This window comes from Plecotus auritus (genome assembly GCF_963455305.1).
Source record: "Plecotus auritus genome assembly, chromosome: 3".
NCBI classification, from domain to species: Eukaryota; Metazoa; Chordata; class Mammalia; order Chiroptera; family Vespertilionidae; genus Plecotus; species Plecotus auritus.
Genome location: NC_137772.1, coordinates 17,528,337 through 17,600,425, shown reverse-complemented (window position 1 = coordinate 17,600,425; position 72,089 = coordinate 17,528,337). Strand labels below are relative to the sequence as shown.

General features: G+C 44.9%; 1 protein-coding gene across 2 annotated transcripts; it reads left to right on the top strand.

Moving 5' to 3' along the window:
* The first annotated feature begins 34,124 nt into the window (after positions 1–34,124).
* On the top strand, positions 34,125–42,200 carry PPP1R3B (protein phosphatase 1 regulatory subunit 3B). 2 transcript variants are annotated; one of them, XM_080661841.1, is made up of 2 exons: positions 34,125–34,363; positions 38,387–42,200. In XM_080661841.1, exons 1-2 carry the CDS (start codon positions 34,227–34,229, stop codon positions 39,267–39,269), a joined length of 1,020 nt encoding a protein of 339 aa, XP_080517967.1. In that variant the 5' UTR covers positions 34,125–34,226; the 3' UTR covers positions 39,270–42,200. The 2 variants fall into 2 exon arrangements, with proteins under 2 accessions (XP_080517967.1, XP_080517968.1); XM_080661842.1 differs by lacking the exon at positions 34,125–34,363 and adding an exon at positions 34,960–35,066 and having other exon boundaries at positions 38,387–41,988.
* Positions 42,201–72,089: the final 29,889 nt, after the last annotated feature.

Below are 72,089 nucleotides of genomic sequence, written 5' to 3'. Positions count from 1 at the left end.
GCAAGGAAGATACTAACTTGGATAGGTTAGTGAGGAGGCCTGTTTATCTACAATCACAAAAGCAGCGCTCTTACACATTTACTTGGTTGTTTTCTGATAATTAGCTACTGGAACTTGAGTTAGGGAACTATTGGTCTCGGGGAGGGTACAATGGGAAACATAGTAGAGCATCAGAAAACCAAAGGGGTAAGTAAATTATTTCAGGGGTTCCTAGCTTGACTATTAATGTTACAGCATGTTATTCGTTTGCTTCCTGGCATTTATCCCAATCTGTAATTATTCACAGCATTTATTAGTCAGTTAATTGTCCCCCTCTCAAATGCAAGCTGTGTGAGGTCAGAGGGCTGGCCTGCCCCACACAGTGCTCTAATGCCAAGCTTCGTCCGGAGCCTGACATGTGGCAGAGAGGCCATCAGAGATGAGTTTTTGTTGTGTTTTGTTTTTGTTGTTTGAAAATCCTCACCCAAGGATATATTTTCCATTGAAATTTTTGGAGAGATTGGAAAGGAGGAAGGGGGGGAGAGAGAAAAAGAGAAAGAGAAAGAGAAACATTAATGTGAGATAGAGAACATTTTATATGCCTTTTTATTCTTAACTAGAGGCCCAGTGCATGAAAATTCATGCACTGGAGTGGGGGGAGGGGGTCCCTCAGCCCGGCCTGCCCCCTCTCACAGTCCGGGAGCCCTCAGGGGTGGAAGGCGACCCAGAGATCAGGGAAAGGCGACGCCCCCATCACACCTCTGCTGCTGCCACTGCGGGCAGCACAAGCCTCAGCCGGTCCTGGTTACCTGAGCCTCGGGCAGCCCTGGGCAGCTGGGCAGCCACCATCCGAGGCTTGCCTGTGCCTCGGGCCAGCCCTGGGCAGCTGCAGGGCTGAGGGCGGGTCTGGCGGCACTGCATGCCTGACACCAACCTCCCCGCCACCCCCCCAGCACGGCTGAAAGGACTGGGGGACTCCAGCGAGGCTAAGGGGACTGGGCGCCACCATCTTGTGGCTATGGGTGCCGCCATCTTTGTGATGGTGTGATAGTCAATTTGCATATTCCCTCTTTATTAGATAGAATTTGCTGACAAAGCATTTCTTAACACTGACTGTGTTGGGTGGTGGTCGAGGAGATTACTCCTCAAAAGCCAACTGGAACCGAAGAAAACATTGTCTAAGAAAAGTGCTGTTTGTCAGCAGAGATGGAAATTATACACAGGCAAGTTTAGGTTTTTGTGGTGTTATTATACCCTCATTTTACAAGTAGGGACTTGATAAAGGACTTGAATAAGGACATCGGAGCAGCTTGAATGATTGGCACTCCTATGATACCAGTCACTCTGAGGTGCATCCGGCTACCCTGAGCTCTGAAGCAAGGAGAGGCGCTCCCAGGGCTGATGAATTTGGGAATAGGGAGGAAAATTAGTGCAGTCCTGGAATGCTCAGGCTAGAAGGGACCTTCATTTAATGAATAAATAAGTGGGACCCAGAGAGGTCAAATGATTTATACACAATGAAATCACAGAAGAAAACTAGTTGGCAGGTACAATATTGTTCCTAAATGAATAGAAACAGGAAGTCATGTCTGATGGTGAGACACAGACTTGTCAAATCTTCTGTCCAGTGGAACACTCTCCAGGAAGCCCTGAGCCTAAAAGTTGTTCTCTTTGTTTGGAAGGGGGTGGGGTCAGGTTACAGACTACCCTTTTTACCCCTGCAGCACAAAGAGAAAGGAGGCAAAAAGAGACTCATGTTACAGAGCTGAGTAGGAGTGAATCGGGGAAAGCAGTCCGTAGAATAACTGAAATAGAGTCAATGAGACCAGGACATTAAATACTACACTGGATGCGACTGTGCTCAGATGCACAGAAGCTTTTGCAAAGAGTAGACCAGCTCGGGGCTGTGCGTGAGAGCGCTCCCACTCCAGCCAGCAGGGACCAGGGAGGAGGTGTAGCAGTAACAGAGCCATGGCAGTGGAGAGGACATCCTGATGCACCACGACGGAGACATTGCCTTCAGCCACTGCAGGCTCAGGGTTCCCCAGTGGCGCCCAGCGCCTGGAGCTGCCACCTGCACCACAGCAGATCCCAGCGTGCTTTGGTAGTCATCGGTCATGCACACAGCATCGGCTAAGAGGATTGGTAAACCGCATACACATCATTCCATAGCAGGGCTTCTGTCACTCTCAGCGAATCCTCTAGAGTCCCATACCTGAAGAATTGTTAAAGGTAAGCATTACATTTTCCAAATTTGCCCACATTAAATCTTACCAATTCACAAGACCTGGGGACCCAGAGTGGGCATGTCAGTGGAGAAGCACATGACGTGGGTGTGCTGTGAATGACTCCTGCTTCTCTGAGGCTCTAGAGTCAGGGAAGTCTGGCAGGGCACAAGTTTACATCCTGTAGGCAGAGCTGGGTCAGATCCCTGGCCTCTCCTACTCAGTGACCCTGGCATTTGAGGTCAATGGCCTTCTATTTCCTTAACTGTGTAATGTGAACAGGGCTTTTTAAAGACTAAATAACCTAATAAAGTGAAAAAACACTGGTCACATAGGAGATGCACATATTCATTTTCTTTCCTCTATTGGACAATAAACCTGTGTACACTTTCCCAAAACTTTTTTTAACTGTGGCAAAATACACATAACAAAATTGACCATCTTCGCCATTTTTAAGTGTACGGTTCAGTGGTGTTAAGCATACTCACATTGTGCAGCCGATCTCCACAATCCCTCTCGTCTTGCAGAGCTGACCCTCTATACCCGTGAAACAGCTCTCCATTACCCCCTTTCCCCAAATATTCTTATTGAAAAGAATAAATCAAAACCCAAGAACTTCAAACACTACTTTGAATAGCTAAGAGTCAGGGTTTTTAATTGAACTAAATTCCAGATTTAAAAACAAAACAAAAAACACGTAGAAATCATACTTTTTAACAATTAGAAGTTTTTAAAAGAAAACTGATGAATAAAAATTGTCACTAGCCCCATCAGTGTGGCTCAGTGGTTTGGCATCGACCTATGAACCAGGAGGTCATGGTTCAATTCCCAGTCAGGGCACATGCCCAGGTTGCAGACTCAACCCCCAGTGTGGGGTGTGCAGGAGGCAGCCAATCAATGATTTTCTCTCATCATTGATGTTCTCTCTCCCTTCCTCTCTAAAATCAATAAAAATATATTTACAAAAAAATTGTTACTATAGGAATATTGATCTGGTAAAACTCCATTTAAAAAAAGTTACATGGGCTCAAAATCGCTGTATTATATTCAAACTACTGAATCGGAGCCCACAGCTTCATTACAAAGACAGCATGCATGTGCAGCAGCTATTTAGCATGGCGGTGTGATTGGGGCAGGAAAGAGAACAGGAAAGTCGAGTATACAATAAAGCTGTGTTTCCAGGCTTCTCTGATGATAAGAATCACCCGAGATACTTGTTAAAAGTACAAATTCCTGGGCTCTATCCCAGACCCACTGAATCAGAAAGTCCAAGTTGGATTCCAGATAAAAAGTTTTAAAACAACAGTCTTCTGGAGGGCAAGAGATCTGTGTCCAAATACATGTCCATCTTTCAGAGAAGCTGCCCAGGGCTTCTGATGACAATATAACACAGCCATTGAGTACACTAGCTCTGGTCTGTCAGACCCTGAGAGGTAATTTCAATGTTTATCCCAAGCACTGAGGCACACAATTAGGCTAATGGTTAGGGGATGCTGTTAGGGGCACTTGGAACAGAATCAGACACAAAGTGCCTTGGGATTTGAATATAACACAGGGGAGGGGGGAGGGGGAAGGGGGGGTGCACATCCATGTCAGAGTGACCCTTCCAACATCCAAAAGAGAAAAGCATAACTTTGCACAACATGCTAGAATATAAAACCAGCTCATAACACATAGATCTGTTTGTTCTTGGACAGTAAAAGCATTGCCAATTTTTCATCAGGATGGAGAGTGAAAACAAAGACTAGCTAAGCACCACCTCCTAGAGACCTGCCTGCAAGGTTGGCCTGCGGGACCCGCTACATGTTCCCAAGCTGAGAAAAAGGAGAGATCCTCGGGACTCAGATGGAAAGCCAGACAGCAGAGGGGAGTGAACTCCAGTTCTGAGTTGGGGTACCCGGTTGTTTCAGGCCAGATGAAGCCCCCAGCCCTGTTCCCCCTGCCCAGCTTCCACTAGGATGGGTTCCAAGTGAACAACCTCGCATTAGCTTCTAAATTGATTCTTTCACGCACAGTTACAAGAGCTTTAATGCCACCATCGTTGATGATGATTCCTTGCTCAATATTATTTATTTCAATAACTCTGACATCCATCAGAAAAGGAAAATACAGACAAAAGACTTCCTTGCAAAGCTCAATCAATGATTTCCATTGTTGAAAGTGTGTGTGTGTGTGTGTGTGTGTGTGTGTGTGTGTGTGTATTTCTGCATGTCTTGCCCTTGCAATGGTCCAAGCACTGACTCATACACAATTCATTTTGCCAGGTTTTCCATTGCTTTTCTTTCTCATTGTTGAAGGATTAATAGGTTTGTCTTCACCAAAGTCATTTAGAAGGCAGTGGTGTGGGTGGGAGAGAAAGTGGGGACTGTATTAAAACCATGCACTCCATGTTTAAAGAAATCCCACGTACTTCTAAATTCTGGGCTGAAGCACATGGCCTCAGATAAATCAGCCTGTTGCAATTCCCGCTTCCTTCAGATCTGCATTAATGAAGCATAGAGCACCATTTTGAACGAACGTGCTTCAAGTCGCTGATGAAAAGCACGAGCAATTGGAAATCCCTTTGGCTCTTGCAGCATTCCATAGATCTGCGGCTGCTGAATCATGGCTCGGCAGTAAAGTGAGAACTATTCAAGGTCAGAGCCTGGTGGGTATGGCAGGGAGGGAGGGCTGGGAAATACGAAACGAGTTGAATATGTCTTCCAGGGTCCTTAGGTTTTGAATATGATTAGATTCTCAAATCTGCCCAAACTTACAGCAGGTTTGCAGTTCCTTCAAATAAACATACTCAGTGAAAAACTGTGCCAAATTTTCATCAAATGTATATGAAGCGGTCTCTACAGAATAAAGTAGATGTTTAGAGTGCTGCATTTGTCTGATAGGAGGATCTTAGAGGTTACTTCTGCTATAACTGAAGAAGTAGAGAGACACATTTAAATCTAGATTAAGCTTTCAAACCTCCTAGGAGTAAGATGCATATTGGGGGAAAAGATGGGGGATGGGAGTAGAACTCTGTCCTTAGTGCCAGGGAGAAATGAAATTTTATTACCAAAGTAATTTTAAACAGCAGCAAGTACATTATTTTCCCAAGGCTTTCCACTCCTCCTATTATCCATTGGTCATTGTACCAAAATAAGAGAGATAGGGAGGCATATTATTCATAGGGATAGAGCTACATCTACCAATATTTTGTCTGGATTCCACACAGGAAATGCCTAGGTGCAGTAATATGAGAGAAAGTATTGGGGGGAAATGAACCTAAAGCAGTAACCCCCAGAAAAGGGGGAGAAAAGCTAAGGCAATGCAAGTAACTGCTCACAAGTTAATCCCATGGTAACTTCTTAGAAATTTGGCATTATGGGAACCTTCAGCTCCCTAGAGAAGGCCATGGTGATTGGGGAGGGTGTGCACTGGTAGTGGTGTTGAAGTCTGATGACTCACAGGGTCCCCGGGGCTCAGGAAACAAATTGATAGTGATAATTGAGCAATTAATATTTATCAAGCCCTTACTACCTTCCAGGCACTATGCTAAGGGCTTGACATACATCATCTCATTTAATCTACACAATATCCCATTGAGGTACCTGCCATTATTGTCCCATTTACAGATTAAAAAACTAGGTTTTGTGTGGCAAAGAAAGTTGTTCAAGGTTACCCAGCCAGTGAATAGAACTTCTGTTCTGGTAGAACGAGCTGGGTCTGAGCTCTGTAATTCTACCACTGCGAACTGTGTCCCAGTCAAACAGTGTTGCCCCCTGTTTAGAAGAGCCTTCTCCCACCTCCCCTTCACTAGCCAACCTCTACTGTGCTTCTGATCTCAGCTCAAATGCCCCCTCCTCTGGGAAGCTTCTGCTCCTTGGTATTCCCATGGTCCTTACATTTCCCCGTCATTGAACTTAACTCCCAATATTGTGAATGCTTGTTGACTGGTTTTTCCTGACTTCCTCCCAGAAGAAGATCCTCTTCCTGCTGCTCACAGTTATACACACGGTGCTTACATGGTGTCTGATACCCAGCAGGTGCTCAAAAAGTATTTCTTGAATGAATGAGTCATCAAACTGCTCCCCTTACTGTTAAGGAAAGGAAATTCACAGAGGTGTGTAGTTGCCCCGTGCCCCCAAGGAAGCTGGAGAGCAGGCAGGAAGTGGAGACAAAACACCAGGTCTCCTGACTCCTGGCTGGGGCTCCTTCTACTTTGCTGCTGCCACCCTCTTCCCTAGAATGTCTCAATTCTCCTCTGTACATATGAATCAGCCCATCCTAGAGCTCCGCCCCAGGCCCCTCCTTGCTCACACAGACCTACCTCAGGGAATCTATTCACGGTCTAAAGCACTCATCAGGTAATGGCTCACAGGCCACCTTAGGTTAGAAATGCGACCCTGGTTTCCAACTGCGCTCTCTAAACCTCTCCTGCCCCCTGCCCTAGCTGATGCTCTTCCATATCCCCAGCTGCACCTCCCTCCGCTTTGTAGCCTGTAGCAGGGGCTCAGGTCAGTATGAACTTGATTTGGTAGCACCATGCAAAGCACAGATGACCCCCTTCCTCTTTCCAAGGGCAATAACAATGAAACAATAAACAAAGACCCACCCCTCGCCCCCAAGATTGCCAGAGAAGGCAGGATGGATTCTCATTCCCTATTCTTGCCTCAGGTTCTAAGAATGCTCATACTTATGACCCCACAATCCCAGCCCTAGTGGGCCCAGATTCCCTGACACCTGCCTCCTCCTCCACTATATTTTATTCAGTGAGGGGCCTCTGTTATTCAGACCCATCGCTTCCCCTGCCTGTTAGCTATTCTCCAAATTGAGTTATTCAAACAAATTCATCAGATTACCTCCAGAAATATCACAGGCTGGCCAAGGGATGAAAACAAATAGCACCGAGATGTCAAAGCCATTACCGAATGGGAGGCTAACAGGGAGGAACTGAACATGAAGGAGAGAGAGGAAGCGCTTCAGGGAAGCCGTTGAAATGACCGAGAAGTAATGTGATGCAGGTGCCCACGGATGGGAACGGGCCCAGAGAGCAAGGGTCAAGGGTTTCTGACCCATTCATACTAAATGGTCACTCTGACCCATAATCCAGAAAACTATGAGAAAAACCACAGTCTGCCATATATGCATTGTCCCAAAGAGGATGCCATATTACAATACATTATTGAACTGAAAAAAAAATCTGATTTCAGGAGAAAAGTGTTGGCGCATTTTATTCTCTGTTACACGGTAAATACATTCATTCATCACTTAGCTACCCTATCTCTTTGAAATTCTGCCTACTTCATCTTGAAATATCTGTGCTTGGAGGAAAAGAATGTGCAGTTTAAGCACAAAAGCTTTAAAATGCCACAGGAGTAATATCAAAAATCAGCTTAAGAACTTGACGCAACAAGACAAAAGACCGATAAATCTCAAGCACGTGTGCATTTTAATAAGAGAATTCTTGAGTACAGTATTACCGTTTTGCTTGCCAAATATAAGTTATTTTCCAGTATTCCACATTCATAATTGTTCTAAAAGGTCTTATTGTAAATGCTGCAGTCAGGAGCAGGGGGGCATTTTGTATTTAAGAGTTTTATTAAGGAGGGTGATTGACGGTTGCTGGGAAAACTTACCATTGATTTTCCCTCTCAAATCTGAGACTTGAAGTTAAGCAATTGACTCTTGCCTTTTTGCATATTTTTTCCAAACAGATTTCAGATTTTAAAAATGGTTACTATGTGGGAAAGTTCCACATCTTTTATGCCCCTGCCCTTATTTTTTTGATGTATCAGAGACGCTGTATTGACCTTAATAATCATCCACACATTTGTCTTTAAGTGCACGGGAATACGCAGGAGTACTCTTTGGTGTTGGGGAAAATAGCATTTTCCAAACCTTCACGTCAAAAGCACCAGTTCCCCTTCAGCATCGCAGCAGGTAATGAGAAAAGATCCAGGCGTCTGGGCTGCTGGAGGCCTGGAAGCAGACAGACTGCCGTCAGGTCACTGAGTGGAAACCCAGGCTGATGGAAGGGCATTGGGCCACCTGTCCCTCCAGGGACATGAATTTGATTTCCTGCATCCCACGTGGAGGGGACAGAATGAGAGCAAAAGCCATTTACACACTGACGCTCTGAAACGTCCTATCAGATGACAACTGGTTCATGGACAGAAGGGAGGGGCAAAGACAACGGCTATTTGCTGCTCCTGAAATCATGAGCAAAAATGATCTTCACTTTAGGATAAAATTGAGGTGAGTTATGTTTTCTCTCCGCTTTCTGTGACTGGAAGGACACACACACATTCTCTCTCTCCTTCTCTCTCCCTCTTTCTCTCCCTCTCTCCCTCTCTCCTTCTCTCTCTTTCCCTCTCTCTCTCTTCCTCTCTCTCTCCCCTTCTTCCCTCTCTCTCTCTCCCCCTCTCTCCTTCTCTCTCCCTCTCTCCCCCTCTCTCCTTCTCTCTCCCTCTCTCTCTCTTTCTGCCTCTCTCTCTCCCTCTCCCCCCCCTCTCTCTCTCTCTCTCTCTCTCTCTCTCTCTCTCTCTCCCCCCCCCCCATCTCTCCCTCCCTCTCCTGTTAAGACAATTGAGCAGCACTTAGAATGCTGCCTTCCAACCCCAGAAAGGCCAGGTGGAGGCAGCCCAGCCATTGCAGGCGCCCAGGACAAAGCCCTGGAAAGGCCGCACCGCTGAAGCCTTGCTCAGGCCCCTCGGGTGTCATTAAAGGCAGAAAGTTTGAAACTGAATTTTAATGTTAAGGAGGCTAAGGCACAGGGCCCCATGTAGCCCGAGGGAAAGGCCTGAGCAGCAGGTTTGAAAGGAGTGAAATTAAAACTCATCTTCTTTCTTAGACTTTAAAGTACATCAGCACTGTTGTGTGTGTGTGTGTTGAGAGACAACACATACTTTTACCAATCGCCTTTGGGTTCATAAGTAGGTGTTTACAGGAAAAAGTGGCTCTTTTGGCCTTATATTGACTAAAGGAGCCACACATAGTGTGTCATTGATCAACTTGCTGACAGTGCAAACTCAAAAGGTCAAAGCCAGAGAGGAGCCTGGAGGGGAATGGCAGCAGACATGGCCGAGAGGTAAGTGCGAAGTCAGTATCTCGGCTTCTGATCCCCGCCAGCGAGGCTCAGTGGTTGAGTGTCAACCTATTAACCAGGAGGTCACAGTTCGATTCCTGGACAGGGCACGTGCCCGGGTTTCGGTCTCAGTCCCCAGTGTGGGGTGTGCAGGAGGCAGCCAATCCATGATTCTCTCTCATCATTGATGTTTCTATGTCTCTCTCACTCTCCCTTCCTCTCTGAAATCAATAAAAAAATATATTTGAAAAATAGAAGAAAAATGGAAGGGAGGAAGGAAGGAAGGGAGGAAGGAAGAACAAATAGACAGAAAGTTTCATATACCTGTTTAGTACTTAGCATGCTTGTCTTATATCCATTTTCTGTATGAAGGTGGACATTTATTTTTGCTGTATAAATTGAATCCAAATTGAAGAGAGGTTCTTCAAAGAACTACATGATTCTGCCCTGATTCACAGACTATTGTTATTACCATGTGTTTCTTAACTTTTAGGAATGTCTAAAACCCACACTCCTTAAAGGAAAATTAAGATGAAGTTGCTGTTATTATTACAGTTCGCTGGCAAGCGTCCATACGTAAGCCTTCCTATTAAGTCAGGATTCCTCTCGATTCCCCCAGCATTTCTTGGTTGAAAATGAAAGGCTAACCCCAGGCCAGCCCCAAGCTCTGGTCTGCGCATTCGCAGCCTCTCTGCTCCGAGCAGAGGATTGGAGCTGTCAGCGGCAGCCCTGCGAGGCCTGCTCCCGGAAAGCCGCGGAAACTCCAGACCAGGCTGTCTGGTCTCCGAGCTGTGCTCAGAGCAGAGCTACAGCATGTAAGTGGGTGTTTGAATACACGGACTGGTACATTAGCCAAAACTCAGGGACATGTGAAATGTATTAGGCAATTTACAGGCCAACACGTTTCCTGTGGCGAAGGCAGCTAGAAAAACGTCCATAATAATGTCATTAATTCTTAATAGAAAAAGAATCCTCATAACCCCCACTAATTTCCCCTTTACCATTCTGCATGATTATCTATAGTGGAGCCGGACGCAATACAACCGTGGCGACCTTCTGCTCCTGCCGAAACCAGTTGGGGGAAAATTCAGCGCCGCTCAGCGTTATGACCACATCTCTCAAACGTACAGAAGTCCCACTCATTTCCTGGAAATATATAAACCCGAGGACTTGGCATTATTGTGTAGACTGTATGAGTATACTTTCAATCGATCATAATTGCATTTGCTATAAATGATCTTTAATGGTTGTATATTTTGCCACATTTAAAATACTCATGACATTGCATTGTGGAAATAAAAACAAATGGAAAAATCTCCCTTTACCCGTAGAACCATGATTCTGTGTAACTGTAGCTCTAAAGAAAAAAAAAGTTGTGCAATGGAATTAATGGTAAAAGAAATAAATTGCAGTGATATAAACTTTTAATTTTTTTCATTTGAAAAATGAGACACAGAAGTTAGTACAGGGGATAGCAGGCTCTGTTAGTAGAAGTTGCCAATAGCAGATAATACTCTAGAACTTTCTATATTCAATTCAGCAGAGTATCATCTATCATCAAAGCTGCTGCTGGCCTCTCGGAGTCTTAGTACTAATTAGAAAAAGACATTCTCTTGCTTGTTTTCCCCTCCACCCTGCAGCTTGTGAATGTGATGCCCTAGACTTCAGCCTCCCTCTCTTTCCCCCTCGAACAGGAGCCCGTGTGCAATACGGAAACACACACTCCTTGATGGATGGAGGCCCTGTCTGTAGAGGTAAAGGAATTAAGAAACAGACGAATAAATTATGGGCTGTCCATATGCTGGGAGCTTAAGAAGTCATCAAAACTGTATTTTAAAGAATGTTTAAATATTCAAAGTAGTCTTTTATTATATTGGCGATCTGGTCAACAACTTTATAACAAATTACCACATGGAAATAAGATGAGAAGGTGAACCCAAAAATGTTAACAATTATTATTTCCAGATAATGCAATTGTGGCTAATTAATTATTCTTGTATCAATAAATATCTGCCTTTGAAAGATTTTCTTCAATGAGCATGAATTACTTCTATAATAAAAATGAATTCTAAATAACAAAGAAATACCTATAATCCAACCTGATTTTCAATCCAGGAAATAATACCATCTAGTAATTTATTTGGATTCAAAAACTTTCCAATTAAGGACGCAGAGGGATGCTGAAGCAACAAGACAAATATTGATTGCTTCTCCAAGAATATGATCCCCTTAAGGACAGGAGAGGAATAAAGAGGAAGGAAAGTACAGCTTAAAGCAGAGGGTGTGGGTTTGAATTCTAACTCCAGTAGCCATTAGCATGTGACCTTGAACATTTTTATTTAACCTCCTAGATTCTGTTTCTCTTTTTATATCATGGGCTTAACCATGTCTCCCTTAAAAACTGCTCTGAGCATAAAACAAGTTCACGGGCCCCAAAGCACCTAGTATGGTGCCTAGTACTTAATAGGTGCACAATAATTTAAGTCTTGGTAGCCATAATCTCATATCCCTCACTTGTCCCCTAGCCTATGGCCTGGCACATAGCAGGAGCTCAATAAATGCTACAATCAATGCAATACATTTGATTTAGAAGCCTGATAGTCCTAGAAAGGAAAATTTCAAATGTTACGTGGATGAGTAAGCCCTATGGAAACAGCCCCTAAGTTGTGTTAGCAAGCACAGAGCTCTCTGAAGGTTCATCACCTCTACTCCCTCCAAGTGTTTGGACAGCTTGTTATGAGTGTTAACATATGATGCTGGGCCCAGGGCTCTGCACCCTCTGTGGGTACACATTTCAAAGCACTACTCTTGCTGTATAGAAAAGAGAACTCAGGGCTGATGGGAGAACCTCAACTTCCATTGAAAGCCTTTTTCATTAATAAATGATAATAATATTATTATTACTATACTAATAATAATCATAACAAACACACAGCACTTACTAGGTGCTGGGCACTGCTATAAGCACCTTACTTAACCAGCCATTTATTACATGAAGACCTCCCCAGGAAACTCATCGGACAGATAGAACCTCTGTGAGGTTCAATCCATACATGTTTTAAGTTCTTACCAGGAAAGGAATTTGCAGAGATGCCAGGAGAGAACAAGACATCAGGCCAACTCCTCCCTTCCAGGAATGCGGGGATACACATCATGTGGGATTAGGAGGCCCATTTTTCCATCATCTTTGTTTCTCTAACTCTTCCTATCACTTTTGCTTACGTTCATTTTGCATATACCAGCCTCTCTGGGGACAAGAGTTGCGTGCTAAGGGCCAGGATCAGGGCTGTTCTCCCACACCATCCTGACCCCCTCTCACTGGGGCAAATTAGCGAAGGGGAGGCCTCCTTCCCCAGGGCAAGGCTGTGAAGGTGACAGCCAGGGTGGGTTTACTGTGAACTTAACGCAGTGAAGGGGCTTTTCACTTGCCTGGGACCCTCCCAAAACCCTGTACCAAATTGTGTCTTATTTGCTTTCCTGTATGCAGGGCTCCCGGACTGTACCAGCCCCACTCCTGCATCCACCACCGTGACTGGGCAAGATGAGCAATGAAGACAAACTCTGCACAGAGGCACTGGGGTCTGTCTTCCTCAGGCTGCCGTCTCTGCTGCAAGGGTTGGTGTTGTTTCAGGGTTTGGAGTTGAAAGATATAATGGAGCAGGACTGAAGGTTCAAACAATAACCTCTCCCAGGCCAGCACTAACGGAGGCTTTCAAAGGCAGTGCCCTCAACTGCTGGGTGCTCTTTGCTTTAGCCTAGCAAGACCCTGTGTCCTCAGAAGAAGGTGGAAGTTTAGTGTGGCAGCTGCCTCAATAGAAACTGTCTGAGTGGGCTGTGTGAGACTGAATTATTAGCACAACCTTAGTCCTTCTGCCCTGGACAGCACTGCTGTGGGTTTGTGTGGTGGAGAATGAGGGAGGAGGGTGCCGAACAAGTCTTAGGATAACAAACAAACAAAACCCCGAAGGAGATGTCTCAGAGCAACCAAGGCCTCTGGTTGCACTGATTTATCCACACGCTCCTGACTTTGTTCCGGGAAATCTCTCCCCCTGCCTTTTAGCGCCTTAGCTAATAGCGTTAGTTAATGGTCTTTTTTCACAAAAAGCAAGATAAATTTTTTTTATATTTAGTATTATTACAGCCACATACATATTTTATGTACCCAGGAAGAAAATACATCAAAATATCAATAGCAGTTATAGTAAAATAGGGATTTCCCCCCCCCCCCCAATCTTCTTCAATATATTATAACATAAAAGGGATAGTATAAGCATGGGAGGAAAGAACATTTTATTAGTGGTTATGTCCCCAGTACTTGGTCTACTGGAAAGCATCCAATATATGCTATTTGAAATGAATAATCCATAGGAAAAGATGAGGATGCCAGGCTTGTCAACAGCCCTTGTTGGAATCTGCGAAGGAGCAAGGTCAGTCCAGTAGAAGACCACTGCTACCCTCCTAAAACTATTTTCATTAGTCACTTTCTCTCTATCATTATTTTCCTGGCCATTTGTGTACATTCAGCAAAGAGAAAAAACCTGAAGAACACACGCCATGATGTTTTAAGTGACAACAGAGAAATTAAATTTTCCCCTTAAAATCCCTAGGGAATTTTGAACCACCTAAGTTCTTTTGCAAAGTCCATTTGTAATTCTTCAGCTTTCTTTTATTATTTTTTTTTTCATTTGCACAACAGAAAAATATGTCCCTCATTTCAACCAGATGGGACAAGTTTCAACTCGAGCCAAGGCAGTAATAAAAATTCTGATTTAATTCTGACCACCCGAGGGTCCCCTCCATGGGATAAGTTGGCTTAGCAAACCTTGTGTATTTATGTTAAATACTGTACCCTAGAAGAGGGAAAGCACCTGTCTGGGCGGTGCGGGGTGGGGGGGAGAAAGAGAGACAAGCTGAAGCAAGGCTTATTACAGTTTCCTTATCTCGCAGAGAAGACCAGCCTAGTTCACCCACCCTAATGGTTCCGAGCCAATGTCAACTTCAACAGCATTATAATCAGGCTGCCTGTGCTCCGTTTTAACTGCCTGTGCACTTTTCTCCCTCCACTGGCTTCTCTATCTTGAGTTGATTTCTCCCTGCTCCTAACTAGGCCAGGTGTGTAGGTCCTTTGGTTCCCACCAAGTGGAGATGGCCACAAACAACCCAGGTGGAGAGCCCCACAGTGGAAAATATCTCTATGGTAACTGTTGGGACTTGACAAAGCCAGGTTTATACCAGTCAAACCACAGAATGGCCCAGGCAGGATTTAGGTCAGCCCCCAGTTTTTATGGACTCACAGGTTGCCCAAGACCAGGGAGCTAGTTTGTGGCAGAACTGATTGGGAGCCCACATGCCTCCCTGATTCCTTCAGTTCCAGGTAATGACCAACTGGATATCATCCATGGGTGACTCTGAAAAGTCTAAGCGTTTCTGGAGGTTCAGCAGTTACTCAGGGATCTCACAGGGACTCTGGGTGGACTTTTCCAGCATCAAAGTCCATCTTTCACTGATATGGAGAAGTGCTGTTTGCTAGGGTGCTTGTTCAATGGAATGCTGGTAACCAAGAACTCACAGTAGGATGAAGCCTTGTTAACAGAGTGTGGCAGATGGTATTTTCCAAAAATGCTCACAATAATATTTCCAGCCCTACATATTCTTCCAGAACCTTCAAGAGGGTAGAGTCCAGGTCCTCTCCCCATTACTTGGGCAGGCCTTTGTGACAGCCTGGATCAATGGAATGTTGTAGAAGTAGCACTGCAAGACTTGTGAGGGTGGGTTATAAAGGCTAAATGGCTTCTGCCTGGTTCTCTCTCTCTCTCTCTCTCTCTCTCTCTCTCTCTCTCTCTCTCTCTTTCTCTCTCTCCCTCTCTCCTCTCTCTCTCTCCATGTACCTTCTGAGCTTTGAGGTGCCATGTCAGGCTACTCTGACATAGAGAGACAAAGTAAAAGAGAGATGCCTCCTGAGGAGCCCCAGCTATTAGAGTCTTCCCAGCCCAGGTTCCAGTCCTGTGAGTGAGCAAGTTCTTAGATGATTCCAGGCCCAGCCCTGGTCCACTTGCAATTGGAAGAACCCCAGTAAGTGATGGAGGTAAGAATAAGGCATAGTGCGTCATGTGGCGAAGAGGGCGGGACAGGGTGAAAGCTGTCTTCACAGAGAAGGTACAACTTGAATTGGATCTCAAGGAATGAATAAGAACCCACTAGACAGACAAATGAATTGGCTGTCCAGGCAGATGACAAGGCCTGGAGGTGTGAAACAGCCACAGGAAGATGCAAAAAGTTCCTGGGGATGGAAATGAAGGACTCCACTTGCAGAGCCATGGAAGGACCCAATAAAAGGAGACCATGACCTGATTTTCATTTGAGAAAGATCATTCTGACTGCAGTAAAGGATAAGTGGGGGTAGCAAGACCAGATCATGCTATGGAAATGGTTCGGGAGCGAGATGGTGAAGTCCAGATTAAGGCAGTAGCAGTTGACACGGAGAGAAGGTGGCAGCAAGGAGAAGAATAGTGTCTCGGAAAGGATTCTGTGACCTGTTGGGCCCTAACAGTTAGGGGAAAGAGAAGTGTGAGGTGGATCCAGGTTTCCAGCTCATAAAGCAGGGTGGCTGGTGGTGCCATTCACTAAGCTTTAGATGGCACATTGTGTGGAGGGCAGGGGGACTCATGTTCTTTCCCCCCGTCTCTGCGCTCCCAGTGGGGATGCTCAGGGTCCAGGTCTCATCAGAAAAATGCACATTTTTAAACTCTATTGTTGATGCTATTATGCAACAGACACATTTTTAAGTCCAGAAAATGAGTGAGCCTGGGAAGATTACATTTGATGATGAAGAAGAGGGCGATGGCAGAATCCTGAGGAAAACCAGCCTTTGATGGCTGGACAGAGGAAGCAGACCCTGGAAATGAGAATGAAGAGAAAGAGCAGAGAAGCAAACTCCAGGAGCCAAAGAGCTGAGAGCTTACCTATCCTTGGGCTAAGGCAGTGGTCGGCAAACTCATTAGTCAACAGAGCCAAATATGAACAGTACGATTGAAATTGCTTTTGAGAGCCGAAAACTGACTTTTGTGCATGGGCCACGAAGTTTTAATCGCACTGTATGTGCACGCCCGCACGTGGTATTTTGTGGAAGAGCCACACTCAAGGGGCCAAAGAGCCACATGTTTGCCGAACTCTGGGCCAGGGTATCAGCTCTGAAGGACTCTCGTCTCTGGATGCGGTTAGGCGCTGCCCCCTTCTCCTTGCTCTGGGTCCTTTCACAGCTATTCGTTCGTTGCATAATATTTGAAGAAATGCTTGTGCCAGCTCAAGACCCTGATTTCTAATTTATCGTCAGGGGTAATGATAACAATACCCAATGACTTTAATGGTCTTAGCCAGGAGTTCGCTTAATTCTTTAGGTATTCATCAGAATTTTCAGTAAGAACACATTTGAAATTCAGGAAGCAGAGTGTCGTGGCCTTTGGATGTGGCCCAATTGATACAGAAACCAGATCTGCAGGTAGACCCAAATTCCTTGTGGGCACACAGGACGGGTGAGCTTGCACATTTTTGAGAATACTAAGGAATCCTGAGATGTGCCAGCATTTAATTAATATTGATGGTCCCTTCCTAGAAATGTTGGGCTTTGAAAGCACCTTAGGTGTCATCAACTCTGACCTCTACAGACTTTGGGTGGTGTCATTAGATAGCAGGGGACAGGGAGTTTGAATTCAATTGGAAGCAGAAAAGTAGGGGAAACTTGATTCTAAAGCAGAGCTGACCTGCAGGTGTATATAAATTATTGATGTGGATGCCTCCTGATGAATTTGGGGGTAAAGGTGGGTTGGCCAGAGATGAATCATAGACTTTCTCTCAACTGGAGTGCCCAGGGCCAGGCCTGTCACTTTCCAGATGAAGAAACAAAGGATTGCAGAAGTTAAGCAATTTGTCCAAGGTCAAACCCAGGCTGGAGCCAGAGCTGGATGACTCCTGGGGCTGAGTACCTTGCAGTGTCCGTTTCCTTCTGCAGAGCCATTTGCAGGCCACCTCTGGATTGTCTTATGTGTTTTAAGCCAAGTGTTAAAAATATAGAAAGCAGAAAATATTGTTGACAAATGCTTTTCCAACATCGGCAGCTATTTGCATTTGGTGATTTTTTTTTTAAATCTTTCAATGTCCTCCAAATGCAATTGCGGGATATGCAAACAAAATGCATACTGCATATGGGTTCATCTAATGTATCTTAGAAATAAGATGTTTACTGATCCTTAAAACAGGTTTGGAAAATTATCCACAGAGAGAAAATGTAATTGCTAATGTAATTATAAGTGTTAACCGCTTCTCAAAATCAGATTATTTTTATTTCTTGATAAGGTTGATGGCATCACAGTGTGTCACTAGGAACCCAGCAATAACAGCTTAAACTTCCCGGCTCCCAGCACAGTGCCACCGTGGGCAGGCAGCATCCGGGGTGCCTGCAATCTGCTGGAATCCCGCACACTGACTACTGTCCTGCTGCGCTCAAACTGCTCTCCATGGTCCACAAAACCCCCTATCCCCTTAGCCCAGCTGGCTTCTTTCAGGCTTTGTTCTCTTCTGCCGCTCTAGTATTTAAAATGGCTTCTGCTCTCCCTCTCCTTTGTATAAGCCTTTCTTTTCTTGGCTTCCATGACACCAAGGGTAGCAAAGAGTTTGTCTCTCATGGGCCAGATCTGTTTGGTCAGTGTTGCTTCCTGGAGCACAGTGATGGGAAGAATTCTGAGACAAGTCTACCCCATTTTCTCCACCTAGAAAACTCCTTGTCCTCCTTCAAGGATCAACTCAAATTTCACCTTCTTGGCATAGTTGTGGGGGTGGGGCACCCTCCTCCTTGCTCCCAGTTCTCAGTACAGATTCTATTATAGCACAGATGGCTATGTTGTATTTATCTGTTTAGATGCCTATCTCCCCACTAACCATGAACCCATCAAAGGCAGTGTTGAGTCTTTTTTCTCTTTATTCGCTGGGTCTAGCATAGTGCTCTGGGTCCATTACAATATGCCAACTGGATAATGGATGGATGGATAATAGAATGATGGATGGATGGATAGTGGATGGATAGGTGAATGGATGGATAATGGATGGATGGATGGATGGATGGATGGATGGATGGATGGATGGTTGGATGGACAGATGTTACTCTAGTTGCTCAGTCTGCTGGTTTTCTGAAGGTATAAAATTATTTGCTTAGCAGTAGTTCTGTCCTCCACTGACATGCTCCCATCTCTTCCTTACCTTCAGCTAAATGTGGCAAAATGGAAGCTCTCAGCTAGAGGATTTTAACCATTTCTGTTGGAGTGGGTTCCTGCCACTTGAGCCCCCCAGAAAAATGCCTAGAGGCAGAATGGAGTTCTACTCCAAAGGCCAGGAATCTTTAAGACAGTATGACATTCTGCTTACTGCTATCTGCCCTCAAATTCCTACGGATTTCCTGCCCTCTACCTGCTTGCCTTGCAGACAGTCTACTCTCAGCTCTGGGTCACTTTTGATTCTGGGGTCACTACTGTCAGCCCTGACTCTTGATCTCTGTTGACACCTGGTTCAGCAGGACAGGGTGAAGGGCACTACCTGGAATGGATGTGCCCACCTGGCTCTGGCTAACACTCAGGAACCCAGATGGATGTGTTTTCTGGTGATTGCCTCAACATTTTGGTCCAATTAGGTACAGGAGATGTCAGTTGTGTGAACAATAAGAGGGAACAAAAAGAAATGAACTTCCATCGACAAAACTAGCAGGTGATCTTCCTTTTCCTCTTTTTTTTTTTTTTTTTTTTTTCAAAATTGTCTCAGATATTGTAGTCACCGTATTCTTTTTCATTCAGTCAACACGCCCTGTCTGTGCTCTAGGGCATACAGAGGTGAGTTTGGAAGGCATTGTTCTTTCTCTCACAGGGCTTGCCCTCCACTTAGTGAGCACAGACCACAAAAGAGAAAATAAATAGAACTAGAAATGATTACAGAGGGTGGCAACTACGAAGGAAACAAACAAGAAGGGGCTAGGGTAGCTAGGGTGGAGGATGGGCAGGAGACCTCTCTGGGCATGTGACATTTCAGGAGGACACCCAGGAAGACAAGGAAGAGTCTGCCAGGGCTCTGTGCACAGTGTCTGTCAGTGCATCCTTACTAAGCCTAGAGTGGAAACTTCAGCCGGGTCCTTCAGAAACAGGCTGGTGTCCAGCTGCCACAGTGTGTAAATGGCAGCACCACAGAGAGGCAGCTGGATGGAAATGGTGACCTTTGAAACTGGGCTCTTCAGGAATGCTGGTAACCTCGGCTGCTTCTCGTTGTGTTCGGGTGTCTGTGGTAAAGCGTGCACAGTTAAGAGAGTTTTATAGCCTAATAATAGCTTGTGGTCCATTTTTGAAGATTAGGCCAAGAGGTGTTGATGTGATTCCTAGAGACATAAGTGCCCTGCCCATTACTGCAATTAGTGCCTTATTAAAACAGCATTTGGCCCTGACCGGTTTGGCTCAGTGGGTAGAGCGTCCGCCTGCGGACTCAAGGGTCCCAGGTTCGATTCCGGTCAAGGGCATGTACCTTGGTTGCGGGCACATACCCGGTGGGGAGTGTGCAGGAGGCAGCTGATCGATGTTTCTAACTCTTTATCCCTCTTTCTTCTTCTCTGTAAAAAATCAATAAAATATATTTTTTTAAAAAAACAGCATTTGCATAGAGTCAGAAGCTTCATAGGCTTAAAACACAGGCAACATGAAAATGTGGCCAGACGCAAGGAAACTATAAGGGCAAAATTCCCCACATGCTCCTTGGGCTATCATATGTAACTTGATAAAGACTCTTTATCTCTGGAAAGAGGCTTTGTGAGTAGCTTTCTATTCTACCATTTCTAGAAGAAGCCATTCTTCATGCGGCCCAATGCTCCTATGAAGCACACAGTGTCCATACTGCAGTTTGATAGAAGTTGGAAAGCAGGGAGGTGCTTGGGTTGAATTCCAAGTTTCCACGTTTTATTTTCTTGGTGTTTTTTAGCATCTTCCAGGGCACTGTCTGGTATGAGCCTTCAGGAGAAGAGATATATTGCCAAACCCAGTAGTTAATGTTTGGTTTTGTACACAATTAAACCACCATCTGTTAGTTTGCTTCAGTGACTGAGAAAGCACTGTTTAATTGCTGTCGGCATCAAAATAGATAAGCTACACTGGGACTGACGATTGCGTTCTGGGCTCAACACTGTGGCTGGTCGTTATTCGTTTCCATCTCCTCTGCCCAATGGGGAGAACAGACACAGCAGGGATCCTGGCTTGCTCTCTTTGTACCCTCAGCCCAGAAGCACAGGTAGACAATCAATACATTGTATTGGATGGATTAATGGATGGATGGATGGATGGATGGATGGATGGATGGATGGATGTGGATGGATGAATTTTGATGCTACAAAGATTAAAAACTCCTCTTTTTTTTGGCTTAAAACCTTAGAAGTTCATTCTCTCACAGTTCTGGAGGCCAGAAGTTAAAAATCGAGATGCCAGGAGGGACACACTCCCTCCAAAAGTTCTAAGAGAAGACCTCTCCTTGCCTCGTCCAGCTTTTGGTGGCTGTAGGTGTTCCTTAACCTGAGGCTACTTCAGCCAAATATTTGCCTCCATCTGTACATGGCCTTCTGTGTGTTTCTGTCAAAACTTCTCTGTTAAGAGTTTTCCCTTTCAAACCTGCACAGGATGCTGCTGCGGGCGGTTTATTTCCAGGGCCAGGCCTGGTAGCAGGTGAAGCACGGATGGCCTGTCTGAAGTGTCCGTGCTGATCAAGGGTGGCTGCTTCCGTTTGCCCTCCATCCTTATGTATAAGCCTTGAGCTGGCTGGTTTAATCTCCCACTTGGTTCTCTTTCCCATGTGGCTTGGTTCTGTGCTCGGGTGGAAGAAAGCATCCTTCTGATCTTCGAGGAAAAGATGTCCCGTGCATATCTGTTGGACCTATTTCTGTCCTAGCTCTCTATGAAGGAATAACATTACACGGAATTGCATCATGCATCATGCATGTCCTAATTCTGTTAGAATTTCTTCTCTAAAATTGCAGTCGTGGTCACCTGTGTTTCTTTCTTTTTCTCCTTCACTCCTTCCCGTGTGGTATATGACCATCACAGGAAGCATGAGTTCTCAGGGCAGCCTGGGAAAGGCCTGGTTCTATCCTCAGAGCCAGCTTTCCTCACTGCAGGCCTGTCCGAGCCTTCAGGACGCTCTCCAGCTCTGTGCATCTCCAAACGGGGCTCCAGTCGGTCACTGTCCCCAGATTTATTTGATCCCCAAAAACATACTACGGTAGTGACGAACTTCCCAAGAAACTGGTATTTCATCCAAGGCCCTTTCGGGGAACAACAGGGTACAGCTTCCTTATGGTTTTTCCCTTTTGTCTTTATCCAATCTTCTCTCGAACGTTTCTCTAAATATAAAATGATTTTGCAGGGTTTTCCTTTACCCCGTTTTGGCTTTCCCTCAGTCAAAAGGTCTGACTCAACCGAATAGGTATTAAATACATTTGAAATTAAAATTAAATTAAATACCTTTAAGTGTTTGGCAAATAGAGAGAGGCTTAGGAAATCTCAGGCCCCTGAGAGCCGTGATAAGGAAGCACAGCCCCTGGTCTGCCTCCCTGGGCGAGGGCGAGGCGGGCTCCGGCAGCCGGGCTGCAGTGATGCCTGGACGTGCTTCTGCGTCATTGTCCTACAGCAGCAGCGGCCAGAAAGCACTAGAAACAGCCAGTAAAGGTTTCCCCAGAATCCTTAGACCCCTAAAGTTGTGACTTCCCAACATCTTTGGGAGCCTTGAAATATTAATTACTTTTTTTTCTGTAACATTTCATTTATTCATAAACATGCCAGAGGGTGCATGTTCACGCTTTAAAATGGAGTGAATTTGAATTAAAGTTAATTTTTGTTTTCTGTTTCGGCAGGATAGCTTTGAGGCTGTGTGACTCCCCGAGAAAATTGTCTGGTTTGAGATCCCAGAAGTCCTTGAGGCACAAGTCGAGGGGAACATAAAATGTCCAAGAGGACCCAGGCCAACCTGTTTTCCTCCTCGCCACCACCCCTCCCCTGAGGTCTTACAAGAGTCATTTGCTTCAAATGTCAGCCCTGGCCGAGGGCCATGGAAGGGCCCGGAGATGAGAGGATGGGGGTCAGCCACCCAGGAGCCTCCTTTCCCCGCCACAAAGTACAGACCCAAGTGAGACCCCCCCCCCCTTTTGCACACTGTAGCTCTGTGCCCCACACCCCCTGGTGTGACAAAGCCAGAGACCACAGAAGATGTCTAGCTGCCGTGACCCCAAGGTATTGACCATCTAAACAACTTTCACAAGGTGCTTCTGAATAAATGGGTTCCTCCCAGGTTCCCTGTGGAATCCCCTACCTTCACTGCAGGTTGCTTTATTTTTTATTTTTTCTGCTCTCCGGGGATGTGAGGTGTATTTAATTGTTTGGGGTAGGAAGACTTTTTTCCACGTCTGGCTTCCTCCTGAAAACACAGATATTTGGCACCGTTCATCTATTGTGTGGCCTTTCCCTTTCACCCCGTGCAAGCCTCAGAAACCTCCTCCCCACGTGCCCCCTGCCTTCCTCCCTTCAGCCCTCCAGTATCCCCCCCACCGCCCCCATTTCCTTCCTGCCCACTGTGTAGCAGCCGCCCAGGGAACCTGCAAACCTCTCCTTCTCCAGCCAGAGCTGCAGCAACGAGTAACTCAATCATCCCCTCCTTACTGCCTGCCTGTGAATGAGGTGGTTGTCCCAGCAGTTAAATTGAATTAAGGGCTATGCTTGCAAAATCCAAAACTTATTCTGCTGGGGCCCCAGTTAAAGCCTTGAAATTTAATTTAGCAGATGGGGAAGCAAGACAAGCAGTCCTTGAGGTGGGCCTCGCAGCCTTTTCCATCTGGTTGCTGGGAGCTGCAGCCCGATGTGGTAGGAATAGCCTGGACTTGGGGATCAGACAGATTTGACTTTGAATCAAGACTCAGCCATTTGCTGCTGTGTGAGCCTAGGCTAGTTACTTAACTTCTCTGAGCCTCAGTTTTCTTACTTATAAAAGGGGGCCCATAGAAGTACCTACATTTATGGTGATGGATGGAGACTTGACACACGATACAGATGATGTGCTGTGGAATTGTGCACCTGAAACCTGTATAATTTTGTTAACCAGTGTCACCCCAATAAATGCAATAAAAAGCGGGGGCGGGGAGAAATACCTACCTTTCAGGATATGGTATAAAGTACATAAAGTGCCTGGTCCTAAGTGAATGCTCACTGAGTGAAAGTCCTTACTGTTTAGATTCGGCCTGTGTTGTATAAAAGCAGGAATGAAGGTGAGGAGCTGGTGAGAGGGCTTTCCCCTGAGGAGGTTGCAGCTTTTATTTTGCTCGAGTTTCACCAGATGGCTGGACAATGATGGAACCGAGGCCAACCTGATCACCGATAATGCCCAGAGCTGTGTTTCCTAAGGCTTGCCCATATTCCTACTCCCTGCCTGATGGAGCGTGAGGGCAGCAGCAACTTGGATGTCTCCTCCTCAACTGTTTGTGTCTTGCCTGGTACCAAGTACCCCTGTCCTCCGGCCCTTCCTGCTGGTGACCATCATGTGTAGAGGAGGGGAGAGAGCACTACCAGACCCCTGAGAGGATCTCAGAGAGTAGAAATCCTCCTCGGAGCACAATGGACTTCTGGTCACCACTGTAGGGTGCTAGGTACTTGGTCTCTTCGGCTGTCTGTCCTGACCAAGAGACAGCATCCTATTCCCCTCCAGAAGTGCAGCTGGCAATGGTGGTGAAGGGGGAGGCAAAGGAGAGGAACTATTCGTTTCTTTCTTTTTCTTGGAAATACGAGGTGGCGGTAACATTATATGAAACCTGCTATGGATAAACAAGTGATGGCACCTTTCGGGGTCTCTGTTTCCTCACCTGTAAATGGGGGGTGCTAGACTAGATGACACAAAGTCCTTTTAACTCTAGCAGCCTATGGCTTTTCAATAGGATCTATAAACTCAAGTCTTGGCATTTGGAGTGAAATTAAGGAGACGACTTGGTATGTTGAGCTCTTCCACCTGAGCAAACACTACACCCACAAAGTGTAAATTCCCACTGGCAAGGAAAACAACAGGACCACCCCTGGAGTGGGAGAGGTGAGATTCAAGACGTCATTGGGAGGGAGACCGCTTTCTCAGCAGCAGAGAGCACTACCGCTGCCAGGCGAGATGGTCTGGGCAGCATACACTAGACTTCTAAGTGTGATCATGAAACAAAATCAGCATGGTGGGTAAGATGGACCTACTTTTTTTTTTTTTTTTTAGTACAACTCTGTCTCATTGCTGCAGTTTGTAATGTGTGTGTGTGTGTGTGTGTGTGTGTGTGTGTGTGTGTGTGTGTATGTGTGGCGGGGAGGGGGGAATAGGACGTTATACAGAGAGAGGTCATATGCACACAGAAAGTCAACTTGGTCAAATATAAAATTGTTTTCGATGCTTCTCCATGGTTTTCTGACAGCTAGTACTACAAAGAGGTCCAAAATCATCTGATACTTGCTCTTACATTAATAACTTGTTGCCCTGCCAGTGTGACTCAGTGGTTGAGTGCCCACCTATGAACCAGGAGATCATGGTTCCATTCCTGCTCAGGGGACATGCCTGGGTTGCACAATTGCATGTTTTTGATATCCATTCTTTTTTTTTCATCTCTCTTCATATACCATCTTCCTAAATTTTTAAGACCTTTTTTTTTAAAGAGTAGTTTTAGGTTCACCACAAAATTGAGAGGAAGGTACAGAGATCGCTCACATAACCCTTGCCCGCACACATACATAGCTTTACCCATTATCAACATCACTCACCAGATGGTGCACTTTTTAACCCAGGATGAATCTACATTGAAACATCATGATCACCCAAAGTCAATAGGGTGTTCACCTTAGAGTTAACTCTTCGTATGGGTTTCCAGGGGTGGGCAAACTTTTTGACTCGAGGGCCACAATGGGTTCTTAAACTGGACCGGAGGGCCGGAACAAAAGCATGGATGGAGTGTTTGTGTGAACTAATATAAATTCAAAGTAAAGGAGCGGAGGGAGAGCAAGAGAACCCTCCGCTCTTTCAGCTCCGCGGGCCGGATAGAACAGCCAAACGGGCCGGATCCGGCCCGCGGGCCGTAGTTTGCCCACGGCTGGTTTAGACAAATGTATAATGACATATTTTCACCTTTATAATACTTTACACAGTATTTTCACTGCGTTAAAAATCCTAGTGTTCCACCTATTCATCTCTCCCTGACCCACCCCTGGAAACCACTGACCTTTATACTATCTCCATAGTTTTGCCTTTTCTAGAATGCCTTTGGTTGGAATCATGCAGTATGTAGCCTTTTCAGATTCTCTCCTTCCACTTAGCAATATGCACTTAAGGTTCCACTATGTCTTTTCATGGCTTGATAGCTCATTTCTCTTTAGCACTAAGTAATATCCATTGTTCGGCTGTACCAGTTTATCCATTTACCAACTGGAGGATGTCTTGGTTGCTTCCAAGTTTGGGCAATTATGAATAAAGCTGCTATAAACATCCATATGCAATTTTTTTATGTGGACATATGTTTGCAACTTTTTTAGGTAAATACTAAGAAGCGTGATAGGTGGGTTGTATGAGGAAATTATGTTTACTTTTGTAAGAAACCATCTTTTTGTGGTGGTAGAAACCAATAGGATTCTTACTTCTCTGGGGAAGAGTGACAGAAATTGGGAATAAAAGGGACTTCTGTGGTGCAAGTGGATAGGTATTATGACAATTTAATAATCTATACACTTAAATTTTGTTTTCTTTTCAAAATGCATGCTAGAGTTTACTACAAAAATTTTATGTGGAAGAACTACCTAAGAAAGCAATAAACTGTGTAGAATAAATGCACATATTTCTAAATAAAATTTTCTAAATAAAAAAGAAATTATCTTGCTAACATTTCAGCTAAGTCTCTTCTCTGTGTGTGGTTTTCTGTAATTCATAAAGAGCACGTCTTCTTGCAATTGACGATATCTTAGATTTTTCTTTTGTTTCCTGTAGTAAATGTTTTTCAGAGGTCAGCTCTTTTTCAGTTTTTAGACATAGTCTTTTCTCTTTTTTTATAAGTTAAATCTTAGTTGTTGTGTCTGTTCACCTACCCTCAAATGAAGGGGTATTTGGCACAGGAGTGATGCCCCTGGAATATTTACCATGTGCTTGATAGTTTACAAATATGTCAGCATTTAAATGTGTGCTTTATTCTCACACACCCCAGCACCTTACACCAGAGAGAAAGGTAGATCTTTTTTCCTAAGTATTGGCTCTTTTAGCCCTAACGAGGTGCTAACAGCTCCTTCCTGTTAAAAACGTATCTGAAGAAATTGCCCCATGTAAGCCTTGGGAGTCCTGGGTCCTTCCAGAACAGGTCCAGAACTGTCCAAGATTGGAAGGGGATAGAAAAAGGGGTTTCTATAGGTTTGCAGAAAGATACACCCCAGAGAGTGGGTGAATTCCCAGAGCCTGTGAGCTGTGGGATCTGAGGTTTCTACAGGTGATAGAAACTGACACCCTGCTCAAGTGGAAGGGGCTTAGATCTGGGACTGCCTGACCTTCACAACAGGCCTGCCAAGGAGACAGCACCTGGAACCTGCCTTGAGCAGCAGCTGCGGTGTGTGGTGGGGACCTGACCTCCACAGAGAATGGGCTGTAGGAATAGCAGCGTTAAGAGCAGGGACCACAGAGTCTAAGTACAAAGGGCCTGTTCCCAATTTTGAGGGGCCGTGTAAGCCAACTGATACTTAGCTTCTTGCTGCCCTTGGGAAGTGGAGGGTTAGGATCCAGAGCTTATTATATTTGTTTTTTAAAAAATATATTTTATTGATTTTTTACAGAGAGGAAGGGAGAGGGATAGAGAGTTAGAAACATCAATGGGAGAGAAACATCGATCAGCTGCCTCCTGCACACCTCCTACTGGGGATGTGCCTGCAACCAAGGACTATGCCCTTGACTAGAATCGAACCTGGGACCTTTCAGTCAGCAGGCTGATGCTCTATCCACTGAGCCAAACCAGTTAGGGCTATTGTATTTAAAATAATCCAGACATGTAACTTTCACTGCACTTGCGTTTTATGGAACAAGTCATCCTGGTTACACAAAATGTTCCAGGAAATCTTCAGAGTACCTAACAGGCAGGCATTAGCATTCCCATTCTACAGATAAGAAAACAGAGGCACAAAACTGGGAAGTGATTTTCTCAAGGTCCACAGCTCATTGTGGCAGAGTCAGTATTCAAATCCAGGACCAGCAGATGACCAAGCTCTTAACCACTACATCTCATTATCTCTAGGTCTTGAGAGTTATGTGAGCCTTCATCTCTCCATGTGTCTTCCTAGGAATTTTAACAGCAAGTTCAACCAGAAATCTCCACTTTGCTATGTTTCTTCTTCTCCTAACCTATGACTTTAGATTGTCCCTTCAAGTTGATGACTAACGCTGCTTTATAAGAAAGAGGAATGCTTATTTACTATTCTTTGAAATGACCAAAGAATTAATAGAGGAAAACAGAAACAATAATAAATATTGTTGCTAAGGCTTAAGATATGATTATGTCTATTTCCAAGGCTTAGATGAAAACAACGTCCAAGTTCGGCTTTCCATATTTTATAGTCCTGGCTACCTACCAAGTAAGACTCATACGAATAGTTAGTTTTCAGGTTGTTGTTTTTGGTGAAGTGTAATTTTATAACAAACTTGAGCAGCCTTTACAACAAATGCACTATTGTCCTCCGCGTTTTATTATGCAGTAGATGAAATGGCCACGTGGGACGATGGCTCCCTCCCTGGCCCCTGAGCGTGGTGCCTCCTTGGAAACGCCAGCAAGGCAAGGGGCTGAGAAGGAACATTCTCAACATGTGGTGACTTCCCAGCCTTCACTGCTCCATTTCTAGCTCCAGAACAGCCCGTGGCTCTGTGTGGAGAACTGGTTACCATGAGTTTGGAGAAGGAAGAATGCAGTCTTTAAGTCGTAATTCTCCAGAGGCTATCAAGTGATCATAGGGAAAAGCATGAAGTCAGTCCAGCTTCTGACTCTAAATTTCAAAGAAAGCAAGGCGCGATTGAAAATTAAAGTGGTTGGAAAACAGCGTTGGTGCACATTTTAAAATCACGGTACGTAAATACTTCGTTTTTTACCTCATCTCTCAAGTGAGTCATTGTTTTCTTAATACGAATTATATCATCGCCTGTTTCTAAGAGGATGATCCAGGCAGTATTGTAAAGACAGGATGGAACGGGCTGAAGAACAATTGCTTACACAAAACCCCCAAGCGCTTGCTGTAGCTGAGGGATCTGACCCCAGGCACGCAGCAGAAACAGCCCAGACCTCGGGACCAGGCACGCAGCGGCCAAATGGGCTGTCCCAAGCCTAGAAGCAGAGTGACATGTTCTCACACAGAAACGTATGCCACTTGTTGTGAAAACCTGGAAGCTATCCATTGCATCATATGTATTTAGTTACATATTTAAACGTAATTTATGACCACACCAGTCACGGACAGGGAATAAATGAGCGAAGAATATAAATATATATCCTGGGTTCTGCCTAATTCCTTTTAAGCCTGTGGCAAAGTGATACCGCCTCATTCCCAGCCTCTCCACCTTCTCTCTGACCAGCCACCACTTAATACCATTTTAGTCAATAATGTGGGTTATGAAGTCCTCATTTATAACACAAGTTGGCTGTGTACTTTGAGGTTCAATGCTAAAGCAAACGATGAGGAATGCAGCTATTTTCACCCAGGTATAGAATATATGACTCATTAATCAAAATTCTCATACAGCTTTTTTGTCAGATGAGATATATAATTTTCCCAAAGTCCACAAGTCAAGACGTTAGTAAGATTATTTAACTCTTAATTTTCTCCCGTAGTGGGAATAAAAAACCAATACTGATCTTTCTAAAAAACAATTTGGCAATATAAATCAAGAGTTTGAAGAATGTCTGTCTGTACTCTGTGGGAAATGGTTATAAAAAATAATCAGGGGTGTGGACATAGATTCAAAAAGTGTATTTACAATAGAGAAAATAATGAAAAAAGATCTAAGTGCCCCACAATAAGAAAATAAAGTATGATCTCTTTTTTTAATATATTTTATTGATTTTTTTACAGGGAGGAAGGGAGAGGGACAGAGAGTCAGAAACATCAATGAGAGAGAAACATCGATCAGCTGCCTCCTGCACACCCCCTGCTGGGGATGTGCCTGCAACCTAGGCACATGTCCCCAACCAGAATCGAACCCGGGACCCCCCCAGTCCACAGGCCGACACTATCCACCGAGCCAAACCGGTCAGGACAAAAGTATGATCTCTTTATATGAAGAAATATTACACAGTCATTAAAAAGCTTGTCTAGCCCTAGCTGGTTTGGCTCAGTGGATAGAGAGTCAGCCTGCGGACTGAAAGGTCTGGGGTTTGATTCCCACCAAGGGCACATGTCCAGGTTGCAGGCTTGATCTCCAGTAGGGGCATGCAGGAGGCAGCCAATCAACTATTCCCTCTCATCATTGATGTTTCTATCTCTCTCTTCCTCTCCCTTCCCTTTCTGAAATCAATATATATTAAAAGAAAAAAAAAGCATGCCTGGCCCTGCTGGTGTGACTCAGTGGTTGAGTGTCAACCCATGAACCAGGAGGTCACCAATTTGATTCCCCATCAGGGCACGTGCCCTGCTTTCAGGATTGATGCCCAGTAGGGGGCATGCAGGAGGCAGCTGATCAATGATTTTCTCTCATCATTGATGTTTCTATCTCTCCTCTCCCTTTCTCTCTCTCTAAAATCAATAAAAACATATTTTTAAAAAGCATGTCTGAAAAATTATAATAATACTAATACTAAATTATGATAATACTAAAACTGAGAAGCAGTCATTAGTAAAAAAATTAAGATATCAAACTTCACATATTCTATGGTTGTGATAATCTAATGTTCATGCATAGAATAAATACTGAACGAAAAGACAGTGAATTATATTGGTAGTGACTGCTGGGTGGTGCTGATTCTATTTTCTTCTCCACATTTTCCTGTATTTTCCATAATTTCTACAATGATCATGTATTAGTTCTATAATCATAAAAATAATAATACAAATGAAAGTTATCATGTCAGGTTTGTACAAAGCTCTGTACAAGGTAAGAAGCTATGGAATAGAAGTTGCTCTATATACATAGCTCTTAAAAGAGTGGTCCCCAAATTAAACTCACCCAGGTTCTCAAAAGCCCTCAAGGGTGAGGAAAATGCCCTGATGAGCCCTGGACATGTAAACCAGCCTAGGTCTTCTCCCAGGCTAAGGACACATCCTCCATAGTTAGAGGCTTACAGAATAACCTCCGTTAAAGTATGCATCTGCCTAACGCATAAGACATGACCTAGCAAGTCACTTTCAGTCAAATCTGAACGAGGGGCAGAGGGCCCCAGGTAACACGATGCGCCCAGAACATGTCTTCGGCTCTGACAGGTGCAAACAACTTCACTCGTCTAAATATAAACCGACTCGGGCAGTTTGGAAAGTCTTTCTCTCTTTCTATTCTCATCAGGCACAAGAATGTTCTCTTTTTTAGTTCTGACCCTTGGTTATTTTTATTTAGATTTGCTCTGCAATACTTTTTATTCAATGAGAAGCAATGTTATAATTCTAAGAATGAAAAAAAACAAAACGATTTTTCTCCCAAAATCTTGGCTGACGGTAGGACCTCGGTTTGGGCTGTCTTTGAAATGTGTTAAATTGAAAAGGAGTTAAGACATTAACAATATTTTTAAAAAACATTCTGGATGAGTACAAAGCTGATGTTAACACATCCTACAGAAACGTTGTTTTAATCAGCAGAGTAGAAATTCTTTAGCGGAAGGTAGAGAGCTCTGGACCTTTGCCAATTGCTGCCATGCTCTCTCCATTACCCCTAAACTCTAACTCCCCCTTCAGGATGCTGTTCAGTGGTCACCTCTTCAGTAGCCTTCTCTGACCTTCCCCACTCCCACCGCACCTCCACTGCTACGCATGCACAGCCTTCTTGCTAGCTCCCAACACAGAGAGATTTACCTTCCATGCATTTATCCTACATCGCTATTTAATCGCAGAGCTTCTTGAGAGTAAGATACTTTTCATTTTTTCCATCTCTAGCACCAAGATTTACAGTAGTTATTCAATAATGTGTTGTTGAATGAATGAACAAATGTGTAAGAAGGAACTGAAGGAGTCACCAATAAGCCCACATTGAAGGAAGAAAAGACAGTGCTACCACTAATAGACCTGAAAAAGAAAATAATAATGATTAGACAATGCTAATCTTTTTTATTTATTTGCGGAGGGGATGGTTGCCTTATTAAATGAAATTAAAACTAAAATGCCAGATGTTATAAAAGAAATTTGGTATGCATTGGCTAAAGGGTTGAAATTATCCATTTTCACTTTCTTTCTGCTCTAAAATGAGAAGGTGAGGCAAGATCTCCGTGTCCAAGGGCCAGCCCAGCTGTCAGGTTCTGGACTCTGGGACTGCAATGCATTCTGCTGGAACAGCCCTCCAGACCTTGTACCCCAGATCCATTCTGATCGCAAATGAAACTGAGCTCTTTTCAAACTCATAGATGCCACACTCCTACCTACCAAGACTGTGGTGTGCCACAACTAAGTTTAGCCCCACTCTCCTGGTCTGAAATAGTCATCGAAACCACAGGGGAAATTACTACCCATGGTTTCCTAGATCTATGTAAGGAAGATGCTTCCAAACCCTAATGCTGTAAAATTGTATTTACTTGTTCCAACTTCTTCCCAGTTTGGTGCAGATCACCCTTTGCCTGCATACATTTTGCAATACCTGTTGGCTCTTTAACTTTGCCCACTCCGTTAACATGCTCACTACGCTCGAGAAACGCAGCCAACCCTTGGCTTAATAAATTTTCAACCCACTCATCAGCTATTAAAGGGGGGTTAGAATTGGGAAAGGGAGTATTGCACAGAAGCTTTATTTGCCAACCGCCTACCAACAGCTGATTTCGCAGGTGGTCCTTTATCAGATTTGCCCATTGAAAGAGAAGAAAGAGGACTAATGATCGCCCTTCAGACAGGGAGACTATGTCTGGGGAAACTCTGTAAACTGAAGGCCTGTATTGGATTACTGTAACCGACCAGTGTTTTAGTCTTAGATCCCTAGTAAAATTAGGATGTGCTCTTCTATCCCTGAAAGCAGAATTTCCCAAATACCACATTCAACATAATGAATTTTCATAAAGCCAAATATATCCAATGTAAAGGACCTTACTCTGAGAATACATCCTTCCTGCATTCTGTTGTTATTGCTGTTAAAAAGAACATTTTTTTAAAAAAAATAAAAGGATAGTAACAGAAGATGTTGTTTTTTGGTTCTTTTTAATTCAATGTCTTTACTTGGCACTTTAAAAAGCTGGCACGCCTCTATCAGCTTCCCAAAGTTATTAACGTTAGAAAACTAGGATCCTCAGCCCTAAAGTGACCAGCTCAAAGCTGACTGATCATAAAGGAGATTATATAAATGACTATATAAATGTAAATTTGTTATTCTCATAGGAGAGGAGGGGCTATTGGTCTCTTAGAACTTCATCATTCTCTATATCATAGAGATAGATCATGGAAGCCCTGTAGGTCCAGGTCATTTTTTAAAAAATCTTTATTGTTGAAAGTATTACCTATGTCCCCTTTTCAACCTATTGACCTTTTCTAGCCTGTCCCTGCCCCCTACCCCCTGCCCCGGCCTTCACACCCTATTGTCTGTGTCCATGAGTTATGCATATATGTATACAAGTTCTTTGATTGAACTTTTCCCACCCACCCTCCTCCTGCTTCCTCCAGGTCATTTTTTTATTAATTTCTTTATTGATTAATCCAGGTCATTTTTATAACAGATTCAAGTCAGGTAATTTCCTCTAAAATATACCTACCTGAGAAACCCTCAACTATATACATGCAGCCCTCTGTGAGATGGGTTTAGTCCTTTGCCCCAATATCAACATTATTTTTTAAAAATTGTACTATATTCCTTTCACAGTAATACCTGGACCATGACAGGCACAAAGCAAGCATCCAAGAATTGTGTTTTTGTTTTGTGGGGGTTTTGTGTGGGTTTTTTTTTTAATATATTTTTATTGATCTCAGAGAAGAAGGGAGAGAGAAACACCAATGATGAGAGAGAATCATGGATGGGCCGCCTCCTGCACTCCCCACACTGCTGATGGAGTCCACAACCCCCGCATGTGCTGGGACCAGGAATCAAACCATGACCTCCAGGTTCATAGATCGAAGCTCAACCACTGAACAACATCAGCTGGGCTCAAGAATTGTTTGGACCCTATCCCAGGATCTGGGAATAGCTAACCCAAAGAATGCCACCGAAATAGCCGGGAAACACAAGTCTTTTCTCAGGGCTCCCCCTGTCTCCGCAGGTGGTAGGGGAAGTCACGGTCCTCCGTGAACCCCGCAGCTAAAGTGCAGATGGAGGCGGGGCCCGCGGGAAAGTATAGAAAGGTTTGCCCCGCTAGGACTGTGCCTGAAAGAGGAAACTCCGTAAACCTCTCGTGCCCAGGCCTCCTGCTGTAATGGGCGCTCTTCTGCAGGAAAGTGCCTCTGCCCCCTGGCGCCTGTCCCCCGGCTTCTGATGAAACAGCGACACACCGCCTTCCCTGCAGCCCCGTCCCTCCCGGCGCCGGGGGTCACGTGGCGCAGCGGTGCTCTCCAGGAGCGTGGCTCCCCGGCCATTGGCCGCCGCTCGCGTCCCGGCACGCCCATTGGCTGCGGGGGGCGTTCACGTGAAAGGGGGTCTGGGATGGCACCCCGAGAGGGGAGAGGTGGCCCAAAAGTTAAAGGGAGCGGCGCGGCGGCCGGCAGCCGGAGTCCCGGGCGGCGGGCCGTAGGGAGGCGAGCGGGCTTCTCGCGCGCGGACGGATGCGGCTGCCGGTGGAGGGCACGGACCTGAGTCTCGGCCCCCGCTCCTGCTGTCGCTCCGGCTGCCCCAGCCACCCTGGCACCAATGCGGCCGCGGGCTGGAGCCTCTGCACCTCGGGGCTTATGAGCTGTACCAGGTACGTCCTTCCGCGTCCTGGCGTCCGAGCGCGGGGTCATGGCGGCGAGGGGCGCGCAGTGGAGACCCTCTTTCGTTCCTGCCATCTGCACTTTCTCCGTCCGACTTGCAGTTACGCTCCAGGGTGGAACACTCTAGACGGGCTCCAGGAAGCTGTTGCTTCCTCGTGGAGCGGGCAATCCAGGGGCTAGAGGTGGGATGGAACCTGCCCGGACCTACGTGCTCCCCCGAGGTGCGGTCCCCGGGGCTGGGGCTGGGACTTAGGGGTACCCTTGCCCTCTATTGCCCCTGCAGAGTGTCTGCGGAGTTGGGCGATGGGGTCTGGAGCACAAAGAAATGTCGATTCTTCTCTCCCAGGGCCGCGCCTCCCCGTAAAACTCTAGGAAACACACTTTGTAGTCTCTCAGGCCGCCGGGAGAGAGGAGACATAGAGCGCCGCGTCAACCCTGTCCCCTGGCCTCAGGTCCCCACACTGGGGCTGTCCTGATCCGGCTGGGCCAGGCGGCCGCGTGGGGGCGCTCGCGCGGCGCGGCTCGGGCCGGGGTTACCCCTCCACCCCGCCCTGGGATAATAGTTTGGGCTCCTCCTCCCTCTCCAGGAACTGAGCGTTGACCGGTGGTGGCGGCTGCCCCTGCCACCTCCCTCAGGGCTCTCCGATGCAGCTCCGAACGAGCTGGGGAGGGGGCTGCCCCGCGGCCTCAAAGGTAGGTGCCCCGACAGGCAGAGGAAGATCTTAGAGGGGGTGGGGGTGGAGGTGGGTCCGAGAGGGATCCAGGTCATAGTGACCTGTAGAATCTTCCAGCCTGGACGCTCCACTCTCTTGAACACAGAAAAAGGGGTGTGGACGAGACTCTGCAAAAGAGGAGATAGAGGGCCTAGAAGGACATACTAGAAGATTTGGGGGCGCGTTATGGCATTGTTTCCTGCAGAAGGGAAGAACATTGAGGAAAGACTTGACTTGGGAACTGGAGAGTTGCTAGAAGGTGTTGGAGCCTGTGGTTTGTGTGGCCAGGCCTCCCTGGGAGACCCAAGGTGCAGAGAAGAGAGCGAGCGTGAGGTCTTTGAGCTGGGGTGCAGAGGAGAGAGGAAATAAATGGTTCATTTGGCAGGGCTGCCCAGGAGCCAAGAATGAAGGAAGACAGCTGGAGGCCTTACCACAAACTTGAAGTTGAGGTACTTGGGGAAAGTTAGTGGGAAGAGAAGAACCAACAGGCATTATGAGTAACGGTGAATGTCAGAGCCAGAAGGGGCCTCCGAGGAGGAAGCTGGAGCCCAGAGAGGTTGAGTGACCTGCAGCAGGTGGCACAGCTAGTGGACGCATGCCTAGGCCGGGGCTCTGTGTTTTACGTTGGACATTTCGATGACAGGGACTGTGCCATTTTAACTTACCTCTTCTCTGTAATATGCTGCCTCACCCACAGATATTCATCTCAAAGATGCTTCGGGTGATAATGACAGGATAGAATACAAGTGGCTTTTATGGCTGTGAATAAGGGCCCCATGATCGGAGTACAGAGAGAACGATGTCAACTTTATTCATACTGTGTCAACCGAACCTTTTGGGAGGGGATAAAGGAATGCTGAAGGGGTCGGTGACTGTGTCTTTTAAAAATTATAACCTGTTGCGACTGCTTACCTAATGTTTTGGTGTTCTTGGGGCGAAGGGAAGGGGGGATTAATGGTGCATCTTATTTTTCTGTCTTTACAGTACTTATAAAAGTACAAGAGAATGGAAAGGGAAATGTCTTGGCCTCAATACCAAAAAAAAGAAAAATTTTTTAAATTACTTACTATAAAAGGCATAACCAGAAAGTCAGTAGGTCAGCTTCCTGGAACCAGGAAGGTCATGGGGTTATTTTCTGTACAAGCCTATAGTTTTCGCAAGAGAAATCCCCATGACGTCTAGCCCTGGCCAGCTTGGGCTGGTGGTGTGTAATTTCCCCCTAGTGGAACAGGGAAAGCCTTGATGCAAGACTGTCCATGTTCTCTCGTTATTGTGGAGGTTTAGGGTTTGCCCCCTTTTGACCAGGAACACTGAAATCTACCCTTGGGCATGGCCCAGTCAGGCATCTTTTGGAAGCAAAGTTTTTGACCATCCATTCTGGTCGGAGTAACAACTGCTGATGCTTTCACGATCCTGTCCTGCAATGAACTGGTCTCCAGGTCCTATGCGCCCTGCTGGGTCAAATGTGTGTCTTCTCAGTCTGTTTCCCCCCTGGCCGGCCTTGGTTGCCCATATTCCCTGGTCTGCGGGAGGGAAAGGGCTGGAGCAGCAGGACAGTCTGTCAGGAGAAGGGGCCTGAGGTACAGCCGGGTGCATCCTGCGTTGGCACTGATCATTTTCATGCCACTTGAAGATAAAAATGCCTGTCCAGGTGCCTTCCTTCCAGGGGCGTAGGAAGCTATTACCTTGCATGTCTCTGTTGCTAGAACTACTTCTGGGTGATGGTCATTCCTGTCACAGTCCATTGGAGAATTCCTGAGCAGACGGTCAGGAAGGCCTACACTAAATCAGCACTTGGGTGATTGATTCTTGGAGAATGTTCCAGTTAATAAAAATTGGAATCTACGTGTGAGGACAGGCAAAGTGGCCGATAGTCACATCGTATCTGAGATTGAGGCCTCACCTCCAGTTATGGTCAGACTGAGAGACTGAAGGGGTTCTGGTCAGGGGTTGCTTGTGCAATGCTTCTGGGGCAGTAACCCTTGGGTCCAAAGGTAGTTAACCTCACTTTTGCTTTTCGTGGAAAAATGTTGCAAAACCGATTAGGCTCTAGAAGGTGCCAGGGGAATTGTTTAATTAGCTCTGGCTGGAACCTCACCTCCCGATCCCCGGCTCTCCTTGTTCTTATAGCTTAGTGGTAAAAGGGATCTCGGGCAAATTTAATTTACACTACTGGGTCCAAACAGTGTAACTTTACCAAATCTTCATTCTCTAACTGACCCCTTATTTTAGAATTCAGTTTACACAATATCTTGAGAGTTTCCCAACGTTTCTCTAATGAACTGATGGACTGTCTTAACGTCGTGCAGGAAAGCACGTACGGGGTTGGTTTGCAGGCTAGTTGGCTGGGCAGAGAGAACTTGCAGCTGACCTTGTGCTGACTCAGGCAAGGAGGAAGCGGCTGTGGCCAAGGAGGAACTCCTTCTCCCTCTGCTCAAACCCAGGTTGTCAACGGTGGACAGAGTAGGAGGGGCTTTGTCCCTGTTCAGGTTTTTATTTTCTCTCTTTTTTTTTAAACCAACTACCTGTGCTGAAGTTAAAGCTGAAGGTGTAATTCCAGTACACTCTAACAAAGTTTTGCAACCAGGGGAAAACTAAAATGCAAGTACTTTGCAAGTTTCCGTGTTTATTTGTTTTCATTGAACCCAGTGGTCAGCACTCTTAAAAGTTATCTTGCCCAATTAAGTCAGAATTCTCCTTTCCAGAACAATTGCATGGCCATAAGAACGGATAATAGAAAGCAAATGGCCCCTATAATTTTCACTCCTTTGACCTTGTTAGAGAGGAAACAGTAAGACAAATACCCTTTAAAAATGAATGTTTAATGGGTGGGTGGGAAGTGATCAACCAAAGAACTTGTATGCATATATGCATAACCCATGGACACAGGCAATAGGGTGGTGAAGGCCTGGGGTAGGGGCAGGGATGGGCTAGAAGGGGTCAGTGGTGGGAAAAAGGGAACATAGGTAATACTTTCAACAATAAAGATTAAAAATAATAAGATAAATGTTTAGATAACTATGTTATGGCTATTACTTATTGTTTTATTTTTCTCCGAACGTGTGTGTTCCTCCAGTTGGCCATCGCTAAGTGCCTGCTGCATCCTAGGGAAGTGCTGTCATTCTTTTGGAAAATGGGGTCAAACCCATTATGTCTCTGGCTTTCTCATTTTTTGTCACTCTCTTTGATTAATCTGGACCACACTTGAGTTAATACTGAACGGTAGCCGTGTGGACAGAGATGAAGAAAAGCAGCGTCAGTCTGATCTCATTGCTGTTTCTTTCTTTCTCCCTCTGCCAGCGTTCTAGCCTGTTCATCTAACCCCATGATGGCTGTGGACATAGAGTGCAGATACAGCTGCATGGCCCCTTCCTTGCGCAGAGAGAGGTTCGCCTTCAAGATCTCACCAAAGCCAAGCAAACCTCTGAGGCCTTGTATTCAGTTGAGCAGCAAGAATGAAGCCAGTGGAGTGGTGGCCCCAACCGTCCAGGAGAAAAAGGTGAAAAAGCGAGTGTCCTTCGCAGACAACCAGGGGCTGGCCCTGACAATGGTCAAAGTGTTCTCAGAATTTGATGACCCGTTAGATATTCCGTTTAACATCACTGAGCTCCTAGACAACATCGTGAGTCTGACGACAGCAGAGAGCGAGAGCTTTGTGTTGGATTTTTCTCAGCCTTCGGCAGATTACTTAGACTTTAGAAACCGGCTTCAGACCGACCGCGTCTGCCTGGAGAACTGCGTGCTGAAGGACAAAGCGGTCGCAGGCACCGTGAAGGTGCAGAACCTGGCGTTTGAGAAGACGGTGAAGATCAGGATGACCTTCGACACCTGGAAAAGCTTCACAGACTTCCCCTGTTCGTATGTGAAGGACACTTACTCTAGTTCAGACAGGGACACGTTCTCCTTTGACATCCGCTTGCCTGAGAAAATCCAGTCTTATGAAAGAATGGAGTTCGCTGTGTGTTACGAGTGCAACGGGCAGACGTACTGGGACAGCAACAAAGGCAAAAACTATCGCATCACCCGGGCGGAATTAAAGTCCACTCAGGGCCCGGCCGAGTCACGGAATGGACCCGATCTGGGAATCTCCTTTGACCAGTTTGGAAGCCCTCGGTGCTCCTACGGTCTGTTCCCGGAGTGGCCTAGTTACCTAGGGTATGAAAAGCTAGGGCCCTACTATTAGTGACCACGTGTGGCGGAGCCCAGCTGAGTGGGTGCAGACGAGCCCAGCTACAGTCACAGTGGGACGGAGATGGAAAGCCAAGAGAATAGCTGAACTGCCATTGGCACCCTTTCCGAGAAGAAAGGATCCTATTCACTGTCTCCTTCAACCAGCAAGTCCAGCCCGGCTTAGACCACAGAACCAGTTTCACACGCAGAGTGGCCGTGGTGTGCCGGTCTGCTTGGCACCCGTGGCAGCCACACGGTACGGGCAGGATGGTGCCAGAGAGGGTCTGGACAGGAGCCGGGCCCGCAGGCAGTGCTGGCGAGGCTAGAGGATGGTGGCTTAACCACGACGCGGCTCGGAGGGTGCCCGGGCTGTGTGGAGGAGCGGCCTAGGAAAGTCAGTCACTTGAATGTCACTCCAGCCCCAGCCACCTTCTGGCCCCTTGCTGTTCTCTGGCTTCTCTCCACCCAGCCAGGCCTTCCTACCTCTTGCTGCTGTCTCACGTCTATGTGTTCTTCACATTTTGTCTCCATGCCTTTTTTTTGTTGGTGTTTTTCTTCGACAGTTCATCGGATGTTCAGGAAAAGATAATAAAGGCAGATCGGCCTGGGAGACAGGCATTTCCTCGAGCTGGGCCCCGTGTGTATTCCGGTGGAGAGCAGCTCGCCGGTGAGCCAGAGTAACTGGCGTCCGTGCCGCGGTGCGAATTGCTGGCTCAGGACAGGCAGGACAGCCGCGAGTGGGACACGTTTCGCTTCTCCTCTTGGCTTTTGGGGGAGCTTTCTAAGCACTCAGACTTACCCGGAGTCACCAGGAGGCTCACTTACAAGGGGTGTTTCAACTTGCTCGGCTGGTTGGCAGGCGTCGCGTTCTTTATACAAGGATTTTTAGATCGCCCTTTCTGGAGACTCATCTTTTACACTGTGTTCAGGACATTTGGATTGGCAGATCCAATATATCCTCAAAGGCTTCCGAACATGTTTGCTTTTATTTTGACTGTGATTTTCAGGACCCAGGACATTTTACAAGCACCCAGGGACTTTGATTTGGGTGTCCTTATTTATGGTGTGTGAGTATGTGAAAGGGGCAGAGAAGGAAAACCTAAGTTCTCCCATGTTTGCCAGCTCTGAATATAGCAGACATTAATTGTTCTCCACCATACTGGACAAAAGAATTAAATATCTGGTGGGTCATGTGGTTGTGAGACTCCTGGAACTTTCACTGTCAGATGGATCCCCAGATCCTGTGATTATTTTGGGGCAAGACTGGTTTGTACTGGGGTGTTTAAAATATTTTTACATGTGTATTTGTAGAAGGTTTGGGGTTTTTCTGTTTTTGTTTTTGTTTTTGGAGATTAAATGACTGTCTCGTTTTCCTTTTGCCTGATTTACTAAAGTGAGGTTTTCCTAAGGGAGGCAGGAAGTGGGATGCACAGCTACTGGACTCTGCAGGCAGAGAGTCTCCTTCCGTTTGCATTTTCCAAATCAATCAGGAAACACCTCCCAGCTTCTTCATAGATCCTGTCGGGTGTCGGGCAGGTACGGAGTGTCTTGGCTCCTGGAGTTTGGTGGTGTTTTTTTTTCTTTGAACTTTAAAATGTGTTAACTTTTTAAACGCTCTTTAAGTTGTGCTTGATGTAAATCTTATTCCTAAAACTGGCTGTTACTAGTCTGCAATCTCGTGCTTTATTGTTTATGCCTCTCCCAGGTGGGCAGCACTGAGGGATGCCATGATAATGTAATTTATGGGAAAATCACATTTACTTCTGCTGAAATGGGGCAGAACTGTGTTTGATCCAAGCATATCTTACATCAAGTACACAGAGAGCACTTTGTGTTACAAATCTGGTGGTCAGAGCTATTAAGAGTGTAAATCTAAATTGAATAGAAGCCAAATTTTGATTTTGTTTTAAGAAGCCTCCCCCCTCTTCCTCCTCCATTTCAAGAAAGGTACAAGGTGACATGTCGTTGACATGACTACAGGTGATGAGATCATTCTGTGTTCATGAGAAAAACGCCTCAAGTGACTTGTGTATGGCTGTCAATAATAGTGATCCTAAGGCATTCCTGTGTCAAAATTTGAAATAGGGTAATTCAGTGATAAGTATCTCTTCTAAAACAGCCATAAACCCTCCCCCTCCCCTGCTTTGCTCCCAGCTCTCCCCAGATACTTTTGCTGGTGGCTCTGCTTGCACGCCCCCCCAGCCAGTGCACCTGGGACACTCACTTCACAGGGCAAGTCCTCACCCGCTTGCAAAGATCCTGCTCTCACTAAGGAATCTGGTTGCCCGACTTCCCTGTCAGCATTGCCATTCAGTGAGGTGGTAGAATCTGAAGAATACTGTCTCCTCCGAACCAAGCAGTCCTCCTTCTGTCCGGCTCTGTCCCAGAACGTGAGGAGCCTCTCCGTGGCTCACCCTCAGCCCACAGGTCTACACACTTGAGAGAGGGGCATGGTTCTCAATTGTAGACTTCCCTGCAGCCTGACCTGTAGGGTTGGCCCTCAGACAGCTCTTGGTTGTGATGACAAATGGCCTCCAGTCCGGGGTCCTTCCCGAGTCGCCCCGGAAAGCCCAGCCTCCTGCTGCTGGTGTGGTGCTCCAGGAATGGGCAAGCAGCTCCATGTTGGTTTCATATTTATTCCCCCTGTGCCCTGGGGAGCACTTGCAAATTAGGTGCAATAAATAAGCTGGACTATATAAAGATATAATAAACAAGCTTTCAGTGTTTCTTGGAAGAGATGAAGCATTTGAGTGGGTTTCTTTCTCTCTCTTGTTTAATATTCTTGTTATATGGGAGCTGGTGAGAAATAGAGTTATGTAGTTTCTCTAGAAATTAAATTTCAGAATCAAGGTAGAATTTATTTTTTTTCTCTGAAATGTAATTTTAATGGTGGCAAAACATGACTCTTTCAATGTTTTTTAAAGATGTAAAGTTTGAACTGCTAAACGAATTTGTGGTTTTGATCTTTGCATATAATTTGCTTTATATAAACAAGCGTCACTTTGTAGGCACTTGGATATATATATATATATATATATATATGCCCCAAAAGTGGTTGTTTGCTCACTTTTTAGAAATGCCTGTTTCTGGCTCTTAATGGACAGTGAATGGAAACCTTGGTTGTTTTTTCATTTGTTTCCTCTTTTAAAATTCCTCGACTGGATGTGGTTTGCCGGAACAGGCCTCGTGGCTCTGCTCTGGGAGGTCCCAATCTACTTATCTCTTCAGACGTGATCACTGAATGGGGAGAGTGAACCCGACAGTGGGACCTTACAGGGTCATCCAAAGACAGTTTGGCAGCTACTTCACTTCCTGAAGTGGGACACATCTGGGGCGGGGAAGGGTAGCTGTGGTTCTGGGCGGCTTTTCCCACTGTGGTCGGAAAGCATTGCAGCCCGGTTGTAAAGCTGTGAATGTTTTACAGTTTTGTTCTCAGTTCCTAGAGATTGCTGGGCGGGAGGGGGAGGCGGGCTCCAAGAATGCAGCTGTGAGGATGATGTTTCCCTTTGATGTCAATGTGAATGTCCAGCTGAAGTGACTCAGCTTCATTTGATGCCTAAAAGTGCCTTGTCAAGAAATTTCCACGTTTTAAAAAAAAAAAAAAATATTTTTGTACACAATGTTAAAGGGGAAATGCACTTTAAAATCACAAGAATGGATGTATTTTGTGTGGTATAAGAGAGTGGTTTGTATCAAATGCAAAAACATAATAAAGATAGAAAAAACACAACGGAAATTGTCCTATTTTCAAACTGCCTCTCTTCTGGGAGTCAGGCTGGGGAGGAAGAGTTTCAAGCCATGTGTCTCCACATACAGAGCACAGGTTTGCAAAGGGTTGGATCCCGACTGGGGCTGAGCCAGCGAAGCTGTGAGGCACGAGGAAGGGGTGGGGAACTGAGTTATTAGCTGATTAGCAGCTGATTAGAGCTCCGAGAATAAGTGCTGGCAAGAAGCACAGGGACCAGCATGTATATTTTATTTTTTAATTAAACTTACTGGGGTGACATTGGTTAATAAGATTATATAGGTTTCAAGTGTACATTTCTATGATACATCATCTGTATGTTGCATTGGGTGCCCACCACCCAAGTCAAATCACTTTCCATCACCATCTATTGACCTCCTTTATCTTTTGCCACCCCCCCTCGCCTTCCCTGTGAAACCACCATACTGTTGTCTGTGTCTATGAGTTTTGTTTGTTCATTGTTGCTTTTAGTTTTACATCCCACATTTGAGTGAAATCATATGCTTAACTTTTTCTGTCTGGCCTATTTCGCTTAGCATGTCGTTCTGAATTCATTTTTAAATATATTTTTATTGATTTCAGAGAGGGCAAGAGAGAGAGAGAGAAACATCAGTGATGATGGAGAATCATTGATGGGCTGCCTCCTGCATGTCCCACACTGGGGATCAAGCCTGCAACCAGGCACGTGCCCTGACCGGGAATCGAACCGTGACCTCCTGGTTCATAAGCCAACTGAACCATACCGGCCGGGCCTGAATTTATTTTTAATGACCCAAGGACCAGTCACTTCTGACCCTCTCACTGGCTCTTGGTTTAGTATATTCAAAGGTGGGAAAACTGTAAGTGACTCTCAGAGCTTTTAACTGCTTGCTCCCATTGTAACCAGCAAAGCCAGCTCCTGATGGCACCCCCTCTCCATTGGTCATTGACATCCACCCTAAATAAGATTTCCAGAGATGCCTCATTTCAGAGTTCAGAAGTGGGGATGGAGGCAGAGGCAAACCACAGCCAGGTGTTTCCTGCCCGTCAGTGTCCGCCGCCGGGGAAGGCAGCAGCGGGTCTGCAGGGGAGAAGGGGCACAGGTGAATAGGGACAAACAGTGAGCTCACACATAACTGCCTTCCCCAAGAATACAAACACTGTCCACAATGTCCCACCGTAGAAGTGGGAAGGGGACAAAAAGAACACTCTTTTATGAATGTCTATTTGAGATTCAGAATGATTTTAATAATCATATAATTCTGATTTATGAGACAGACATCTCAGACCATCTGGAGAAAAAAAAAAGAAGAAAGAAAGAAAGAAAGAAAGAAAGAAAGAAAGAAAGAAAGAAAGGGCACTTTCCTCGAGCAATGTTCCCAGAATAGCAAACATCCAGCTCTCTGAATAAGTCCGTTGAACGTGACTGCTGACCTGCCAAGTGCAAGGCAGTGCTGGGTGCCTTCTGGACCCCCCCCCCTCCCCCGGAAGAGATGTTCATGTTTTCGGGGAATCCACGGGAAGCAGTGTGCTCTGCTGTCCAGCGATGTCAGGAGTTGGGAAGCTTGGGTCTGGCCTTGACCCTGCCACCTCCTGTCAACTGTGCTGCAGGGGCTCTCAGAGGTCCTAGCAGGAATAGGACACCAAGGGCTCTCGCAGTGTCCTGAGTCCTTTTGAGAGTTGGCCAACGTGCCCCTTTTCCAAATGCTTCTAAGTACCAGGTACACGCTCTGCATTCTTCCTGAGATCCCAGGCATGAGCAGCATCCAGACAACGGCGTGGGCTTCATAAAGTGTCAGCGTTCCAGCTGGAAGGGCAGCAGGACTCTTCTGATGGGAAAGGACCCGCAGGCCCTGAGTGTGTCTCCTACAGCCACGTAGTCAGTGACGAAGCCGGAGAGGACCAGACAGGTCTGTTGGGTTTTTTCCAAGAATCATTCCCCCCAAACTGGAGTCACTCTCCCAGAGCTGAGACTGAAACGGTGATTCTGAAAAGAAGACCCTCACGTCGGAGATGCAATCCCGGGGGTGATCAAACACGTGCATCTGTATGTACAACAGGCACATCCCTCCCAGGGGCTTCCTCAGCACATACAAGGACCGCCGGCCCATGGAAGGGGAAGCTGGAGACAGTTCTAACCATGTAAATCTCTGAGACAGTTGACAACTAATGAAAACAAACATTTTAAAAACATGGTGTAGGACACGTATGCACACACACCTGCGCATACACCTGAGCACATGTACGGCAGCATAAAAGTGAACATTAAATAATTGGGTATCCAAGGGCCCGATCGGACAGCAGGATATAATTGATGGTAGGGAATCACCAATGGGGCCTTGGCCGCAGAGGCATCTAAGAGACAGGATGCAGGATTGGAGGCCTCGGTATGTCCTTGCCCCAGAAGAGATGGAGCACAGGAAGGCGTTAGCCCTCATTCCTCTCCCTCCGCCATTGCTGACCCTTGGAGAGGAGATAGAGAGGGAATCTCAACCAATGCCTTTGTGTCCACAGGGGTTCTCTGGTAGGTGACATGTCCCCACAAATGCCATGCGCCTCCCAGCATCAGGCCTTCTGCTGGATGAATTAGGCAAAGGTAGGATGAGGATACACAACACACTTTGGGGGCCAAAGACATTCATAATGACCCAGGATCCTGGCCTTTTACCCCAAAATGCAAGATCAGCTGGCTAGATCAGGAGTCGGCAACCTTTACCTGTAAAGGGTCAGGCAATAAATATTTTAGGTGTTTTGGGCCACATAGGGTCTCTGTCACATATTCCTGTTTAAAAAAAACTATTTTTTTAAAAACGCAAACACCATTCTTAGCTGTGGGCCATACAAAACAGGCCAGGGCTGGACTTGACTTGCGGCCTGGAGTTTGCTGACTCTGGCTGAAGAGTCCAATAGGCATAGTGAGACTGCAGAGCCAACTTGAGGACCCTCAGCTAAGCCTGGAGTCAACTTTTCAATGTGTTTGTTTGTTTAAAGACCATAAAATTGATGGTCCAAACTGGGATGCTTTGAGAATGAATGGGGTGCTATGAATTACAGGAGCAGCCCGGGTAAACCCTACTGTGTGAGCCCTGGCAGCGCTCACCTCCTCTGGGCCTCGGGCTTTTTCTTAGACCTTTGGGGAGCTCAGAAAGCCATGGGCTAGTGCAGCTCTGGCTGGTTAGTGCCTTTTTTGGATGGGTTATCACGGAGTAGTAATTTTGTCTGTGGTTTAGATGTGTTTTTGTTGGCTAGCTTTTCTGTTTCCTAACTGTAGTGCTGATGACCTAAAGCCCTCTGGAAACTCCAGCCAATTCACTCTTAAGGGTAGAAAGTTTAGAAGGAAATGGGTTATTAATGGTGTGGGTTTATATCCTACTACTTCTCCCCCCCTCTCCCATCCCCACCCCCAAAACCTCTGTCCCCAAGAAAGAGGGCATGGCAAAGCTCCCCAAGAAAGTTGTTCATTGTAGGCACAGACGCAGGCTGAATCTAGCATGATTCCAAGCCCCAGTCCCCAGACTGAAGTGCCCCGGGAATCCTGCCAACTAGAGGGTCTCAGCTCATCTTTCCCTGACCCAGCAAGCTCAAGATGCCTTAAGCACCACAGGAGGCCAAGGAGGTGGAAATTCATCTCCAAAGTGCTCTGGGCCTTGACCTTGAGGAACCCCTCTCCCCTCCTGAAGGCCATCTTTGTGAAGTGAACATGTTGTGGGTGGGAAACAGGCTCTTTCCCGGGACTGCGAGGAAAGCGTTTCCAGGATTCACACACAGGAGACTGTGACATGGCAAGGTAGTTTATTTTTGTGATATAATAGCAAGAGTTCTCCTCCTGGCTTCCCAATCTCCCATCTCCCTTTGTCCCGCCATGGAATAAGTCCAAGGCCAAGGCAAAGGCCACGCCCTGAGTTTCTGTTTCACAGTTCTTGGGAGCCTGTGCAGTCTGTCACAGGCCCCAAGTGGCCACTAGACTGGCATGGGTGGGAGAGAACATGAATGAACCTGAGAGTGCAGGTCCAGAGCAAGAGAGAGAGAGCTTCTTTTGTTCCATGAAATTGTGTATTCTCAGGCTTAGGAGGAACCAGAAGCTTATCCAAAATAACTAATCAGCTTCCCACACTTTCCCAGCTTGCATTGGGGTCCACCTCCTAGCCAGTGATCTTTTCCCCAGGTTAGACTGTCAGGCCTCTAGGGTCAAACACCTCCCCCGGCAACACTTTGACTGTACTGCTCATGTCCTTATCTCCACGCCCCCTCCCCCTCTACAATCTGGTACCTGACAGGGAAGGGAGGGGTGTTGATCCCCTTGAAGGGACAGTGCAGAGATTCCCTGGGCTGTGAAGCCACAGCCGCCTAGTGAGGCCCACAGCTAACTATGCTCAACAATGTCGGACTCTCCCTTTGCTCTTCCCTTTCAATAACTCAGTAAGGACGGGTAACAGGCACAAGCTCTTCCTTTTAGTTTTGCCATCTCCTCCTCTGGCATTTACACTGCCCAGTGCTGGAGGAGGGACTGTAATGTCAGTGCTGAGGGCACTGGGAAAGGTTTTCATAAAGCCCCAGTATATTCAAGGAGAACTCTCCATCACCACAGCGGGGAAGCTTTCCGGGTTCATCCCTCTTTCACACATCACTTCCTGCACTGCGAGAGCTGGTGAGGAGAAATTAGTCACCACTTCTCCTGGGCTCACTCCCAGGGCCACCTAGTTAATTCCCCTCTGGTGGATATCTTGGTCTCATTTGAATGTGGACTAGCCCAGTGACATCTCACTGATTATATTATCATATTCTAATAAAAACTAATTGAATCATTAATTATTCACCATTAATCAATTATCTGTTGAAACGACACTGAAATAGCCCCCAAGTATTTTCATAAATTCTTTTCCCACACTGCATTGCACATTTGCTCATGCAATAGGCACTTGCTCATTTGACTCCTCTAGTCTCCAGTTGCTTTTCTCATCTATTGGTCAATCACCTTGCCATCTTGGATCCTCATGCTCTGTATTAGTCATATGTTACTGCGCGTGCATGCACACACACACACACACACACACACAGAGAGACTTTGAAAAATCAAAGAAAAATTATTTTCTCTACAAAAATCCCTCTTACAATGTTCACTTTTCTGCTTTGAAATGGGAAGTTTCCGGCTCAGAGCTTCTCTGGGGGAGGCCTTCTCTGTGGTCCCCAGGGCAAAGGGCAGCACTGAATGGGGACAGTCTGCAGCAGTGGCTGGAACAGGAGAGAGAGTGACACCAGGCACTGGCTCTTCTCCCTGACATGGCAAGGCTCACTCCTTACCGGCTCAGCCTCTCCACTCTCTCCAAGACAAGGATCCCGAGACACTGGGTCCCTAACTGCAACTTCGGCTTCTCAGCAAACACAGACAAGAACAGCTGGTGGCTTTCAAATATTGTATGAAGCATCAGAATCTGTTTTTAAATCAAATCTTACATAAACCCAATTTTCAAAATCGATAGAACCGGAGCTGCCCAAAATGGAAATTTCAGGCCACCGGGAAGCACACCCATTCCCCACTTTCCAGACTCCTGAGGCTGCAGAAACCTCAGTGAGAAGCTTTCCTTAGAACTCAGAACCCAGCTCCTGCTTCCTAGGCTAGTGAATGTAGTTCAAGGATATCCTGTAAAAGAAAACAAAAGCCAGCTAACAAACAAAACCTCTATGGGAGGAAAATACAATGACTTAACCCCATAGTATGCAAAAGGACTTTGCTTATGTCTTGGCTGTGTTATCAAGGATACTTATCATCTCCTTTCACAAAAAAATCATCAGCTTGTTCACACAGAACCACATTTGAATTGCTTATTATCATACATATGCATCTTATATCTTCATACAAAAATTAAACTCCTTGACAAGGCAACTTCTATTCTATATTAACAATAACATATTAAACAAAATCACTGAGTGTCTCTAAGGGCAAGGTTATAATTGGGACCAAGTACTCTGGGAAACAGAGAAGAAAAAGACATATCACTGTCACCAAGCTATTTATACTCTCCCAATGGTTATTTTAGTCTTTCTTCTCCCAAACTGTACACTTTTTACTCTATTTATTTGCATCAAACTAAGCCCAGACAGCCCTAATGTTTCTTTTTTTAAAATTAAATTTCTTGCCTGGCCAGCATGGCTCAGTGGTTGAATGTCAACCTATGACCCAGGAGGTCATGGTTCAATTCCCAGTCAGGGCACATGCCCGGGTTGCGGGATCAGTCCTCCCACGTGCAGTGCAGGAATCAGCCAATCAATGATTCTCTCTCATCACTGATGTTTCTATCTCTCTCTCCCTCTCCCTGCCTCTCTGAAATCAATAAAAAAATTATTTTTTTAAAGTAAACTTATTTTGAGATAAATGTAGATTCACATGCAACTTTAAGAAATGATAGAGAGAACCCATTTACTGTTTACCAGTATTCCCCAATTGTAACATCTGGCCAAACAGTGTCATAGTCAGGTGGCCAACATTGATGCAGTCAAGACAGAACATTTCTGCCACCACAAAGACCTCTCCTACTGTCCTTTCACAGGCACACTGACCCTCCCCCACCCCTCCCTCCACTACCACCCGAGGCCCGGTCCTTGACCTCTGGCCACCACTAATCTGTTCTCCATCTCTATCATTTTGAGAATGTCATATGAATGAAATCATATGTAATCTTTGGGGGGGGTAGCTTTTTCCACTCAACATAATTCTCTGACATTTATCCAACTTGTTCCATGTATCAAATTTGTACCTTTTTATTACTGAGTATTATTCCATTGTATAGATGTTCTGCAGTTTAATAATTACTATAATGTTTAAGAGCACTTGAGTTGTTTCTAGTTTGGGGTTACTACAAATAAAGCTGTCATAAATATTTGTGTATAGACTTTTCCATTTATCTAGGGTAAATGCCCAAGAGTGTAATTGCTGGGTCATATGCTAATCCCATCCCATATTGAGGTTTTGTGTTTTTTTAAATATATTCTTATTGCTTTGAGAGAAAGGGAGAGGGAGAGAGAGATAGAAACATCAATGATAAGAGAGAATTATTGATTGGCTGCCTCCTGCACTCACCCTACTGGGGACTGAGCCTGCAACCCTGGCATGTGCTCTGACTGGGAATCCAACATGGACCTCCTGATTCATAGGTTGATGCTCAACCCCTGAGCCATGCTGGCCAGGGGCCCATGTTGAGTTTTATAAGAAACTGCAAACTGTTTTTAAGTGTGGCTGTACCATTTTATACCACTGATGATGAATTCAGTTTCTCCACATCCTTATTAGTTTTTGGCAGTTTCACTATTTTTTATTTTAGCAATTCTGAGAGGTGTACCGTGACATCTCACTGTAGTATTAATTTGCATTGCCCTAACAGCTAATCAGTACCTTTTCACATACTAATTTGCCTACTATGTATATTCTATGGGGAAATATCTGTTCATGTCTTTTGCTATTTTATTAATTGAATTGTTTGGAGATTTTTTTAACCTGTTGAGTTGTGCGAGTTCTTTATGTATTCTAGATACTAGTCCTTTGTCAGATGCATAGTTTGAAAATATTTTCTTTTAATCTCTAGCTTGCCTTTTTGTCATTTTCACATGGACTTTCCCAGAACAAAAGTTTTTACTTTTTATCAGTTTATTAACTTTTCCTTTTATGGGATTATGCTTTTGGTGTCAAATCTAAGAATTCTTTGCCCAGTCTTAGATCTCAAAGGTTTTTTTCTGTGTTTTCCTCTAAAAGTTTTATATTTTAAATTTAAATACATGATTCATTTTGAGTTAATTTTTGTAGAAAGTGAGAGACTCAGGTCAAGTTTCATTCCTTTTTCCCTGTGTATATGCACTGTTTCAGCTGACAAGTCTGACCTGCCTCCATTGAACTGCTTTTGCATCCTTGTCAAACAGTTGGGCATATTTGTGTGGGTATTTCTGGGTTCCCTGTTCTGTTCCAGTGATGTATGTGTCTATACCTCACACAGTCTTAATTACTGTAGTCATACAGTAAGATCTAATAGCAAGTAGAGTGATTCTTCCCACTTCATTCTTCTTTTACACAATTACTTTAGCTATTCCAGGGATTGTCTTTTCATATACATTTTTTAATAATCTTCACTAGTAACTATAAGTGGCTTTCTGATGCACTTTCTGTAATTACAAGCAAACACACACACACAGAGAGAGAGAGAGAGAGAGAGAGAGAGAGAGAGAGAGAGAGAGAGAGAGAGAGAGAGATCTGGATATAAGCATCCAGAGGATGGTCTTTCTAGTGTTATCAGAGGCTACACTTTCACTCTCAGTTTTCCCTGACACTCTATCATCCTTGTGGCATGTGGCCATGAATCACAGTATTTCATAAAACCCGAGGGAAAAAACTGTAGAGCCACAAACTATATGAAATCATGAGATCCAAGCTTCCTTTTACAAATGCAGATAACAAGGCCCAGAGAGGTTGGGAGACTTGCAGAAAGTTTAACAGAGAACTCATGCCAGAAGCACCTACAACAAGGGCCCTGACTACAGTTGGAGCTGGATGTCCTGCCACTCAGCCCTGACCTTGAAGTAGCACAGTTCAGCAGCAAGGCCATTGGCCAACCTAGATCAAGGTCATCCTTGCATCAACTTCTGCCAGCCTTTAAATCAGAGGTAGGCAGAAGGCAAAGAGGAAGGGGGGAGAGAAGGTGAAATAGAAAACAGCTTCACTTCTGCTTCTGCCCCTCTTAACCAGTTCAGCAGGTTACAGCTTCCAGTCCTATCACAATGTAAACAATGGAGGTGAGAGAACATACAGAAAAAGAGACACTGACCTGGTGCTTTGGTTAATGGTCTAGCAGGAAGGAGGAATCAACTACTAATCATCACTAATCAGCCAGTCACTGTGGGTGATTATGTAAGTCTCCCATCCTGCCCCTTGCCCTCAAGGAGTTATCATCAATTTAGAAGAGCTGGCAAATACTTGTTGCCCAAGTGACAGGAAATGTGAGCTCATCATTAGGTAACAGGGTGAAGAATATAATCTCTTGGTGAGAACCACTGAAAAATTAATCGTTCTTTTCTTCCTCTTTTGTTAGGCATGATGGGTATCTAGAAGAGTTGAAGAGTGTCCTGCTGATTTAACGATGGTAAAGCCGGTGCTGACAGCCCCATCCCTGCTGCAGTAGCCAGGCCCAAGTGCACTACAGAATGCACAGGCACCTCCGTCCTTCCACCCTCCTGGCCATAATTCCAGTCCTGATGTAGACTTAGGGATGCCTAAGACTCTCTGACGTCAACATGCACACCACACTGGTAGATGGGCTGCCTTATAGTTTAAATCCTAAGGTGTACCGGTGAACAAAGGAGCAACCATTGTAGATAATCCCAATTCAGCCTTTGCTTATCTTTTCTTCTAATTAAGAAACAAACATTTGACTTCTTTTCTCACCTCCCTAACTGAGTCCACCAGTCACTGGGAAGGCACAAGCAGGGGGTAACAGGGCCTGAATAAGGATGACATTAGAGCACAGTTGCAGGGGCAGCTGGTGATGAGCTTTGCAAGGATAATGTCAGAGCAGGGTAAAGAGGCAGCCTCGCGTAGTTGGAAGGATGGCTACATACAGGGGACTGAGCAAGTAAACACACTAAGGATAATGAGACCCAGAGAAATAGAGACAGACGATAGATGTCAAAGTATCTGTGTATACATACATAAGTGTGTATGTGAACATGCGTGTATAAGAAATGCATATATTTCCTACTTCTGTCCACTGAGAAAGTCTGAGAGAAGCAACATTCCAGTAGCAAAGGGCACACTTAGCACCCAGATCTTGACGTCAAAATATTAGTCTCCATGAAAAGGAGACAAGGCTCCTTAGAGAACGTGCTGATCCAGAGCTGTACAAGATAAGCTTGTTTCCTATAGTGTCTAGTCACCCCATTGTTCACATTTTTGATAGAACTGAAAGCTGTAACCTTCTGAACAGCTTGCTGTGGAGGAAATGCTCAAGAACGATGCGCACAAATCAAAAAGACACCGAAGCCAGTTTCACAGGGATCCTGCTGTCAGAATCTGGGTCAATTTGAACATCAAAATAATTAATGATAATAATGGACTATAAGACACTGAATAATAGATTATAATGAGTAATAACTCACTTGTTTATAAACAAATTAATCTAAAAATGGGAGATGATAAATTTTCTCTTTACTGTAGAATGCCAACTAGTAAGTGTGTAAAGAATGATCCAATTAGAAAATAACCATTTGACAAATATCATAGTAATAATACATTCAGGCAAGACACATCAATGGGTGCTAAAATAAGTGGTGAAAGTGGAATGAGTAATGGGATGTCCATGATACTTATTAATTACAAATGAAAAAACTTTACAGTAGAGAAATGGGGCAGACACTATCTTAATCAAGTGATCAAAGTTACCATGGGGACACAAAGTTATGAGGACAAAGTGTCATCAGGGGCCACTTGATAGGCTGTAGGGAGAACACAAAATCACTTTTGTGCCATTCGCCCCTCAAAGTGCATAACCTGAGGCTCATCATGAGGAAGCACAGGGCAAACCCAAGTTGAGGGTCATTCTACAAAATCTTCATAAAAGTCAAGGGCATAAAACTCATTCCGGAGAGACTGGGTCATGTGATTGAGAACTGAAGTCTTTGCTAGGCAGTACATCATGGGTAACACTATTCTCGCAACTTTCCTGTAACTTTGAAATTGTTTAAAAAAAATTTTTTTTCAGAATTAAGAGAGATTAATAACTACAGATTGGAAAGATGACATAAATGACAGTAATGTGCATGGCAATGCTTCTCAAAGTGCACTCGGCAGACAGATGTTGGTCTGCAACTTTCCCCTGCATCAGGAGAAGGAGCATGTGCCATACTGTATGCCAACCGCCTCCCAAATCACACACCGTGCTTCAGCTGAGGGGTTATTTAAGGCCCAGCTTTCCCCATGAAGGATGTAGTACATTGATTCCTTTCTGCATCAAGCCTCCCATGTTATCAGAGACGGACGCTCAGAATAGCACCGGTGTAAATGACAGTGGAACCTCGATTGAAACTTCATAAAGGAGGTTGTTAAATCACAGTACTCTCCTGCGAGAGTCACAGTTGAAAATACTCATAATCATATGATCTCAAATGTCTAGTTCAAAGCATAGTCCTCGATGCGTTTTGGATGAAAGTGATCAGCACCGATATGACCCAGCATAAGCTACAAGGGTAGGCCCACTAATCTCATGGACTTTTTCTGTTCAAGATGTTTCCTTCTCTTGACATCTCTACAGTCCTCAGAGGAGGGGAACATACCTTCACACTCCCTTAGTCTATCATGAATTCTTCCCCAAGTGACTCTTGCAATGGGAAAACAAAACTAATTAAAGAAACATGTTTAAACAAATTAGTGAAGAGAAAAAGTTTCATGCAGCTTTAAGACCTCCCTAGTACCTAAAAAAGATGTTTCTTATAGATACCATGCTTAGTGCTTGTGTCTAGCAAACTGTAAAGCAAACATCTGTACTTGATTTTAAAAGTTCTTGGCCATCTATTAATAATTCTCTTATATGAACAAAATCTTTTTTGGCATGCTCTTCTCACATGATTGGGGACAGTTCTTCCTGCTGGTTTTACATTTTGCCCTTTTGGTAAATTCTATTTGCTAATTCTAAACTGGTATAAGTATTTTTGTGGTGTGTGAGTGTGTGTGTGTGTGTGTGTGTGTGTGTGTGTGTGTGTGTGTGTGTTTTAAATATATTTTATTGATATTTTTACAGAGAGGAAGGGAGAGGGATAGAGAGGTAGAAACATCGATGAGAGAGAAACATCGATCAGCTGCCTCCTGCACACCTCCTACTGGGGATGTGCCCGCAACCAAGGTACATGACCTTGACCGGATTCGAACCCGGGACCCTTCAGTCCGCAGGCCGACGCTCTATCCACAGAGCCAAACCGGTTTCGGCTGTGTGTGTGTTTTTTATCCTGGGGATATGCTTATTGATTTTAGAGAGAGGGGAAGGGGGGAGAGAGATAGGAGAGGTGGGGGGGGAGAGAGAGAGAGAAAAGAGGAGAGAGAGAAAACATCAGTGTGAGAGAAAACATCGATTGGTTGCCTTCCGTATGTGCCCCAACCCAGGGATCAAACCCGCAACCTAGGCATGTGCCCTGACCTAGAAGTGAACCTGAAGCCTTTCAGTACATGGGAGGATGCTCCAACCAACTGAGCCAAACTGGCAAGGAAAACCTTTTTTCTTTTTAAACTTCCTGTGTTTGTGCATCAACCCATACTGCTCTGCTTCTGTTGCCAAGAACGTGCGTTGCCAGGGTAAATAAGATCACCTGGTTGGTACATTGTTTTTCAGAATGGCAGGAACTTCAGGATCCAGTACCTTGGAAGTTGTACACCAAGCTGGGTCACGTGGCCTCTTGGGACATCCAAGTCCACCGTTAGAGGAACAATCAAAGAACCAGCAGTTATCTTCGGTGCCAGCCCAGCATTGTCAGCAATTGCTGCACGTTCAGGAAGAACATAAACACCACTACCTTGACCCAGGGAATCAATTGTCCTTGCTGCACCAGTTCTGTAGCACCTGGAGGTGACACAAAACACGGGGATGTCTGCCCAGGGCTGGTTGCTCCCTTCGAACTGGTGCTGTTTGTCCCAGATCTCCAGAAACTCTCATCAACAGGGCTAAGCTCGAATGTGTGAGCAGCATACATGTGAGCAGAGCCCTGGAGGGGAAAGAGAAGGTTTTCAGAGATCAGCAGGAACCCTGAAAAATAGATCATGTTGCCACAATGTGGTGGCTGCCAGGGCAGTTCAGAACCCGGGGATGGAGCTATATCTGAGATACCCTTTCATTTCTAAACTTGGAAATCAATATGCTTCTTAATGTGGCCTCTGCCTACCTCTGTAGCCACGTTTCCTGCCACCTGCTGACTACCTTCCACCAATGCCAATTTGCAGGGTGGTCCCCTCATAGTCCACGCTATTTCCCATCTCCAGGCTTTGTTCTAAAATTCCTTCTGCTCTGCCAGCTAAAGGCCCAGTGCTTGGCTTGGAGGAAACACTCAGGCATGGTTGTTGAACTGAGCCACTCAGACCTCGGGCCCCTTTTCGGTTGGCCTCACAAGCTGTAAAGTTTACTGCTGGTTGTTCTTTAAGGCTGCTTCTTGGTTTATTTCCAATAAATGAAAGATCTGATGTGGTAAAACCATATCAGAGACATAGAAGCTGATCAGAATTTTAACCTAGAGAAGATAACCTTTGCATTAGATTAACCAGTAGTACAATATAACCTCTACAAATACCTCAGGTAATAAGAGGAATTGTCTCATCCAAACTGAAAAATACCCAAGGTGTGACAATGTCTATTCCCATGTTAACAAAGCAGTATTTATCAAGGTTCTCGGTTGCTATGGTAATTTTCTCGGTTGATCTGATTATCATGAATGAGGATTTCAAGGCCCTGTCATTCCTCATCATTAAGATAACCTTATAATTCTTCATCCAAACTAGAATACGTTTGAAGGTCAGAAGGATTAATATACATAATTACCCCAATGCAACATGTATAAATAGGACAATTCCTGGAAATTTGGGATATATCACCACACTGCCCATCAGGCTTTCTGGTGTCCACACAAACAGACCCTCAACAAGTGTTTCCTGACTGAATGTACTTTATTGTTTTCTGCCCAGTTTCCATGTAAAGTCCTTAAGAGCAGGGATGATGTCTAATGCTTCCTCTAGATTACTCATAACGTTGAATACCTAATAGCTGTTCAAAAACACCTGTTAATTGACTCGTGGTGATGTTCTTCCCAAATGAAAGTTCCTCCTGGTTAGATAGTAATTTAAGAAGGGAACTTTGTTGAGAAGTTAAGGCTAGAATGTTTGGGTGGGTCACCAGCATAGAGGAGATAGTGTTAGGTAGGTATAAAAATTCTCCCAAGATACTACATATACTGAAGAAAACAAGTCAATGATGAGACCTGACATGCTTCTATAGGAGGGTAAAATCCTCCTTTCTTTTCTGAACTAGGACATGATAGAGGTCATGGACTTTTACTAATCTTAGTACTTTATAAAGTAAGAGAAGGGGGAGGGGAGAACTTGGAGATTATTTTGTTGAGGGAAAGAAATAATAAAATGAATAATTTTTGGCTAGTTTTGATAATGATGATGGAGCACAATAATAATAAAAATATACACTCATACTTTTGACACAAGAAAAACCTTGGACCACCTGTGACTCCTATTGCTTTATTTTACAGATGAGGAAACTAAGGCACAGAGAAGTTAAATGGCATCAGTTACCCACTGCCCTTCTGAGGAAGTCTTGTAGTGAGAATTTGACAGCATTTAATTATCCATCAGTCATGATTTCAGCAGTCCTGGGAAAATCTAAACCTTCATTCTAAGGCATGAATATTTCCTCCCTTGAGACAAGGAAGTGAAAACTTCTCAAAAGTTTTGCCAAGATAAGATTAGGATTCTCTTCTTGTTTGGTGACACTAACCCCCAGCAGGTCTAGGTTAGTAAATGAGCATCTGTTCTTGAAGCAGCGCATGAAGAGGGAGAAGGCAAACAGAAGTCCTAAGCAAAAGCAATGACATCCGGCCCCATGAGTGAAAACCTGGCCCTTGCCATCTTTGGTACATAAATGTCATTATCTGATAGAGATATACCCTGGGGGAGGGGAAGAAACTGGAAAGTTCAGTCTCAGAGTATATTGAGGACATAATATGACAAACCAGAAAGCTCCATATACATACTGTTACAGTGTTAGCAGTGACCAGAAATGTCACCTTGTAAGGTCACTTTATGTTTCCAAGACTCTTTTAATATTTCAAGGGTCTTCATCATCACAAAATTATGAGAGTCAACATCTTGGCATTTATCATTCACACATGAATCACTGGAAGGTTCAATTCATTCCCCACAGTTACACAGTGAGTCAAAAGGAAAGTACAGTGCATGCTAATAACCTACGGAAGCCATTTCTGGAATGATCAGTCTAGGCCTCTGCCAGCTGTGGCCCAAGTTGTTGTGCTCCAAAAGATTGCCCTGCACCATACCTCCTTCTACTCCACTTTTTTTCTTTTTCAAACAGGATAATTTTTTCAGCATGATTAATAATATTAAAAAAATAAATAAAAGGCAAAGGGTCATAGGGGAGGGGAAAGGTGGACTTAGAGATTCCAAGAACCAATAAGATTCTGGTGCCAGGAAGGCATTTTAGTCAGGACTTTCATTCTTTAATTTACTTAATGAAAACTTGTGGATTGATGAATTCCCAGAGAACAGGTCCCTCATCCAACCCACTGTGCTATGAGTCTGGGATTGAGCATAGTGACTAAGGTGCAGCCATGGAGACTGAGTTCCACAAGAGAATTTGGAATGTAAACACATCTTCCTCCTCCCCTGAACAGGGTAGATTCTTTCTGTAAGTAAAAAAGGTTAATCAGCCAGCCCAAGAGAGATGACTATTATACTCTTAAGTCTGCTCCCTTTGTAGGAACTAGAGCCCTAGAGGCAAAAAGTGCCCCAACCAGAACCAAGGCACTCCAAGAACTGACAGGTCAACCACACTGACTCAAGCACAGTGGACCCAGATGGCATCAAAGATTGAAGAGCACCATGTTAAGAAGAAAAGATCCTGGTTTTATTATTTGAGTTTACGTACTGGAAGCGATCTGGAGATTGATGATAATAATGCTTACCATGGATACCGTTAAATTCATGGCCCACAATCAAAATTGTGCCGAGACTTCTTTTTCGTTCCTGGACACCAAAGATAAACCTTAGAATTAGGCTGTTAAGTGGTTTTGGAAAAGATATCAGAGTTCATCTAGACTTCCTGATGAGCAAGGAGCGGTAACGTAAGGCACAGGGACCTGCCCAACATCACACCAGGAGTTGGCAACAATGAGGTCTGCAGTCAGATCCCTGGACTCTTAGATGAAATCAAGTTTTCTGCAGCTGCAGCGATTTCCCCCCTTGGCACTTGCGGAGGCCACTGGGACCCAGACAGATACTCTCCCTATCTAGGAAGCAGACAAGGGAATCAGAAAGGTAAATATTCAGGTTATGCATTTACATGACCATGAACTATGTTGCCACGTTTTGTCTGCAGAGAAGAAGTAAAACCCTGTCTAGCCCATGATAGATAGAAAAAAGTCTTCAAGTCCGGCAGATCCAGACTTTAGTCCTTCTACCACACATACTCAGCTGTGTGATGGCAGACATATCACTTTATCTCACTAATTCATTTGCATAATGAGGGTAATAGCTATACCTAATTTAAAGGTTTGGGGAGGGCTAAATGAGATCCTGTGTATGGAACATTTAGCACTGTGCCTTGCGAAGACTCTATAAGCTGCGATTATTACTTTGGCTTCTGTGTGTTAGTTGGCCGGGGCCAATCAGCTGCATGCAAAGTCGCCTTGAAGGCTGCCCATGTCCAAGAGGACCCTCTTCTGTGCACTAGAGGCCAGTGTCCTGAGATGTGGTTTCCATGGGTCTTACAGAAACTTTAGCAGAGCTGTTATAGGGATCCTCAGCCTGGATCTATTTCTCTCACTTCAAAGAGCTGAAAATATATTTGGGAGATAAGTCAGAAAGACCCCCCCCCAAAAAAAAAAATTCTGAAGAGGTCATTAAGAATGAGTGGGATTCAGAAAAGAATGGAGTAAGGGATTCCAGGGATGGGTGTCTTGTGAGAAAAGTTCAAAGGCAATGATCTTGTCTTCCCAGGAAACAAAGAAAATAGTTAGCAAGCAGACTGAAGCAGACTGGCTGGAAGGGAGCTTCATAGAATAACCCCGCCCACCAGACGAGCAGGGCAAATCATGACCCAAGGTTATTGCTGGCTCAGTCTTTCACATTCAAAAAACAACCTACACATTTGGATTAAAGCTAAGCAAACAATGATCAGACTCTGTGGGCCAGATGTATCCTCCAGGAGGTGGGAAGAAGAAAACAGAAATCCCCCTCACCTCATGCAGGGAAGTTATGTTTTTTATGCCAAACAGAGCTCCCAAATGATACAAAAAGGCAAGCTTTCTGTGGTTGGCATGATGGATTTCCCAGACAGAGGAAGGCAGAGGGGCTCTTTCCTTCCATATGAAACCAAGGAGAATGGTTTGCCCTCAAGAAGAAGCAGGCAGGGGATAAGGATTTAGTGGCAATTTAAGGAAATGAAAGAATGTTGTCACCCTGCCCCATCCTATGGGGATCCTTCTCTTTATTTGATGGTCCTTCCACATTTTTTTTTTATATTTTATTGATATTTCACAGAGAGGAAGGGAGAGGGACAGAGAGTTAGAAACATCGATGAGAGAGAAACATCGATCAGCTGCCTCCTGCACACCTCCCACTGGGGATGTGCCCGCAACCAAGGTACATGCCCCTGACCGGAATCGAACCCGGGACCCCCCAGTCCACAGGCCGACGCTCTATCCACTGAGCCAAACCGGTTTTGGCCTTCCACATTTTTACACAGTCTCTACCTCTCTCTAGGAGGCACTTGCTTATCTAAGAACCTGGAATTTTTTTTTTTTTCCTAATGCTTTCAGAGAGGGTGTCTCTACCACTGGGTTATAAGCCCCACAAGTCACGGGGTACTTCCTCGTCCCTTTCAGGGTACTGCATTCTTTACTGCCCAGGCCTCCACGTGTAGGCTCACTGGGCATGGGCTGCGATAACCCGCTGATCAACAGGGGCTCTGAAAGAGGTGTCCACTGATAAACTGGCCCCTGCTGTGTTGTTCAGTGTCTGTAACTCTGAGAGCACAACTGATTTCTCCTATCTCGCTGCAGAAATTCCATGGTGCAAGGGAGGAGCCCAGCTTGAGCCAGACCCAGCTTTGTAAAAAGTCTTTAGCAGGACCAGAGGATGTTAGGGGTCAAAGCATTAGTATATGAAAAAAGAAAGAAAGGAAGAGAAGAGAAGAGAAGGGAGAAAGAAAGAAGCCATCGTGCCAGAGAAGAACTAAGTATAAACTACACACTTAACTGTGCAACTTGGAAAAAAAAAGATTTCTAATCTATCATTGGAATCCAGAAGCTACAAGTAGCTATTGAGTGTCTGCAGACACAAAACACTAAGCTAGGGGCCAGCAGAGAAAGCTGCTAAAAACTGAAAGCTGGACTTTGAAGGATGAGGAGGATTGGCCTCTCAGGCCTGGTGATTTGGTGCACAATGCGGTTTAAACAAAAATGTTTTTAAATGCATAGATGAGCTTCCAAGAAAGAAAGTGAAATTCTCAGGTCCCAAAAATGAAGAGGAACGTTTCAAAGAACACAACAACCCTCCCCGCTTCCTCCTGAAAACACATGTGCTGACGTTGTACCTTCTCCAGGGGAGAGGATGGAAGAGTGAGAATTACATGACGTGGTGATGTAGGGCAGAGCAGCTCAAACCTTTCTATGCCCATGAATCACCTGGGGTCTTGTTAAGAGAAAAATTGGAATTCTGTAGGTCTGGGTGGGACTGAACATCTGCATTTCTAACCAAATTAGCAAAACTGAAGAGAGAATATGTGAACTGTCAAACAGGTTACTGTGATTTGTAATTGTGAAACAGATAGGCACAGTTTGCCCATTATGAAACCAGAGAGATAAAGAGATAGAAAATATGAAAGCGTGTTAAGAAAAACAGAAGATAGAAAAGGACCAACATTTAATTGGAGTTTGAAAGTTTGGGGAGAATGAGTGCGAATTTATACTTGAAGATATGGAGGCATTAGTCCCAGACAGAACAGAGGAAAATAAATCTATACTGCCACACCCTTGGTGAAGTACAGCACACACACACACACACACACACACACACACACACACACACACATTAAAAGCAGCCACAGGAAAAAGGAAAAACAGAGAAGGGGGCAGGAAAGAAAAGTGAAGGGGAGGGAAGGCAAAGAAAATAATGATCTGAAAAGTATCTTACCATTCCCCACATTGTCTAGAAACCTTCTGCTTGTCTTGTGTGTCTCATCTGAAATGTCGTATCTCCCAGAAAGAATTCCCTGACTGCCCTAGAGGTGGCTGGGTATTTGGCCTCTGTTTCCATGACACAGTATGTTAACCTCAACCACACGATATTGAAATTGTCTGTTTTCACAACTGTCTTTCTAATAATTTTTAAAATATATTTTATTGATTTTTTTACAGAGAGGAAGGGAGAGGGATAGAGAGTTAGAAACATTGATGAGAGAACATAGATTCAGCTGCCTCCTGCACACCTCCTACTGGGGATGTGCCCGCAACCGAGATACATGCCCTTTACCAGAATCAAACCTGGGACCCTTCAGTCTGCAGGCCGACGCTCTATCCACTGAGTCAAACTGGTTAGGGCTCTAATAAATTTTTAAGCAAAAGAAAAGAAAGGGGGAAGGAAGGCAAGGGGAGGAGAGAGAAAAAAAACAACAAATTATATAAAGGAAAACAGCCTGACAAAAGGCTTTCAACAGCTACAACAGACACTGGAGTAATATTTCTGAGTGCTGAGGGAAAAGCATCTTAATCTAGAATCTCTACAGGGCCAAGGCATCAAACAAAAGTGGAGATGAAATAAAGATATAGTCAAAGACTGTGCGAATATATTATTCAGACAGCCTCATGGAAGCGTGTGCTTGAAGAAGGAAATTGAACCCAAATGGAAGAATCAATAACAACATAACAATAGGTGGGCAAGAAAAGGATAGAGGACCTGCAGGTCATTTCTGGTGAAAGACATTGTTGAAATGCACCCACATTCTCCTTCTAGGAACTCTGTGCTGAGACAGTGGAGTGGGGCGTACCTAGCCATAGCTGATGGTTCCTTTGGTGACTAAGAGGGAAATGAAGACATAGAGGCAGATCCCTCACCCCTTCCTCTGCTGACATTCTCTATCTGACATTATACACTTTGTTTTATTTGTTTCTTGATTCTCTCCTACTAGAATCTAAATTCCCCAAGGGCAAGGACTTGACCTATTGTCTCCTCTGGCCTGGCACACACGGGTGCTCACGTATTATTGAACACAAAAAAAGGGAACAAGGTTGTGAAGAGAGATTTCAAAGGTGTGGAGTTTAGACTTTCTTCTCAGGGGAACAGGTGGGATGTGGTGGGACGTACCCAGTACTTATGACCATCTACCAGGTCCTGGGCAACACATGACACACGCTATCTCATTTTACATGGGCTATGGAATTACACAAACCACATGCTAGTGAGCAAAATGAGCTGGTCTTTCAACCTGGTGTAGAATCCAAACTGAGCATTCCGTGTTTATACCCATTACTGCTTGTTTCTAAGGGAAGATGTAGGCTGTGGTCTTCCATCCGGTGTCATGTCCTACGTCCAACTGGTCATTGGGAATAAGATCCTGCTCTGTGTGCTTGGGTAAAGCTTTCACACTCTGGACATATCCACACTCGGTATCACTTAGTGATCTTGTAATTCCAGTTTCCTAACACCTATCCACAGGGACCCCACACCACAGGAACCCTGAAATTTCGGTTCTAACAATAAATCATTAAAAATGAGAAGGCTTGCCGAAACCGGTTTGGCTCAGTGGAAAGAGCGTCAGCCTGCGGACTGAAGGGTCCCGGGTTCGATTCCGGTCAAGGGCATGTACCTTGGTTGTGGGCACATCTCCAGTGGGAGGTGTGCAGGAGGCAGCTGATCGATGTTTCTCTCTCATCGATGTTTCTAACTCTCTATCCCTCTCCCTTCCTCTCTGTAAAATATCAATAAAATATATTTTTAAAAAAAAATGAGAAGGCTCCATCTTGACTGGAAGCCAGCCCCACCTCCTTGTCACAAGGCTTCCCCACCCTCTATGTTCTCAGCTGCACCCTCCTGAGGCCCCTCGGGCCCACTGTTAAAGCCAGAGAGACTCTCCAGTTCTCACCCCTCCCCCAACAGCAACCCTGTGGCCAGTTTTAGATGCACAATGACCAGAATAGGTTTTCTAAGGAATGGTGTTGGACACTGTGTCCTCATTCAAAGTCCTGATAGCATGAGGGTAACCCTGTAAACACAGACCTCAGGGCAAAGAGCAAGAATTCTTTCCCTTCCTCACTTACAGCCAACACAGAAATGGAAACGACCTTTTGGAAGACAGGCTAGGTAGCCGTCCAGCCACACAGAAAATTCCCTATACACCTATGGGAGGATATGACAATGAGAAATGTCCCCATTGAGAAGCACACAGGCATGCTCCCCTCCTCCCCCCGCCTATCTCTCTCCCTCTCTCTCTCTCTCCTCCCTCCCTTCTTTGACGGATCACATTTGCTGGCCCTTGCGTGCTTTCTCCAGCACCTTCTCCACTTGCTTCCTTCCTGGGATTGACACAAGCTCAAAATCACACAAACACACAATCCGCTCAGTCTTCTCTTCACCACCTTCTTTCTCTGCTTTCTTACCCTCCCTCCACCCCTGGGAAAACGGCTTCCACTTCTAAACATCAGCATTGCTCCCCTGAATCGACCCCAGTAGCAGCCCAGCCTTCTCTAATGGTCCTTTCTTAGTCCTTTTCAGGTAGCTGCGGCTAAGTGTTCTCTCCAGGCAGCTGCATGAGTGTAAAAGCACATGTTGGTCTTCCTTGCTAACCCAGAGCTTTGTTCATCGTAGTGTTCAATGACTGCGAGAAGGAAGGGGGGCAGTGAAAGGGACTGCTTGGGGAAATGATGTCAATGCATATCGTATTCTTTCAAAGGAGTGAATCTCTGACCTTAGGGACCTTGGAGAAATTATAAAAGATCTGATTTCAGACCCACTTTGACGATGTGAAATCAAGTTCTGTGACCTCATTGCTCCCGGGGTGAGCCAGCTGGCTGAGTGAGTGCCCTCTTGCCCCTCTCACTAAGTATATTTGTATAAGAGGTCCTGCTCTCACTCGAGGCCACCTCTTTTTATCTGCAATTCACCAGCCTGTAATGCAGGTCAGCAGATTCTACCGTATTCAGAGAAGAAGTGAAATATTAGCTTGAATGTTCTCCCATGTCCTCCAAAAAGTGAGTCATTGGCAAGGAAACAGCTCATGTTTTTTCAGCCTGGAGTAGAGTGAATGGGAAAAGGTAAATAGAAGACAGACTCAGATTCTGATGAGCTTTCCCTCTTGGTTTGGTAAGATTAAACCACCAAGTAATTTGTGAGCCCCATAGGCCATTTTAACCAGCACAATAATTCCTATGGACAGGAAGGAACCTGGTTGAAAGGACTGTTAGGGAGACCTTTCTGGAGGAGTGGGGTGGGAAGCTTGTCTTTGTGCAATGGGATGGTGGTGGCAATTCCCGGAGAAGGCTGGGTCTCAGGTCTGTGGCACTATAGAAAGCCACCAGCAGGACCCTTCCAGGGACACTTTAGAAGGTCCCGATGGAGGGAAGGATGTGAAAATGCTGCAGACACTCTTCATTTCCCTTCAAAGGGCCTGGAATGAGAATGAGGTCATGGGGATGGAGGAGGGGAGGGCCTGCCATGCCGGTAAATGGACAAGAGGGGCCCCAAGTGTGCTCCCTTGAGGCTCTCCCACCTACAATGTGGAGACCAAGGCTTTGTGCACACAGAGATAAAGCGTGAGTGCAGCCTGCGATAAGAACTGGTTTCCTCCTGAACCGGCCATCCCTGTCTCAGGGATAGTTTCCATTTAAAAGTGAGCTCCCGGGAAAGCAGATGTGGTGCCTGCGACCTGGGGTGGAGCTTACAAACACCGAAAAGGAGCTGACATGCATGGATGCCTCTGGTGATAGCGGTGGTTATATTTAGTCCTGAGCTCAAGTTAAACACCAGGCCACCTGCAACATGCACGAAGAGAGCACCAAGAACAAACACGAGAGCAGGGCCAGTAAAAATAAAAGAGCAAAGTGCAGACTCCAAAGAATAAATATGCACAGGCTCTGGCTAGAGATATGATGGGGTAGGTGGGGCTGGTCACTGAGACAAGGTCAAGGTCAACAGAAAGAAATGGGTCACTGTGGAGGGGCTTTTCCCCTTGTTCCCTCTGGGGGCAGAGTTTTGAGGGCCTTCAGCAGGGTGAGGGGAGCTCAGCTGCATTTCTTTACCCCACACCCCACCCCGCACCCCATGGCTGACCCTTCTGTCCAGGGTGGAACATGCACAGTCTTCCAGAGAGCAATGGAGCAGCTGGCTGAAAGTCACCTGTGCAAGTCAGTAAGGTTTACGCTCTTGATTCCTGAGCCTTTCAACCTGCTTACATGCTATTATTTTCTGTTTTTTGCTTCATGTACCAAGCTTTCTCTCTCATGGGTGTAATTCATGTGGTAACACACAGATTTGCAAAACACTGTAGTTTTTTATTCACTGCTCCAAGCTGTAAGCTCCTTAAGAACAGCGAGGGACAGAGTTTATCTGTGCAAAATGCTTGACCCTTAATGGATAGTCAACATGTACTGTGGAATGAATCAATGAATGAATGAATGAAAGAAAAACAGTCTCACAGTGGTTCTGAATTGTTTTTGAATCATGGATTTATTTGAAATTTAATGGAAGCCAGGGACATCTTCCTATAAAATGCTGATGTACAAAACATACAAAAGTGAGACTATAGTCTGGGAAGGATCACCACCCTCTAGCACAGTGGTTCTCAACCTTTCTAATGCCACGACCCTTTAATACAGTTCCTCATGTTGTGGTGACCCCCAACCATAAAATTATTTTCGTTGCTACTTCATAACTGTAATTTTGCTATTGTTAATGAATTGTAATGTAAATATCTGTGTTTTCTGATGGTCTTAGGCGACCCTGCTAGCGGTTCTCAACCTATGGGTCGTGACCCACAGGTTGAGAACCGCTGCTGTAGAGCCTAAGACCATCGGAAAACACAGATATTTACATTACAATTCATTAACAGTAGCAAAATTACAGTTATGAAGTAGCAACGAAAATAATTTTATGGTTGGGGGTCACCACAACATGAGGAACTGTATTAAAGGGTCGCGGCATTAGAAAGGTTGAGAACCACTGCTAGCAGAAAGGGCTCTAGATTTTAAGCCAAGATGAAAAAGTTAGTCCTTCTAAGAAAAAAGTGAAGTGGAAAAATGAACCAGGAACTGACATGCACCAAGAACCCAAGGCTTTGACTTGTAATCTTCTTTAATCCTCATCTACATTCCAGAGATGAGGAAAATGAAATTTAAATAGCGTTTTCACTATTAGCAAAATATCAAACCAAGTATTTAATCCAAGTCTCTTTTTCTCCCAAACTCCTGTTCTTCCTGCTATATCATTCTGCCTCCAAATATTATAGGGTCTCGGGATTCCTCACACCATCAATTCCTTTTTATTGTGTTTTCCTAGATGAGGTCCTCTAAAGAACTATGATCTAAACCTTGCAAAAATATATATTTTTAAAATATAGTCATCTTTTGGATTAGACAACTTTAAATGATTTCTATTGAGTTCTAGAGAAATCTATAAATTGACTTCTAAATGTATTTGCACATTATATGTTGCTTAAATTCTTAGACCAACAATTAAAGCACAATGAAACCGACATCTCAACTAAACAGAACCCCTCCCATGGGCACAGAATGCTGTGTTTCCCCTTTTCCCGGGGTCTGAGAAGAAAGCAAAGCACAAGATAAGTGTTTTGACTTTACCAGTAGCATCCACTGGCTCAGTCTCCTTCACACTGTGGCTAAGGATACAAATTTGGGGGTCAGAAAGACCTGACTTCTCACTTCTTTACTACCAAACAAGAGACCTTGGGCAAGTTATTTAATTTCCAAAATTTTCAGTGGCCTCATCTGTAAATGAGGATAATCATAATGCTCACCTCAGAGGGTTTATTGGAGGTATTAGGGACTAATGCATTTAAAATTCTTAGCACAAATGCCTGGCATGTGAGAAATGTATAATAATTGTCGGCTATTATGTTTCTTCTTCACCATCATTGTCTACGTCTCCCTAATTCTACAGTGAGCTGACATGAACAGAATGATGACCTGGAGGTCAAATAGAACTGGACGATTCTTAGAAAATTAAACATAAATTTACCATATAATTAAGAAATCCCACTCCAAGTCATCTACTGCCAAAAAAAAGAAAGCATGTATCCCACATAAATATGCAAAGGGTCATAGCAATATTATTTATAATAACCAAAAATTGAAAACAACCCAAAGGTCCATCAACAGGTCAGTGGATAAACAAACTGGCATATCATACAACAGAATACTATTCTACAGTAGCAAGCATGTACTCTTGATACACACTACAACTTGGATGAATCTCAAAATAAATATGCTGAATGAAAGAAGCCATACAAAAAAAGACCATATACTGTATGATTATTTATATAAAATTCTAGGAAATTCAAACTAATCAGTAGTGTTGCCAATCAGTTACTGCTTGAGGCAGACCAAAGGGAAAGGAGAGATCACAAGAAAACGTTGGGGGTGATGAATATGCTCACTATGTTGTGGTGATGGTCTTATGGGTATACACACATGTCAAACTTGTCCAATTGTGTATTTTAAATATGTATGTGCAGCTTATTGTGTGTCACTTATATCTGAATAAAGCTGTTTAAAAACTCTTTACAATGGCTTTCATTGCTTTCAGAATAAAAACTACACTTTTTAAACATTTTTTTTTTATTGATTTCAGAGAGGAAGAGAGAGGGAAAGGGAGATAGAAACATCAGTGATGAGAGAGAATCATTGATCGGCTGCCTTCTACACACCTCCCACTGGGGATTGAGCCCACAACCAGGGCATGTGCCCTGACCAGGAACCAAACCATGACCTCCTGATTCATAGGTCGATGATCAAACACTAAGCCACGCCAGTCGGGCAAAGCTACGCTCTTTATGATGTATTATGTTCCATTTATTTTCTTGTTCTCCCTTTCTTTTTTGGAAATCTCCCCTCTTACTAAATGGCAAATTCCTTCTGGGGAGAGACCATGTTTGTTTGGTTCACTATTGGGTCCCCAGTGCCCATAACAGTGCCTGCTATAAAGGCAAATTGTTAATGAATAAATAAGAAATATAAAATCATTAAGGCCAAAGAGTAGAATGGAAAATGTATACTATACTAGAGGGCAGAGGAGGGAGAAGGAACAATGGGATTTAATTGCCATAGAGGCTTTATGGGAGGTAAAGGACAGTGTCCAAAGGCGGTAAGAGTATAAATAGAAAGAGAGAAAAAGGGGCCTTCCCCACCCCTTCATTTTCAGAGTAACACTTGACACTACCCAGCAGCGATATTGATATTGTCCAAGTGCTTTCATATGTATGCCTCCTGGGAGTGCCCCCATGGAAGAGAAAGGCAATTGCCTTGGGGTGCTTGGTCCTAGTTTGGGGCTTGCAAAAAAGGTCCATCTCTTAATTAGGAACCCAATATAGGCATCTTTAGACACCCCTGTTCCACTGCCTTGCTTTTCCCCCATTGTCTTAGGCCCTTTGAAGGAAGGGGGGCTATAACCAGGCACCTCTTTCTAAACTCAGCAGGAAGCACTTAAAGGGCCTGGCTTTGTTTTGAAGGGAGAAGAGAGGAAGCAAAGCATCTGAAAAGGTACTGTTTGCTTTTCATTCAATGCTAAAGTCAAATAGAATGTGTTTGCTCTCTGCTGAATACCCAGGAATGAAAGGTTTGTATTTGAACCTCATGAATGGGACAGAGTAAATGTACTCTCTGCCTCACGTCCACAGCACATTTAGATAGTGCTTGAAGTTTGCCAAGTACTTTCGTAGACATTATCTCACTTGATCCCCAGGGCAACCGTAAGATGAAAGTGGGGATTATTATGATTTCCATATCATGGATGACCCAGTGCCCTGGAGCTGGAGGCAGGGGCTCAATAGATGTTTCGCTAATGAGGTCACTAAGGTTAAGTGACTTGCCCAGAGTAGTCAGAGTTGGGTTAATCAATGTTTTTCCCCTGCCCCCTATCCATGACCCTCAAACATACAGCAAAGCCTTCCTGAAAACCTCGACCCATGGATATGGGTATCCCTTGATAGCACAGACCTTGTGTTTGCAATGCTGACACTCCTGGCCATTTCACAGGAAGATAGCAAGAAGAGCAAGAAGAGGCACCAATTATTGAACACCCAGAATGTGCCAGGTGATTTCTTTAGCATCTCATTTAATCTTCACAACAATCCCCAGGAGCAGGTTATATCATCTCCTTGCAGATGATGAAAGGAAGGCACAGCAAGATAAATTAACTTTCTTGAAGTCACATGCTGTTCCAACAGCAGTAAAAGAGATTTGAGATTCAAACCAGACCTTCTGGCTCCAACGCCTGTTCTCTTTCCATTGCACCACGATGGCTTTGAACCTGGGAATTACCTTTGGGTCTGTCCTATCATCCACCACCCTATTCCAGGTACCTGCGCTCCCACCCACGCCCCCATACATATACACACAAACCATAAGGGAATTATAAATTTTTTAAAACAGAAAAGATCTCCCGAAGCTTAATTTGGTTTCACTTTAGCAAAGCACGTCAGGGTTTCCTGTCTTTGGACAGACTGCCATTGTTAAACGTTAGGGAAGGGCCAGTCTGGTATGAGATGAAATACCTAGTGATCCCCAAAGCAATGAACCCCAGCAGGAACTCACACTGTAAAACAAGCCAAATAATGAGAAACACATTTACGTTCCCCGACCAGCACGAAGAGGAAAGATGTGGTCCTTTGTGCTGAGCAGTTGGGATGCTGGAAACTTGTCATTCAACGAAACACTGAACAGAGAGAAGGAACAGAGGCAAGCTCTCTCTCCCTCGTGGTCAGAGCAAACAGCTAGGGCACATGGCTGGAAGGTTTGGCCTTATTAAAAAGATTTCATGAATTGAAAAGTTTGAGAGCCTTGGTCCTTCCAGCGACTACAGTGGGAGGGTTTGCTAGACAAGATATCAAGTCTTAACTCTTACAGAGCAGCCTCTGGGACGTTGCCCAAGTCAGCACTGAGAAAGGGGGTGAGAGCCTCTGCCTGGGAAGACTCTGCTGGCTGCTGGGCTCGCTGTGAGTCTGCAGTGGTCCTCTCTGTCCATATGCAATAGGCTATTGTTTTAGGAATTGGAGCTTGTCAAAAAATACCCCAGCTAATTTTGCCTTTTTCCTCAATGTCCTGTCTGCTACTTGTAATTTTCTCCAGCAAAGCTTTTACATTGCTAACAATTGCTGTTGTCATTATTAAACAATTAATGTATAATAATTATTAGTTGTTGTTGAAGCTAGCTGATGGCTATGTGGGGTGTCATAATTTCTAAAGGGTTTTGTTCTACATTTAAATGATAAATAACACTTACAATGCATTAGCATCCCACCTTAAAACTCAGAACTACCTGTCTCTGAAAAAACAATTATTGTTAAGTCTTCACTGTCTTACTAACACTTTTTATCGGATGCTGTGCCTTTTCATCTTGTGTTCCCTTGGTGTCCTCATAACTATATCCTGCACTCAGCAAATGGCTTCTTCTGGAAAATAAAGCTTTCTAGAACATGCAGAGACTTAGGTTCTATTTCCTGAAATGTGTGCTTGGCTCTCTTGGACATACATGAGATTTTTCTGACCCCAGGTCAGAGGTTAACCTGGATCTGATCTCTGAGGATTGGTATAGCTCCCCAGGACCCCTCCGTTTCTTTGTGAAGGAGTTCAAAGAACAGATGAGACCAGGTATCTTCATGGGAAAACCACAGAACTTCTGCTGTGATACCCGTGCCATGGCCCACTGCACTCACTGCTGAGAGGGGCAAACCTAAGGGACCACACAGTGTCATTCTCTCCATCACCACGAGGCTGTAGAAGTTTTCAAGTTCTAACTGATCCATTCCTACCCAATACCAGACCCAGGTCATGAAAGTCTGCTCTGACAACGCACACTGCCCAAGCTGAAACTAAACTAATGTGGGGTAAATACGTTTCTAAACCAAAATGAAGAAGTGATGCTATTGACTTTGAACAAGAAATTCTGTGAAATCATAAACCACATCTCATATGCTTTTCAATTAGCCTATATGCTAATTATATGTGTTTGTAGCTACTATTATTGACCCCTCCCAAAAAAAATACTGATACACAGACCTCATTCTACCATCAAATTCAAAGGCAATGCCACAAGTGTATGTAATGCATAACTGCTATAATCGG

Excerpts from the sequence above, each read along its gene's own strand:
- PPP1R3B (XM_080661841.1), top strand. The coding sequence starts at position 34,227 with ATGCGGCTGCCGGTGGAGGGCACGGACCTGAGTCTCGGCCCCCGCTCC. Across the intron at positions 34,364-38,386 it reads GGGCTTATGAGCTGTACCAG|CGTTCTAGCCTGTTCATCTA; the intron begins GTACGTCCTTCC and ends TCCCTCTGCCAG.